Source organism: Betta splendens, chromosome 1 (genome assembly GCF_900634795.4).
Source record: "Betta splendens chromosome 1, fBetSpl5.4, whole genome shotgun sequence".
Lineage (NCBI taxonomy): Eukaryota > Metazoa > Chordata > Actinopteri > Anabantiformes > Osphronemidae > Betta > Betta splendens.
The window spans coordinates 16782808-16854160 of NC_040881.3; the positions used below are offsets into that span (position 1 = coordinate 16782808).

General features: G+C 40.6%; 4 protein-coding genes and 2 long non-coding RNA genes across 15 annotated transcripts in view; all 6 read right to left on the reverse strand.

Moving 5' to 3' along the window:
• prkacab (protein kinase, cAMP-dependent, catalytic, alpha, genome duplicate b) overlaps positions 1-6588 on the reverse strand; it is a 12847-nt gene extending 6259 nt beyond the window's left edge. For both annotated transcript variants that reach the window (XM_055511661.1, XM_029143616.3), the window contains exons 1-5: positions 5934-6588; positions 3979-4040; positions 3143-3271; positions 1002-1100; positions 1-83 (exon numbers count right to left, since the gene is read on the reverse strand). In XM_055511661.1, the coding sequence (XP_055367636.1) occupies positions 1-83; positions 1002-1100; positions 3143-3271; positions 3979-4040; positions 5934-5979 (419 nt within the window). In that variant the 5' untranslated portion in view covers positions 5980-6588. The remainder of the gene's footprint in view (positions 84-1001; positions 1101-3142; positions 3272-3978; positions 4041-5933) is intronic.
• A 1453-nt stretch (positions 6589-8041) lies between these two features.
• asf1bb (anti-silencing function 1Bb histone chaperone) lies at positions 8042-11053 on the reverse strand. The gene is made up of 4 exons (XM_029144299.3): positions 10733-11053; positions 9947-10062; positions 9640-9816; positions 8042-8946 (listed from the first exon to the last, which is right to left on the reverse strand). Exons 1-4 carry the CDS (start codon positions 10839-10841, stop codon positions 8749-8751), a joined length of 600 nt encoding a protein of 199 aa, XP_029000132.1. The 5' UTR covers positions 10842-11053; the 3' UTR covers positions 8042-8748.
• A 3396-nt stretch (positions 11054-14449) lies between these two features.
• Positions 14450-40394, reverse strand: LOC114851145 (complement C3-like). Of its 3 annotated transcripts, none has more exons than XM_029142747.3 (43): positions 40238-40394; positions 32907-33105; positions 32547-32709; positions 32259-32353; positions 31882-31970; positions 31454-31536; positions 31280-31367; positions 31018-31120; positions 30804-30924; positions 27900-28015; positions 27521-27673; positions 27247-27337; positions 27071-27165; positions 26796-26981; positions 26491-26646; positions 26251-26380; positions 25720-25788; positions 25341-25538; positions 24815-24935; positions 24457-24545; positions 24237-24376; positions 22987-23205; positions 22790-22847; positions 22611-22706; positions 22316-22522; positions 22081-22159; positions 21819-21972; positions 21631-21723; positions 20392-20536; positions 20143-20228; positions 19839-19916; positions 19574-19729; positions 18591-18653; positions 18273-18354; positions 17459-17507; positions 17171-17261; positions 16848-16937; positions 16481-16598; positions 16095-16184; positions 15619-15711; positions 15441-15524; positions 14999-15143; positions 14450-14884 (listed from the first exon to the last, which is right to left on the reverse strand). In XM_029142747.3, exons 1-43 carry the CDS (start codon positions 40309-40311, stop codon positions 14740-14742), a joined length of 4980 nt encoding a protein of 1659 aa, XP_028998580.1. In that variant the 5' UTR covers positions 40312-40394; the 3' UTR covers positions 14450-14739. The 3 variants fall into 3 exon arrangements, with proteins under 3 accessions (XP_028998580.1, XP_055367624.1, XP_028998589.1); XM_055511649.1 differs by lacking the exon at positions 40238-40394 and adding an exon at positions 39236-39288; XM_029142756.3 differs by lacking the exon at positions 40238-40394 and adding an exon at positions 39159-39285.
• A 272-nt stretch (positions 40395-40666) lies between these two features.
• Positions 40667-55289, reverse strand: LOC114851133 (complement C3-like). 5 transcript variants are annotated; one of them, XM_029142726.3, is made up of 43 exons: positions 55119-55282; positions 54455-54653; positions 54138-54300; positions 53823-53917; positions 53641-53729; positions 53473-53555; positions 53284-53371; positions 53026-53128; positions 52778-52898; positions 52175-52290; positions 51914-52060; positions 51108-51207; positions 50902-50996; positions 50592-50783; positions 50095-50250; positions 49857-49986; positions 49602-49670; positions 48861-49058; positions 48648-48762; positions 48446-48534; positions 48219-48358; positions 47593-47805; positions 47132-47195; positions 46681-46770; positions 46350-46553; positions 46172-46247; positions 45907-46066; positions 45718-45813; positions 45320-45470; positions 45135-45220; positions 44818-44898; positions 44583-44738; positions 44331-44393; positions 44166-44247; positions 44018-44066; positions 43271-43361; positions 43022-43111; positions 42683-42794; positions 42224-42313; positions 42055-42147; positions 41883-41966; positions 41581-41725; positions 40667-41474 (listed from the first exon to the last, which is right to left on the reverse strand). In XM_029142726.3, the coding sequence occupies exons 1-43, from the start codon at positions 55250-55252 to the stop codon at positions 41333-41335; spliced, it is 5040 nt and encodes a 1679-aa protein (XP_028998559.1). In that variant the 5' UTR covers positions 55253-55282; the 3' UTR covers positions 40667-41332. The 5 variants fall into 5 exon arrangements, with proteins under 5 accessions (XP_028998559.1, XP_055367612.1, XP_028998567.1 ...); XM_055511637.1 differs by lacking the exon at positions 53823-53917 and having other exon boundaries at positions 55119-55281; XM_029142734.3 differs by lacking the exons at positions 53641-53729; positions 53823-53917 and having other exon boundaries at positions 53473-53595.
• A 9603-nt stretch (positions 55290-64892) lies between these two features.
• On the reverse strand, positions 64893-68499 carry LOC114852332 (uncharacterized). 3 transcript variants are annotated; one of them, XR_008695615.1, is made up of 4 exons: positions 67900-68499; positions 66395-67568; positions 65603-65791; positions 64893-65061 (listed from the first exon to the last, which is right to left on the reverse strand). It is a non-coding gene; the product is annotated as an uncharacterized LOC114852332 (long non-coding RNA). The 3 variants fall into 3 exon arrangements; XR_003785351.3 differs by having other exon boundaries at positions 66395-66529; positions 67900-68156; XR_003785350.3 differs by having other exon boundaries at positions 66395-68155.
• Positions 68500-71032: 2533 nt separating this feature from the next.
• The window catches only part of LOC129603771 (uncharacterized), a 7826-nt gene continuing 7505 nt past the window's right edge, over positions 71033-71353 (reverse strand). Inside the window, exon 2 of the long non-coding RNA XR_008693979.1 lies at positions 71033-71353. This exon is cut by the window's right edge and continues 4910 nt beyond it. This is a non-coding gene — a long non-coding RNA (uncharacterized LOC129603771).

Consider the following 71353-nt stretch of genomic DNA (forward strand, 5'->3'; position numbering starts at 1 on the left):
CTAAATCTGCCAATTCTCCGTAGATGGGAAAACATCTCTCCACCTGGTACATATTCCATCACCATGTAGAGGTTAGTGTTGTCCTGGTAAAGACATGTTTGAGACACTCAGTCATGTATACACGCACAAACAAACTGGATGTTATCATCATTACTGTGTCTAACTGGACACCATAGGGTTCTCTGCACAGAAATAAATCATAGATCGTAACTGTGTTTACAATGCATTGACTTAGGTGACGTTTCCAGAGCTTTTGAAAATCGCATTTATTAAAATTTAATAGCAAAACCTTTATTTGCTGTTGGGCATGTCTAACCAAGCTACTGGTTTGCGCTGGTCAGTGTGTTCCTGTTGTTTTCACTGTTGTGTGTGCCGAACAACACACGTGGATAGGAAAATGCTGCTAATTGGTTTATTTGAGGCATCGAGGATATTTAGTCCCAGGGCATCTAAACAGCTTAACCTGAATAAAGCCTTAACTGGAGTATAGCCATCAGCTGGTTTAGTCTGGATGGCTACAACCAGCCATCGACTGTGAGACTTACATGTAAGTGTTGATGTTGAACTTCATTTTAATGATAAGCAAAGTCACATATTTGTGGCAGATATTATGGTATGTTTTTTAAGCTAATGCAATCATCCTTTGGACTTCATCAACACAGAATATGTGCTATAGCTCAAATGAATATGGAAAACAAAGATTAGGACATGACATACTATCATGACAGATAGTCCACAAAGTATTATGAGCCAGCAGTTGCTATTGTCACTATATAGTACAAATTTTAACATACTTATAATGAAAATTTATATTTAACAGCCTGTTTGATGTGATAGCATTTCAATTGACCTCATTTACATTCTCCTTAATATCTTAATATTCAACACCAATTTAGAAGGTAGTGGGAGAAATGAATGAGGAAGAATCTTTTTAGTCTCTTATCATCAGAACCCGATGACAAACAGGCCTGAACATACACACTACCTCAGACTGTGCATACCTTGAATGAGTATTCTAACCGCACCAGAAAAGGAAAGCTGACGGCCTGAAGAATCCTCTTTTCATTTAGAGTGTGCTCTATCTGCTTGAGCTTCACCACCTAAAAAAGTGAAAAGAATGTGGTCAAGAGATTCATTTGTTTTATCGAGGCAGGAGTTCTTCATCATACATTAATGGTCCCCGTGTCCGTTTTATCTAAAGCAAGACAAGAAATACTGGTGAAAGAAACACATCTCTGCAAAACTGTGCTACAGGATGAAGTTGAAAGTTAGAGTTCGTCATGTTAATTTGGACAGGGTACAAAACAAAAACAACGAAGAAGACAAAGCTGTACAGTAAAATAGGATTAGAAAAAATAATTCAAGTTTAAATATGGCTCAAATTCAGAAAATATGTAGATGTCATAAGACCAAATTATTTTTATTGAATCTTTCAGCTCAGGGCAGCACACTGGTGCAGTGGTTAGCGCACAGCACAAGGTACTGGATTCAGTTCCATGGTTCCTAATGTGTCTTTCTGTGAGGTATTTGCATGTTCTCCCTGTGTCCCACAGTCCAAAAACACGCAACTAGGTTGAGTAGGAGGTCTATATTGTCCCCAGGTGTGAATATGAGAGTGAGAGATTGTCTGTGTATATACAGTATGTGGCCCTGGGATGGACTGGCAACATGCCAGGGTGAACCCTGCTTCCTGTCCGACTGCATGCTGGGATAGGCTCCAACATAACCCCTACGAGGACGGAGCAGCAAAGACATTGAGTGTGTTTCAGCTCATCTCTCTGTTCTGCTTTCAACTGGAATTAAAAGGAATTATATATACAGTACTACAGAAATAAATGGGGAGTAAACTGTTTAGCGCTGTAAGAAAATGGTCAAGATATGTGATTGCATCACAACAGTTATAATTATCAACATATCATATCTTCATTAAACATACAGGTAATGGTGGAGAAGTGGAAAGCCTATCAGGAGTGTGACTTTGGAATCACCTCATGTCACATCAGGCTATAAAACTTTGCTTAGATTTTCTTGGGTGCCTCCATTTATGAAAGCCGGTGATTTGATGTCTAATTTTGGATTTTGTCCAAAGTTACATTCATGTGGGGCTCGCTGCTACAGCCCAGCTACCGCTGCAAGCTTCTGTGCTGTGTGTCTCTAAAGCCATTTTGTGGTAGCTTTACTTTGATGTTCAGTGTTAAGGACCTGTTGCATCACGGCTTCTACTGAGGCTCAGCTGACAATACTGATATATGGATTAAGGAAAATTAATTAATTAAATTAGTTTTCTTCTTTTATAGTGGTAAGATGTCCAGGCTAAAAAAGTTCTTGACACTTCCTCTAGCAAACTCTGTTGGAAAGATGTTTTCAAGTTGGATCATACAGTACCAACATGTCCTCATAGATGCTGTATACTTTAGGAAGGTCCAATCCCCAGCTACAGGAGATGCATGCATTTTTTTCTCTCAAATTTGCTAGTTGCTAAGAACCTGATTTTCTCTATATAATGTTTATTGGATGTGTTTATCAAGAGAATGATTCCCTTTTCTTACCAATGCTTGAAATTGTTGTGCTAAATAAAGAAGCAACAAAACATTTTCTTTAGTTTAGTGCAGAGGATCTGGAGCATTGTCATCTGACATGATCAGTGATAGTGTCCACAAAAGACCAATGTCAACATGAACAGGGAAGAGAAAGCACATTAAAGATTAGGGTGGGCAAAAAAAGCTGTTTGAATCTCAATACAAACCAAAGGAGAGTGTGATGAAGGAAGTATATCCATATATATATATAGCTTTATTCTCAAATTCTATACTGAATTTCTTTGAAAATATGTCATTTCTGATGTTTTCTTTAATTTCATAGCCCATTATTCTTGTAGGTGACACAAAACTTTCATCAACTTGCATTAGAGCAGATACATTATTCTAAGTTAGATACTAATTTACTGTATTTCATCTTATCAGATCTGCATAAACACAACCTTGGTTCTGTCCCAAACAATTCCAAAGAAAGTATTTATCTGTCTGTATTTTGAGCAGCAGAAAAAAAATCTCCAAATCTTCTCATAATGACATGTTTCTGTAAAAGATTTACATTTAAGCCCTCCTGTCCATCCACTGTGGTCCTCCTGAACTTGACTAACCTTCTGCTTGTTCAGAATCTTCATGGCGTAATGCTGTCCGGTTTCTCTGTGCCTCACCAGCATAACACGGCCAAATGAACCCGTGCCCAGGGTTTTCAACCTCTCAAACTGCTCCAGGCAAGCAGTGTTCTGAACAAAACAAAAATGGTTAGTAGGCTTTTGTTAAAACAAGAGAGTGGAGGTTGTGGTATAGGAGGTTAATTCTATTTTCTAAATGTCTCCTACATTATTATCATGCATTTTATTCTAAACACTTGATAACATTTATGTATAATGTATATGTGTTTTCTTCAATACATACATACTGTACACAGTATCTGTGGATATTGTGCTTATATGATACACAACACTAAATAGACTTATATTTTAGCTACAGTAAGCCTGTAAAACTTACACAAAGTGAAGTCATCATCAGTTTTTTCACAAGTAACGTCAGCTCAGTTTTCTCATGAATATTAATATTGATGAGCAATGCATTGAGCTAGGAAAATGTACTGTACCATGTCTTATGATACAGGAAAATGTTCAAAATCATGTAACCCTTAATGTTCTTTGCAGCAAAAAAATTCAAAACTTAATGTTTGGTGGCAATTTGTTACATTACTCAAAAACACTACAAAGAAAAAAACAACAAAACTAAAATGCATTATAAAACATTCAGTAAGTACTTGGTTTATTACATAATTCCAAGCTGAAGAGGAACAGTGTGCATGTTACTCTATAATAATAATAAACATTTTTAAATCTGATTATTTGAACTGTATTTGTGCTAGCTATTGCATGTACGAATGTGAGAGCCTTATATTCACACACATACAATATGATATCTCACTAACCTGTGCAGGATTCTCCCACTTCTTGAGGAAGTCCTCTTTGGCTTTAGCAAGGAATTCCTTTACTGTGGAAGACAAATCAAGCAAAAGCTTTAGTGATGTGTGTAAAGAGCAAAAATGAAAAAAATACAAAAGAAACGGAAAAGAAATACAGACATTAAAAAACCTATTTACCCCAAATGTTTCACACTCCTCTTTCTAGCACAGGTTTTTGAATGTTTGATCACTGCTCTAATCCATTTTTCTCTGCTATGTTTAGTGAAATTGAAGCAGTTTCTTTAATAATTGACTGAATCCAATTGTCATCGTGATTTATGGCTTTAGTCTTCTCAAGCTCTATAGGAGTTCAAAGAAATGTATTGAAATCAGACATGAATCTGTTTCTATTTATATCTGCTGAGCTGTTGTACAAACTATCTTCTATCTAAAATGTTGCTCTCAGCTTAGTTTGTCCAGCTACTGCTCATCTGACAGAAAGAGTGATATATTTGATGGCACTGGTGTAGAACTTAAATAAATAAAATATGCCAGTACAACTGGCCTAGTACACACAACTTTCCAAACCTTAAAGGGCTACAGCTGTGACCCTGCTGTTGTAATGTCTGCAAATTTGATGCATGTTTATAATGTTGACACAAATTCAATTTCACATCTGGTTTGATGCTAAACTACTGATAAAATATGTACAAACAAAGCGTTGGTTATACAGAGCTAACTATTCTTCAAGCTCATTCTGTATTTGTAGGTACCTGTAAGAAGGCCACGTTATAGTGCGAAACCTTATAAAATGTCATAGCTCTACTGGACAGGAATACTAACACAGTGAATCTTGAGCCTTGAATCAAATTGGGAAGCTGACCTAGAAAAAAAAGGCATTTAACGGGCAGCCAGTCTAGTGACAGATGCTATTCATTTTTTGTTTGTGTTTTTTTACCCTTGACTAAATTTAGAGGCTAAAAGTTAAGATTTTCTGTCAATCAGCCACATGCATGTAGAATATTTAATCACTTATTTACTACAGAGAAATTAATTCAATCACTCCAATCATACTCATATATCATATACAAGTTAACAGTTAGCTTTGGATATTAATATTTACTCCAACAGTCAAAAGGCTCATGCTACAGTACCAAGTGGTTCTATGATGTAGGATCACAAACGCAGAACTACCCAAACAAGACCTCACACAGTTCTTCTTGTAAATGTCTTGCTCATGTGCATACTCAATGGAGTGATGGCAGCATGGAATCAAACAGTATTATGTCTGGTATCCGTTCCAGTCAGTCAACATCTAGAAGGTTCAGGCACATTAATATCTCATGCCTTTGTATGAGGGTACACTATACTTACACTATACAGCAGACAGACTCGGACCGGCCCAAATGGCCAGGCCTTTATGGGTCCACCAAACAAAACAGTGCCTACAAAGATCACGTACAGCTCACCCACACCTTTTCTGTAGTATTGCCTTCCAAGGGAGTCGAGCAACAGGCCTGGAGTGTTTTTTGACACACACATAGTTGAAATCCTGCCAATAACTCAGTACAGTGAAGATGCCAAGATAATTACAGCTTACACTTGGCGTTGGCTGTTTTGCAGCTCGTACTGAGTTGGCTATGAAAAAAGCACCTCTTCCTGCTTCACCATCCACGAACATCAGATGTTCAAAACTCAGCAGCTGATTTGAATACATCTATTTTTACATGCTGCTGATGCATTTGAATGTATGCAATAAGGGAGCGCGCGTGAGACGAGCTCAATCGTTTGCACCCATTTGTTGTGATCCCACTAGTGGATCTTAATGAAGTGTAAGGCAGGAATAGGCCTGTAATCAGCAGTGTACGGCACATTATGTAAGATAACTCGTCCCGCTGTAGAGCACCATCCCTCGTCATTTCACGCGGCTGTACATCAGGTGCTGCTCAGTGATCGCTAACGCTGCTGGCGACGGTACCCACCGCTTTCCATCTCGCTGCCCTTTCTTGCCGTGGGCGCGTTGCCCATGATGACAACCAGTCAACGGGCGATCCGTGGCTTTCGGCCGCCCCGCAGCCTCCTCGAGCCGGTCTCCACTCGATAAGGGCTGAGCGGCGCCTCCCAAATCCAGTTGTGCCACACGTTAACTCCGAGGTGTTGAACGTTAATGCCGCGGCAGCTGCTGATGCGGTGCCACGGCCGGACAGGCTAGCTCACTCACTGCACGGTCATCGACAGCCGGTGACAGTAATCGAGCTTAAATCCACGGGGAGCTGTCGCTGTGGTACCTCGGTGGTCGGGGCTTCGCTGGACCGTTAGGCCAAGCTCGGCGCAGTCGGCCTGAACACGGAGCATCCAGTCCTCCGTCCCTCTTGCAGCCCCCGCGAGCGAGCGAGCGAGCGAGCGAGGCCCCCCGGCTCCCCACCTCTCCCCCAGCCCAAAAAAACAGCAACAGCGACGGCGGCTTCGCACTGTTAATGCTCGAAAGCCTGTCACGTATAGCTAAAGCACCCAGCTTTTATGAAAATAAAACCTCGGCGGGGTCCGACAGCGACGGGAATTCATCCAAATCAACATTGGCCCCCCGTAGCCTCGGAGACGAGCAGGATGACGGAACTACAGCCGCGCGAGCGTCCCGCCCACTTGCCAAAAGCAGCGATGATTGACAACGTGCTACTCGGCCACAGATTGGTCGACTCCCTGCAGCGCTCTCACATCGACTGCCCTGATTGGTCGGTTGCAATCCATCAACAACGGTATCGTCCCGCCGCCCTACAAAAAATAAGCACGGGGAGCGTCACCGATTATTTTCCTCTCAACGACGGACGCGACGCGCCCACTTTCCCTGGGTTCGTGCATCTATTGGTTTGGCGTGGCCGAACCGTGGGAATCGTTGCGGATGCGGGGATGCTTATTGGTTGTCAACAGCGGGTGACAGGATTGCCCCCCCCCCTCCGAAAAATTCCCTCTCCTCGATTCTTCACCACTCCCTCTCCGCCGCCAAACGACTGATACACGTTTGGCTAAGTGACGTCAACTGTGAGCTATTTTTAGAAATGTTGGTCAGAATTTGGAGCACGCGCATCGCGATCTGGCTGGCATGGCTTCTAAAAAGCTCGCAGACATCCATGAACGGAGGAAAGAGTGTTTCTGTCGGTAAATGGCTCAATCACAGGAAATAAAGGCTCGTCTTTTGAAACAACACACGTCTGTAATCGTCCAGCTGCATCTGTCACCCTCTCCCTAGAACTGGATTACCTACAGAGCAAACGCCCAAGGCCCCTAATTATCATCATCCTCAAAGGGCACAATATCAAATCGATTTGCATATGAATATCTAATGTTAATTATGATCCAAGCTTGTGTAAATGTAAAATGCAACAAATAGGGCATGGCTAAGTCCAATACGTCAAATCTGGTCTCTACATCAACATGATTTTCTGTCTAAAACTACTACTGCACACATTGCTACAGCTGAAGCCCTACCTCATTATGTGGCACGTCAGTGAGTTCTGAAGGTTACCACAGAGGTTCTAAGCAATGTCTGCACTGCTTGCCTGAAACGTGGCACTGACACATCTATCTCGTCACTCTGTCCAACCAAAACGGATCTGAAGCACACACTTGAGACTTCGGAATCGACAACTGTGTCAATATTGTTTGAGCGATATCATGGGCAGTAATTACAGAGCAAGTGATGCCACGTGTGAACTGGTTGTCAACCATTTTGCAAGTTACCAGGACCAGAGCCTGGTTTCTACTATTCATAGAGTGTTGCTTAACAGCAAACCGAGGCAACAGATGGATCGAGAGAGGAGTCTGTCCCTATCGAAAGGAAAAAATGGGTGAAAGCAGACAGCCCACCCTCTCTTTTGTGCTGCAGTTGCCTAGCAACATGAGGGTAGAGTGAAAATGCAGAAGTGATGCTGCCGCATTTTATGAATGAAATCTGGGGAGGGCAGAGGGAAGGAGAAAGAAAGCAGACTGATGCAAACACGCGCATGGACACGCAAACACGTGCTGAGTCTCACGGCTGGTGCAGGTCTCCTCACTAGTCTAGGCAAAAAGCAGCTAAATGGTTACTAAAAAATGCAAAACATAAAACACATTTTATTAACTGTTACAAATAGGAGGATAATATAAAGCAAGTATAAATGAAATATATGGCTTCCCACTAAAGAAGGAATAAGCGCTCTGTAAACTCTCAACTGCAATAGGGCATCTGTACCTACTTCTGCAATTTTACAGACACATTGTGCTTTTATGTTCTTTTTAATATATCTGAACATTGGCCTGTTTAAAACAAGCACATTTAGTGGATAACTGAAGGCTCTTATCGCCTACTACTACTTCTCATAATAGGCTAACAAGATAAAAAGCCCAATCTGAACTCCAAACATACTGCACCAATATGACTTGTAACTGCCAGGACTTTATGAACATTAAAATACTGTGCTTTGATTGTTTCACTCTGATGACAATCACAATTTCTCTGGCTCAGTATTGACCTAACTAAAGACAAAAATACAGTAAAGCAAAGCAGGTGTTGGTCATGTAGAGCTGTACGAAGTGAAACAAAGCTCAGTGGAGCAAAACACTGTTAAACATTTCAGCTTCATCCCATTTTGTAAGTCGTATAAAAGTGTTCCTGTTGGCATGTCCAGACATCCTCCTAATGTCCAGTCAATATACACATATTGTTATTTCCAAGACCTTGTTATCCAAATGCGAGGTTAAGATGTGAGTCGGCGTACAGATAAAAAGGGGCTTCTGTCCAGTGGGGCAATCTGGTGATTCTTACATGCAGTCCATGGAGTTGTCTGGGATGGAACCAAGAGGTGGCATCTTTCCTGGTATAGAGAGTGGAGGCAGCATGCTGCCAATGTTTGGGGATGGGTCAATGTTCTCGCAGTCCTCCATCTTCTCTGCCAAGCCCTCCCAATTAATATGGAAGCGGGTGACACGGGGGTTAGAGGCTAAAATATTCCTTTGAAGCTGAAAGAAAGAAAAACACATTGTGAAGAAAGTAATGAGCACAGTGGTTAAACATCTAATTTAACCATTTGGCATTAGACCTGCACATTCTTTGGCTCATATATCTGTCATTGTTTCTCTAGTTCATTACACAAAACTTAGTACGTGTAATGGGTGCAAGTGTGCAAGATCACATTCCATGATCAATTTAAGAAGAAAAGCAGAACATGCTAGTAACTTTTTCTTCTTACTGTATTCGTTTCATTTAATTGCTTTGCAGACATATTTTTGCATGATAATGAGATAGTAATTATGCAGATATCGGAGAAAAGTGATTAAATCACACCTGAAGAGTGCATGAATAGCTACTACTACTAAAATAACGCAATAATGTTATTAACAAACAATAACATGGCAATTCCTGTTATTTGTTTTGCCTCTGATGCTGCTGCTTGTAAAGACAATTTCAAAACACAAGAGGGCAGCAGAAAATAATCTATGTTATGTGAGAAGAAAATGACATTCTTTGCACATGTTTATCATAAAGGAACATCTTCCTTTTTAAAGTGTCATCAAGCTTAAAACTGACATCTGTTTTATAATAAAGTACAGTGATTGGCGACTGCTGAGAGTAGTTTAGTCACATTTGTATTTATAATAAAAACAGTCACCACCTATTTTATCTGGATTTGTGTGAATCTTTGTGTGCATTACCTGACAATAGTGTGGTTTCAGAGGAGGGTTTTCCCGTAGTTCAATGTTAGTGTATTCGTTGTTGACATAGTAGCCAATGCGAATAAACTCTTGTCCATGGTAGGTGCAGGTTATAAGGACTACAGTCACTCCTACAGCATCACTCTCTGGAATCAGACCTGTGTTTGGAGCATCAGCCTGAAGACACAAGAAGGAAATCCTATCACGTGAAACTACGATGCAGTGCAGAAACTAATAAAGATCCTGCACAAGAATTCCTTTATCTGTTGTTTCTAGGCAGATTTACATAACACGATAGCTCATTCACCTGAAACACAAACATGTGCCTCCCAGCTGGTACTGGCCCAACTAGTACGGAGTCCAGCACCTGGTCGTATTCCTCGCTCTCAGCTGAGCCCACATAGATAATCTTCCACTCCAGATCTGACAGTACACGCAGGAGAAAGGAGATACTTAGAAAAGCCACAGCTTCGTCTTGTTGAGATGAGGAACACAGGAACAACATAGTTTATTTTCTTTCTCTCCCCCTGAAATCGCCACAAAACATTACATATTTTACCCAAACCATTCAAATTCTTTAAATTATGTAACCAGAAATAAAAAATACATCATACAACTTTATCTGAAACCCAAAACAGCATTGACCCGCGTAATCATGACAACTGTTACTGCACATTTTCCCGCCTAAATGTGTATTTTACTTTACAAAAACAGCCAATATATGTATTCTTTTGCTTTCTTGTGCCCCCAACGTTCGCGGCAACTCGCTACGTTTGCCGGTTACTACAGTAACGCAGCGCGATCAGCCAATCGGATTAGATTTACAAGAGTGACAAAGCGCAAATGAACCAATAGCTGCACAAGGGGGCGGACCGACTGCACAAACGCGCCAGCGCCAATTCTTTAGCAACTTTTCAAACTGAACGACATCTAACAGCTGTAATATAAGATCGAACAAAGCAACGTATGAGTTCTATGCGCAGTCTGCGCACAAAGCATAAATGATACAGGGATGATACGCGCGGGGTATTCAACAAACAAAGTTAGTACAACATAACCATAACGTCACGTCAACTAGAAAACAAATACTCACCTTCCGGCAAATCTTCCATGCACTCAAACGTTATTTCAAACTGGAACGGATTTCCAAACGGACTCGGGTTGTCCAGTACAGCGACATTCAACACTTGCACCTTAGCCATAGCGTTATTTTCAAGAAGCCTCAATCTGAATGACTAATTACCGTCTTTCTTAAGCGAATGTCGTTGAATTTTCCGGTGTTTTTCTCTCGCTTAGAAGGTACTTTGCTTGACTGTTAAGTGTGTTTTTGTTATTGTTATGTTATATATCTAATAACACCAATCTTAACCGAAGGATGCTGTGCCAAAGGCGGATGTATGGCTCGTTCCTTCTTCCTCGGTGACGTTTAACGTCGGCTGGTATCCTAAATGGTGCACTACCGCCCCCTGGCTCAACTTCCTTCACACTTGTTGACAAGTATGCCCAATTCTTAATCTACTTAACACAACTTGACCTCTCCTTCCCTTTCCAACCGCTCTCCTTTGTTTATACAACTTCCTGCCTTTACAGTCTTTATCCCACTTTTCCTGCCACTCTACCAGGATCTTTGTCCATGCTTATACAATAATATAACATATAATAGCTTTTTTGGCACCTTATCCACCCACTCTTTACCTGCAATGCCTACATGTCTTGGAACCCACAGCAACACTATCTCCCTCCCATTACTCCCAGATATTAACATCAGTTCTACACATACACCAAATCCTGGTGATACCTTGACTTTTTACTCCTTTTTACTACCATTAAATAATCTCTTACTCACTTCTTTTCACCCACCTTAATGCCATCAATATAACAAACAACTCCACTTAGATAATCAATGGTTCTGAAACCTATTTCCATCCTAAATACTACACCTGCACCACTTCTACCTGATTTTGCATTTTTGGACCCATCTGTAAACACTAAATCATATTCTTAATATTTTGACTCTACTATGTTTTGAAACTCATCCACCCTGTTCAAATCTACAGCATATGCTTTTTTCGCGTCCTAGATCTAAATCCACTCACTTCTCTCACTCTCATATATCATATATTCTCCTAAACTCCTTTCTTATTAGTTGCACAAGCTGCTTCCTTCTGAGGGGCATAACTCCTGCCTCTACTCTCAGAGCACAGACTGGTGGTGACTTCAAAGCCCAAACACAAAAAAGAGCTTTCCCTGTACATCCTAATTTGTGGCAGACAACACCATTAATCGTTAAGTGATTCTGCCCCTTACGTTCATTTATTATATCTGTCCATTGACCTTTATTGATGACAAAAATAATTAATATTTCAAAGTTTTATTATTTTATAATTGTTTTCCTTAACTAATATTTACAGATATAATTTATCAGAAGGAGTTTCTTATGTGAATGGTTGATGTAAAATTGTCCTGTAAAGACAGAATCCTTATAATAAAAATTATAAATTCAAATGATAAAATAATATAATGTTTCATTGAAAATGCAACATGTAACCTCTTTTTAAAGTAACAAAACAAAACAAATAATCAAGTAGCCTAATTTATACAACATAAAATGTCAGAACTACATGTTAGCATCTGATATTTACACCTACAACATAACCAATACAATTGTCTTATGTTGTGCAGAATGTTCTTGTTCTGTAACTAAAAAGCCCATGTAATCTGATTGTTTCAATTTTCACACTTCCACTGAAAGATCTGCATGCTTCCACACGTTTCCTCCTAAAGCATATCATCTTTATCATTTTCTCCATAAACAGGTGCCACTTATAGCTCATTAAAGCAATGCTTTGGTTAAAAGCAACATATTTGTTAATACAACAAGGCTTTTATTCACAAGTATTCTGACTTTTTAGGCTTTGTTTTACCAATTTGATAAGCTTTTAATCCTTGGGGATTTTAACATTCATATTTGCTGCCAAAAACATCTATTGACCAAAGACTTTTTAAACACTACTGATTCTTTTAATTTGACTCAGTCAGTTTCTGGGTCTACACATGAACACACCTTGGTCCTTGTCATATCGTATGGTCTGCCTATTTTTATTATTGAAATTTGCGATTCTAGGTTTTCTGGTCATTTTCCTAGTTTTTACTGTTTCAACTCGCTGGGTAACTAAAAAGCCTCCAGTTACTGCAGGCAACAGACATATGATTGGTCCTTCAACAGCAGAAGAGTTTTCTAACTGCCTCAATACCGCTGGTCTGTTTTCACTGGACAGCCCCTCCTCATCCACGGATCCAGAAGAGCTGTTGCTATTGTTTACCTCTACCTGTGAGAACATATTGGATTCAATTGCTCCTCTTCAAGGTAAATTTTACAGGCCTCAATCTGAGCCCTGGTTAAATGAATAAACTTGAGCTCAGGGAGCTCTCTCCCTGACCCTGCAATTATTCCTAGGTGTTCAGCAGTCTTTGGTAATTCTATGCCAGTGTCTCTGTCTAAACCAAAACTAATGATGTGGTTCAGCACATGAAGACAGTGTTCTCTGGACACCATGCCTACTCAAGGATGTTTTTGAGACTGTTGGGCCCAGTGTTTTGACACTTATTAATTGTTGCTTGAATACTGGGTCGGTTTCAATTGCTTTTAAAACACACCTTTTTTCGACCTCTTCTTAAAAAATCAGCTTTAGATATTTCACTGCCTTCTAACCTGTTTCTAATTTGACATTATTGCGAAAGTTTTTGGAGAACATTGTTTTCAAACCACTCCAGTCTTTCCTGAGAGATAATGACATTGATGATAAATTCCAATCTGGATTTAAGCCTCAGCACAGCACAGTGTGACACGACATCCTCTTATCACGTCTAGAGCACTGTGTGGCCATCCAGGCTACTGTCCTCAGTTGGTCATATCTTACTAATAGAAGCTTTGCTGTTACCATTGGTACCTGTTCCTCCCCTTCAGTCCCCCTCTCCTGTGGTGAACCTCAAAGCTCGGCGCTCGGTCCACTTCGCATTACAGATGCTTCCTTTGGGGTCTGTTTTAAAGAAGCGTGGTTTGTCCTACCATTGCAACGCTGATGACATACAGATATACCTACCTCTAAAGACAACAGGAGGTATGTCACTTCAACCTCTGTTTGACTGGCTGAGCGAGCCTGGTTGACACTAAATATTTTGCACCTTAACGAAGGCAATTCTGTTAGGGGACCCTGCTACCATAGTGGCCTTTGGCCAGGATTTTGGGCCTATGTCTCCACATCTGATGACCTACTGTATGGTGATGTTTAATAATGACCTGAAATTTGATAAACAGATTATAGCAATTGCGAAGTCAAGTTTTTTCCACCTGTGGCTTTTAAGCAAGGTCAAGTCATTCCTTTCTTTTAATGATTTTTAAAATAAATTGATGCTTTTATTCGTTCTAGACTTGACTACTGTAATGCCCTGTATGCTGGAGTTAATCAGTCATCTCTTGGTCATCTTCAGATTGTGGTTCAAAATGTCGCTGCCCGTCTCTTAACAAACTCAAGAAAGTTTGACCATATAACCCTCGTTCTGGCCTCTCTTCACTGGCTTCCCGTAATTTTCGATTTGATTTTAAGTTACTTAGTTTTTAAGGTGTTAATTAAACAGACTTGTTCCACAGCACCTCAGTGACTTGTTACAGCGACACATTCCAGCAAGATCACTCAGGTCCTCTAATCAGTTTTTTTAGATGTTTCAAGGGCAAAACGCAAACATTCGTGTGATCGTGACTTCTCAGTATTAGCTCCTAAACTATGGACCAGACCTGCTAGCTTTAAAACATTGTTAAAAACATATTTATTTCACAATCACAGTTTCAATGCTTTTTGTTTTTAATTGTATGATTCTCCTTTTCTCCATTTTACCCTTTCTCTCTTTCTCTATTAATCAAAAGCACTTCATCCAGATGTTGAATATTAATATCTGTATATTTATCAGAAAGATGATAGTATGTCAGACCATTGGATTTCAATCAATAAGAAGTAGCATGCAACTTTTGCATCACTTGTAACACAAAGTGTGACATGAGAGTAATGCAGTTATAATAAGCAGTTCCATAAGTGTATTTCTTCACTTCAGCTGACATCCAAAGTTTCTCTGCATCATGACCAAATATTCCATCCCTAAACATGTGGGTCTGTGTATAGCTGTCTGACACTCCTCCTCGGATGGCCAGTATTCAATCCAGGTTCGCTCATTAAGCACATACTGAAACCTATAGAGAGCAAAATACAAATCACACAAGAGTTTATTTATGCAGGCAATGAAATGAGCAAACATTAAAATACAACATGTAAAAACCAAAGAGGTTTTATTCCTCTTTACTCACGAGTTATTCTCTGTGTCTATGCTGATGTCTTTGGCCATGCCCATGACAAGGTAGGTTTTGCCCTGTGTCAGATTTAAAGCCTCCCTGCAGTGTGGGAAACTAAGAAACGTGCGCAGTTTGTCGTCTGGAGCAACATCAGTGCTATCTGTTATTTAAATTCAAGAAAAGTTAGGTACATGTAATACTGTGCACCTGCATATTTTAAAGCATTGTGAGTACAAGGCATGCTAACTTTCTGTCCTCTCCTGACTACAGATGACATGCATCATAACCAGCTGTAAGTAAATGACTGAAAATGAACTGTATGTAACTTATCATACATACTTTATAGAATGATTATGTTACTCTTTATTGCAAAGTTGTCTTCAAATGTTACAGTTGTCTTACTGTAACATTTGAAACTGTTCAAATATGATTTTTTTTTATGACAATGCACACTCACCTTCTTTGATAACTTTGATAACCCGCATGGTGTAAACGTCTGTGGCCAAATCTGCTTTCAACTCTTCTAGTCTCACTTTGTATACTGAGAACAGACAAGTTGTAAAATGTTAGCTGGTCACACACACGCACACATACACACACACACACAAACACACCACACACACTCAAACTCTTACCAAAATCTATTTTGCTGCCTTTCTCAGACTCACAGGCCTTAGTTGTGCGAACTTCATTGTCTATTTTTTCCTTTCTCTGCATATTGCAATTGTCTGGAAATTGACATCAGTACAAAGTTAGTAAACAGTCAAGGAAACAAGTTAGCACATGTGCTGAACGTGCAACTCATCATCCAATATTAAATAGTGAAGTGTCCACTTTGTAACCAAATATTGTTGCTGTCCAACAGCAGTGAATTACCACCTTAATGTGGTGGAGTGTTTGCCTGCCTTCATGATCCTGGCAGCTGTATAGTTGGGAAAATAAACAACCAGCTGATGTATAACTACTGTAGTAATGTGACACAATCTCTGGTGGCAATATGTCCCTTGTTTTAAAAGGTTTGATAGGTTTAAATTTTTCTTTTATGTTTTTGGTGGACTCTGACTTGAGTTTGTTACATTACAGCAAGTATATGTTTACACAGCTCACTTACCTTCAGCACATATGCATTCATTCTTTTGGCAGAGTCTCAATAGCTCTCCAGAGCGCCTCTGTGGGTGGTAAAACTTCACACAGGGTGTCTCTACAAAATCAAATAAAATGTAGATTTAATGTAGATTTAGGCCACTGCTTCCCAAATCAGAGTACATCAATACACGTAATATATTTCAAAGGGTAAATGAGGTTATGCTTATTAAAAATCAAAGACTCCAAGACTCAAGAAGCAACACAGGCGTAGTATTTACACAGCAACATGATGCAAATACCAACAACAATGATTAACAAGGTTTAGACAAATAACCTATTACTGTTACTGTTTGGATTTCGGGCCCCTGCTCTGTTCTTTTTTTTTTTTTTTTTTTTGACTTTTAGACTTACGGCTATTGTGCTGATGGTCATAGTATTCATAGACAGACACAGGCGCTGGTTGCAAGATACCAACTTTCAGAGTCTGGGTCATCCTGAATGCAATCTCCTCTGGGCGTTTGTGAGAAACCTATAAGAGATTTCCGTCAAGATACAAGTACTAGATAATGTGCAGTTGCATATTCGCACACACTGACTCCTACAGTACATGCTTGAGAGGGTGTGATTGGAACACTGAGCATGATCTTTACTACTTCAACCTATGTTATCCTTTTTAGTTTAGGACTAATTATATGACACCAATTTAAATTAAATGTAGATAAACAATACAGCTAAGGTCAATAATAAAATAAAAGAAAGGGAGAGGAGAAAACCTCACCTTATCTAAGTAGATAATGAGCGAGCCTCTGTCTGAGAGAACTTTGTCCATCTCATACTTTGAAATGCTGCGACCAAATCCTTTAGACAACTGCACAAGCGCGCACGCACGCACGCGCGCGCGCACACACACACACACACACACACACACACACACACACACACACACACACACACACACACACACACACACACACACACACACACACACACACACACACACAAAGTTATCCATCCTAATAACCTTAAGTAGAAATAAATAGATTAGATTGAAAGTGTGTGTGTGTGTGTGTGTGTGTGTGTGTGTGTGTGTGTGTGTCTTACTAAGTTCAGGTCATTTGTGTTAACAGTGAAGCCAGTCAGCAAACCAATATCCAAGATTGCCATGGTTGCATCACGCTGATCATCCTTATACCTGAGAAAGAATGGACACGATGATAGAGGATTGAAAATAATCCAATAATCCAATAAGCACCTATTATGAGTAATAATGTAATAATTCAGCATGACAACTGGAAAACGAGACAAATGCAAAGAGGAAAGTGTGAAAGGTTAATGCTGGGTAGAAAGTAATACATTTACATTAATGTGACACTACCATACCATACTTACAAAACTTCTATTTTCAGTTTGTATATACCTTCATCCTCACCAATCTTATCTGAAAGATCAAAGCACAAGAAACTACAAAAATCAAGAAAATCAAAAATCAGTTGAGATACTATGGTGCCATAGCACCTCTAGTACAGTAGGTGGTGCTGTGGATCAAAGCCATCCAGTCAATAATAGACTCTAGTCCGGGTTACAAAACAGTAATGTTGTCTTTAAGTCCTGTGTATGTGTGTCTAAGAACATTATCTGAACTCATGACTACACTGATGAAAATATTGTTGATAATGTCAAACCGTGCTAGTTAGTTATCAGTACAGAACGTCAAGCCATCGCAAAATAGACTCAATCTCGAATGCTTTACGTCTGTAGTGATCTAAATGATCACTACAGACATTCCATTTTCACAGCCAGACATGTTGATGCTTTTAACGTCATTTACAACCTAAATGTTTGGTTAAATGGGGTGGCAATAGTGCAGCTGGTTGGGAGGTCGTCCCTCTAACCGGTTGGTGGTTTGAGTCCCGCCATAGTCAATACAGTGTATGTCGAAGTGTCTTTGGGCAAGAAACTGAACCCCAAGTTGCCCCTGAGCGCCTTGCATGGCAGCTGCTGTTATCGGTGTGTGAACGTGAGACTGAATGGGTAAATGAGAAGCTACTGTAAAGCGCTTTGACCTGAAAGGGTGTATAAATGCGCTACATAAATGCACCCATGTACCACAAATTAATGGACTGGTCTGCTACCAGGGCACACACGATGGTGGTTTTAAACCAGCCTACAGACAATCCCTGTGTAAAAAACAGCCTTAAGTTACCTGGGAAAAATTGCACAGACAGGTTGAACTTCTGACAGCTGCTTTCCTTTTCTTCAGGCAGCGCATAATACCATGACACCATCTGAGACATAGAAGCTGAAAGTCATTTTTTAATAGGAATAAGCACCATTACATAAAAAAATCATAGATCAATAATTATTTTTACTGGTAATGTTTTTACATCAATCACTATTCTTTGTTTCATGGATTGATATTTAATAGCAATTCACAATTCTTCAAACCCATTCTGCTATATTTGTATTGTGTAAATCAGAGTAAACTAACACAATATACACAACAATACATTACGTGACCTACTTTTACTGTTGCTTCTCCTTTTCCAGTGGCAACGACTGTTATATTATTATTTATAGAGTTTACCTGTTGGGGTGGCACAGAATAATAGTACACATCAGAATGAAGCCGTAGTAGATAACTGAACATGCACAAAGATTAAGATGAATGTACCAAACTTTCACTGTATTTTTAGGTGCAAGTCTGTTGACATTCTGTTAAGAAGCACTACACAGCTGGCTACACGTGATAAACAGCTGCTAAAGCCGATAGGACCGAATCCCTTTACTGGGAGACTGTTTAAGCTTCTATAATAACTCCTCACTAGGAGACTAGGCCAGCTCAACTTAGAGTTTGGCACAGACGGACAAACAAGCGAGGACAATTGCAATTTACAATTAATTACCACCAGACAGACTCAACATTGCAATCATTTGATGAAAGAAATGGCAACAGTCAAGCTAATAATAACAAACTGAAAATCACCAAACAAAAAAAGTACTAAATACACAGAAAGAAGAAACGTACAGCACACTGAAATAACAGAGTACATGAAAGCACAAACCTTGACAAAGACAGACAGGACCACAACAGACAGTGTAGCATGTCAAGGAAATGCTGTGTAACAACTATGACAAACCAACAGGAGTGATTAAGTAACAGGCTATGGACTCAGATATAGATGATAACAATGACTAAACTGGGAACAGACAGAAAGTGACATCACACCACATACAGACAACAGGGCTGGGTTGCCAGACATTGAAAGTGATTGTCTCAACCAACAATGTATTGTCACATTTGACAAATGATGTCTGAGTGAAGACAAGTTGTAATGGCGGCCTTACGCACTTGTGTCTTTCATCATGGCTTCGGGACATGTACATTTTATGGTTGATATCAATTTACACTATACTTAGCGGCGCCTCACATGTTCGTTCCAATGTGTCTTGCCACATCTTCCTCACTAGTTTCTATTACTGCAGCAGTTATTGGTTGCACCTCACCTTAGACGTTCTGGTAAAATAGTGGCTTTCTCTGTTGAAATTGAAGCTCGGAGGTTTTGACCTGTCTGGCAGAAAGAGTTCCACATTCACATTATACTCCTCCTCTCTAGCGGCAACCCAATACTCAGCTATTGCCTGGTACACCATTATAGTAGCCTGAAAAGGGACATAGAGCGAAGAAAAGTGGCAAATCAGCTGACTAAAACAAATCGCTGCAAAAAACACAGCAACTACATAAAATTTAAAGGACAAAGAGGACTTGCACCTGAGTTGATCCATATCCTCCTCCATCTATCTGCTGTTGGTTGAACCATCTGACAACAGGTCTCGCCTCATCAAAGGCCTTTGATAATGAAAGTCAAGGAAATGCTTTCAAACTCTGTGGTTCATAGCTTATTCAATCAATCAGACATTTAAGTTAATCATAAGCAGTACAAATCATTTTAAATAATATAACTTCTCACTTTTTCAATTTTCAGAGCTTTTTACTTTGCATGTCTGCTGACATGTAAACGTTAACAAGTATAAGTCCTGGTCAGATACTGTAAAAATTAGTGGCAAGTACTCACCTTGGTCTTGACCAACGCCAACAGAGCATAAGCTGTGGCCTCCAGGGTGAAAAGATGTTTGTCTCGTACAGGCCAATGATCTGAGCCTGAGGAAGACACACATTTTACTGCTCATTTTATCAATCACAAAAAAGGAAAAACTTAACCAATTTCATTTCCACAAAAACATGATACTGATTTTAAAATAGATATTACAGCATATGCAAGCTATATTGTTTCTTATGTATCTTATGTATTATGTGACCATACTCTTGAACTTGTTGAGGATCTGCAGGTTGAGTTTGTTTTCATTGGCCAGGGCATACGATGCTATTGCAGCAGCATAAGGGTTGGTGAGGCCATGTAGATGCTTCTCCAGGTAGCTCACAGCTTCATTTCTACTAGCGTCTAGATTCTGTGAGGAAAAAAGAAAAATCCAAAACTGTTCAGACACCGTTCTGTTGTTGAATGAAGCAAATTTCTATCACTGAAAGTTTTAGATAAAAAAAAAAAAAAACTGCTCCTACTATTATTGTAACTTATCAAACAAATGTATATAAATAAATACAAAATAAAGACTAAAAAAAACTGTTTAACTTGATAAGAGTTGTTTGGCTAATGAATATTTTCTAAAATTTCGTGGACATGTTACAATGGGGGGAAACATAAACTAGAGAAGTGCTCACCGCGGGAAAACTACACAAACAAGACAAGAGGGAGGACCCAAATGCACAACCCGTAGACAGAACTGACAATCAAGGATTTAATGAAGGACCAAATAAGCACAAAGGAAAATAAAAACTAAGGGTGCTGCGAATGCAGGATTACAAATACAAATAAGAACACAAACTAAGACACATAACTAAACTAAAAACTACTGCATAGCAGGGAAAACTGATTGACACTAACCAACCTGATAACAGGAAACAAAATGACAAACATCCCAGGAGGACACTAAACAAAAGAAAATCAGAGTGCCCCCTGGTGGCATGGAAGCGACTCACAACAGGATAAGGCTTTGCATATTTTGAAACACTTCACTACTCATATGATACGATACAAAATGACTTTAATTATCCCATAATGGGAAAATTTGTTGCAGCAATAGACAAATAGTCAAAAAACAGGATAAGAGAACAATAACTACTGTACTGAAAGAAACTAGGTATTAGGTAAATTTAAGAGTGAAGAATATTGTGTCTGCATGCTGTGTATGTTTACAGTGTCAAAGAAGCACAGATGAATGGTGTTGTGAAGTATTGTGACTATGAGGCCAAATTCCCTTCATACAGTAATGCAAAGATTTGTGCCCTCATAGCGTAGTGGATAGAAAAGACTAGGCCACCACTGTTTGACAAGGCCCGGGGCTCAAGTGCAGTTGTTTCATTATTTTCCAGGTTGGGACAGGTTCAGTCTGTTGGCCTTAGCAGCCGACACCCAGCAAATGTAGCACTTAATAGAGGCATAACTAAACTGTATTGTACTGTGTGTGACTACGGTGGTACTCACATCAATCCCGTTACATATCTTGCCTGACTCCTGCATAGCGATAAGGCAGAAGGCTGTCATGGAGACACCTGAATCTGTGCCTTTCACATCACCCTAAGTGCAAAGGTGTAATTTTTGTCAGTTTTCTAAACCCATACACAAAAAACTGAGCCCTTCTATTTAACAAGTTTTATATTATCATGACTCACAATCATCTCTCCGTGAATGATTGTTCCAACTTCAGTAAACATGCCAGATTTCTGTGTTTTCATCAAGAACTTTACAGCGTCACAGATCACGTCTTTGTTCATTCCTACAAGATGGCTAGCCATGGCAAACACCTTGGTAACATAAGCTGTCAGCCTTCAAGAGAAGAGAGGAAAGAAATGAGGTTTAGCTACATTCTCTAACATCCTCTTAGTTAGTGAGAATATGGATGTGCAAATGAGTTTGAGACTTAGGATGATTTACCATGTGCTGCCTATTTCATGTTCGGGAAATACAGCAAAAGACCCATCATCTTTATGGAAGGCAAGTTCATTATGGTAACCTGGACAAAGGTAATGCCCATTAGCTTTATCCAACATCATTACTCTAGTAGCAGTAGCAGTGTCTAAATTGGCTTTTAGGAGTTCTGCTTATTTGTGTCCTCCTCTTTTAGGCTTCCTGAAATCTGGGTAAATAATAAATGTCTGTATGACCCTACCAGTTTCGATGTGTTGAAGAGCTTCTGCCCGTTTATCAAGGCCCACAGTTTCCCACTGGTTGGTTTTGTCCAGGTAAACAGTTGCAATGACAGGCAGAGTCATTGAGATCATGTTCTGCTCCCCACAGCCTGAAGGCTGTTTGATCAGGGTACCCATAGACTTGCCACTGAGTGCGTTCTCTACTAATGCACTTAACTGCTCTCTGCCTGAGTAAACCAAAGAAGAAACACAGAATCAGACATGCAAAGATCTTTTTCAAACTGGTTAATTCAAGCAGATGTTACAGTATCTTACCTGTCACAGAGATCAGAGATCGTGTTAGTTGCTTAGTGTTTGGAACTAAATGTTTCTCAAGTATTTCACTGTTAATGACTTCGACTTTTTTGTCACCTTGAGGAGGAAGTTGGGGTCTCATTAAATGGCATAACAGACTACAGATAATGTCACAGTCTTTAATTATTAAAAGCCCCTACCTGTCTTAGTAAGCTGAAAGGTTACACTCTTTAAAGAATTTTTCAATATGCCTTCAGGCTGTAAACAATATTTATCAGTGTTATTTTATAACAGGATATTATAAATTTTTTAACTGTTATCAGAATATGTAAACAATATGCTTTTCATACTTTTTTGTGTCACTACAAGATGAACAAAACAGAGTCCTATTGCTTACCACCACCAGCAGTTTTCTCTCAATTCCATCACGCAATGGCAGATCTGAGTTTGAAACAAATGCTTTGACCTCAATTTTGAGTTCGCCTTCCTTCATAGGAATAATGACGAATGGCACAGATCGTGTAGATTTGCTTCCAACATTAACCTTTTGGCGATATTTCCCACGCTTAGAGGCTGAACTGCATACATCTGGGTTCTCAATCAGGTCAATAGTCACCTAATGGAAAAATTCAAATATGATAATATTTATAGGTTTAGAGAATTCTGAAATGCTGCTTTAGTGGCATTTTGCATCGGGTCACATTCACCAGGTTCCGTAAATTCAGTGACAGATTAATTCTGATGGTTGTCTTAACAGGTTATTTTCTTAATTTCAATGGCTTTTAATCTAATCAAAAGCCATAAAGACAGATGACAGTTTTGCTGTAAACATGGAAGAGGTGATTTACTGTACAATGAAAAAGACTTAAGAGACAGTTGGTCCTTCTGGCCTGCCGGGGACGCTGTGGTTCTGTTTTTGTGTGGTCTTTATGTTTGTGACACAACAAATGTTGCCTTGTTTGACACTACCTTGTTGCATTTCACATCTCTCTGGTTGGTTCTGTGCTCAGTTGTCTGTAATGTTCTTTGCGTGTTTCATGTTCTTTGTAATTTCACCCATGTTTAGTTCAGAACTAAACTAGTTTAGTTTGTACTTCCTTGTCTGTGTCTGCATTCTTTTATTGAACCATTTATACCATTTGTCAGTCTGCGGCTCGATGCCTTTGGGTCTTCCCTATTTGTTCTCCAGGTTTGGCTCTGTGTGGGAGGCTTCACTGTTTCTGTGTGGGGGATTAGTCAGCCTTAGCGGCCAGAGGCTTTCCTGGGTCAGCTCCGAGTGAGCAATTAACGTAGCTTCTATTAAAGTGAATCACCTTGTGCAATTAAGTTTATAATTGATACTATATTGCACGTAAAAAAAACAAATCTGCATGTGAGAAATAAATTTAAATTTGTTTTTCAGTTTATTTTTTCTGACTTTCTATTTGAAATTTTCCTGCAGCAGAAGTAATTGTATATAAACAATATATTAAATTAAATTAAATTAATTAAAATAAATTTATCATGCATTAGGAAAATATTTCACGGCTATAAAAACTGGTCCCAGCGTGGATTTTGAAAACAATGTATAAATCGTGATATAAGCAACTGACAACTAGTAGAAAATGTTACAGTATGTAGTACAGTAGACAGAACAGTTCAGCTTACATCAGCACCCTCCTCACTGTAGTTGTGAAGAATCGCTTTAATTTCCAGCTGTTCCCCACGGACAGCGGAATAAGGCAGTCGGAGGTCAATGAAGAAGACCTTTTGAACTTTTACTTCTAGTGGATCAGCCACACAGATACCTTAGAGATAAGAATAACAAGTTTAGAATGAAACAGTGAATTCAAATAATGGTAAAATCTCTTCCAGTTTGAATTCTTACTATGCGTTGCTGAAAGGCTGATGGCAGTAAGCTGCCATGTTGTGATTGAATCCTTTAGCATTTCTGAGAGTGGAGACTCTTGAGTTTCACTGAAATGCACAATAAAGAAGTTAGTCTTGGTAATTAAATAAGGGCAGTAATGTGGATATGGAGTAATGTGTGTCAAGCGTATTTTTAATTATGATGCGTAAAACCTGAGAATGAACACAGTAATGATTTACATTATAGTTATATTACAGGATATGCTGAATTTCTGCTTCATTGAGAGCATATACGTCATGTACAGTAAGTACATAACAGTCCTAATTTTACTGAATCTATTTTAGAGAAGTCACTTATTTGAAGTGTGTGTTTTCACCATTTAGGGTTATGTCCAGGGCAAGGAGGTAATTTGATATTATACCACATCCAACTTTCAGGGAAAGAGCTGCGTGAAACAATTTCACTTGTATCCATGTCACTATTTTCTTCTTCCTCACCTGTTTAAACAAATATAATCATTACATGTGCATTGAAAGTAATGAATTTGGATATATAACAACAGCATTAGTCCTTCATACTGTAGACCCGATGGTGCTTGTCACAACCACCTTTTGCAGTGGTTGGATTTAGCATTGTGTCCAAAGTAAGTGAGGCAATACACAATACATATAAACTTGCAGCAACAGCTGTCATTGCTGCGTGAGGCTTCTTTAACTGAAACAAGCGTAGAAGTTTAACTTCGGCTTAAGGTTTCAATAGGTTTTCTATTACCTTATTCCGCAGCTCTAAGCAGACAAACAGTATTAAACTGAAAATCTAGATGAAATATTGGCCATTTCTCAGTTTAAGTGTGTAACAGAAACTGGTTTCAGTAAATGACCATTTCTCTCTCTGTGTCTTACTGCGAGCCAGCAGGAGACTGTCCTGCCTCCTCTCATCTTGCTGGTCTTTCAGCTCCTTGCAGCAGCGTAGGAAGGCCTCCACACAGGCTGCACCTTCCACGATGTACTCACTGCGCCTCTCACAGTCGTATGAGAGGGGCGTGTCCCTCATTCCGTCCAAACAACAGTCACGTTGTATTTTTTCTTCATACTGACTCACTGAAAAATGGAGAGAGATGTAAAGAGAACAAAATGAGAAGGAACCATGTGGAAAATGGAAATGGGATATTTTCAGCTTTTGTGTAATAATTCTATGGATTTTGCCATCATCAACAAACACGATATGGAAATTTTTCTGATGATTCAGCAGTCCTATATTACAGCATCTTGCAGTTCTTACCTAAGCTGGTTTTGACGTCCATTATAGTGCTTGCCCGTTTCCTCCTGCTTGGCACTGGACATTTTGTTTCTGGAAATCACAAGTACAATAGCTCCTAAACACAACCTAAGAGGCATAACTCTGCAAATGAATTCTGTTAACAGAGTGAGTTTGACAGGATGCAGGCCACTAAAAAAATGCATGATTTCTATGCATGATCACACTCATTCAGTCACTACTTTTGTTCATAATGATGTTAAAGAACCTAAAGCAATATATATCAAAGAATTATCTTTGATGGGTACAGTGTTGTATAGCTTGTCACCAGCATTTTATACTGTATTTTCAAACACTTTTCACTTTCGCAATCATTCTGTCCCAACATAATGTTTGAGTAGAAATAATACTTTGTTACATTTTATCTAACAGGTACCGTAATTAGATTGAGGTCACTTCCTAAATGTGTAATTATTCTAATTAGTTGGATTCCTCCCCAACATCACAAAACTGCTCAGTCTTATGATGGAACTAAAGGAACCCTGGAAGTGTCACCTTGTCTGTATGGGCTTCCAGGAGCCAAGTTGGTCTTAAACAATAGTCCTGCATCGTGAAACACATGCATTGCATCCCTGCCTCCACCTGGCGTGCATCCCGTGTCATACGTCTCTACCATGTCCCATATCTGAGTGGAAGGGATGTGGGCAAAATTACTTTCATGTAACATTGAATGGTCCAAACTGATGTTTTAGATATTAGATAAAAATCTTTTGATAGATACATTGTTTTATTTACCTTTTTCTGACTGAGGCGGTGTTTGGTGTTTAGGACGTAGACACCTTTGTCAACTGCCACCAATCCCACTGTGGCCCCAGGATCTCCAATGACCTTAAACTTAAATGTTCCGCGAGGAGCAAAGGGGTAGGAATGTGGTGCAGGTTCTAGCTTCAACTGAAAGAAGAAGGACGGAATTGATTTAGATTTGTGGTCATATAACAAATACAGTAAACATAAAACCTGTGTTGTAGCTGCTCTTTGCATTAAGTTAATGACACAACAGTCCCTTATCTCGATGCATGCGTGTAGTGCGTCTTACACACCGAGCCCATGCAGGTGTCCTCCACATCCACCCAAACAGAGTCTGAGACCACTTCGTTTGCATTTGTATGGTAGTAGGCCACGATTCTGAATGATGGCAGCATGTCCTTGGTAACAAAGACTGTTAGAGATATCACTGGTCTTGGTGCAATTCGACCGTGGTTCACCAGCTGGCCTTTGCTAAGAATCTGAAAATATACATTCAACCATTAACTGGATTCAGTTCATGCATGTGTTATCAAACATGTGATGTCTCACCAAGTACGTGATGTCTCACCAAGTACGTGATGTCATATTTTGCATTTATGGGCTCTTTGAGGTTGAGAGTGACTTTCAAGTTGTCTCCTAGTCGTACTTCATCTGAACCCAAGCCTGCAATAATAGTATTGACCATTTACCATAGGGAAACACAAGGATGCTTATCATCTTATAGTCTTTCAGCATATTCCTTACCTATATAGATATATTGACCGTTGCTGGTGGTATATGGGGTAGCTGTCATGGTGGCTGATGCTTGGGTTATACCCGGGACGTTTGTCTTTGCCTTCACACACACATTTGCATATTGTTATAATCAACATAGACTGATCCTAATACTTTACATTATTGAGGTGCCTTAATAAATGAGTGACGGTTCCACACAGTGCGCAGAACAAAAAACATTGCAATCACATTTTTCATGTACAGTTGGACACATTAATGTGGAGCAATATGAACATTTACATACTTGAATTATCAGTGGTTCGGGTTCTGATTTTGTGTTTATGGAAAGCCTTGCAATGCCATTGGCTGTGGTTTTCCCTGTTGTCTCATATGGCACCGCCTCCAGCAACACATTAATTCCCCTCGCTGGGGTTCCATCAGGGTTTGTGACTTCAACCTGTCATCATAGAAACAATGACACAGTGTGTTTGAGTAGGGGATTCACTTTGTTATTAGGAGGAAATAACACCAGAATCAGATTTTTTTTCTACTTAAATAAAAGACAGAACAGAAAGCCTAAAGATTTGTAAACATTTTTCACAGCACAGTCTCATATGATGTAATGAAATCAAAGAAAAGCAATATGTATCACCTTCATTTAACATACAATATTTGTACATTACCACAGCATCGAAGGGCATTCCTGGTTTGAAATATCTGGATGTTTTCTTGAAGTTGATGCTGTAAGGTGATGTGACAATCCGGATGTCTTTCAGCTGTGCCTCCACCATTTCACCTCCTGTGCAAATATACAGTATTTGCAAATATATATATATATACAGTATTTATTTATATATACACCGATGCCCAAGAGGTACAGCCAGATGACCATACCTGAAGCACTCGAAACTGCCAAGCAAAGGCTACAAGCCTTGGCCAGCCGCCTAAAGAGATACACCAGAGATAACGAAGCCAGACGAATAAACCGGCTGTTCGCAACACAACCTGCGAAAGTGTACTCTCAATGGCAGGGTAATAACAACAGAGCAGACCCACCAAGGCTGGAAACTGAACAGTACTGGAAGGGCATATGGGAAAGGGAGGCGTCACACAACAGTGATGCACAGTGGCTGGTGGATCTGAGGGAAGACCACAGCAACCTCCCTGAACAGAATCCAGTGACTATCACAGTGGCAGACATCCAACATAGAGTCTCAGGTATGAAAAACTGGACAGCACCTGGCCCTGACATGATCCACGCCTACTGGCTAAAGAAGCTCACTGCAATCCATGAGCGCCTGGCAGCACAAATGAACCAGCTGCTAAGGGATGGGACTCACCCTGAATGGCTAACCGAAGGGCGAACGATCCTGATAATGAAGGATCCCTCAAAGGGCACAGTCCCATCCAACTACCGGCCAATAACCTGTCTCTCCACAACATGGAAGCTCATGTCAGGCATCATCGCAGCTAAGATAAGTGGGCACATGAGTCAATACATGAGCGAAGCACAGAAGGGCATTGGTAAGGATACCAGAGGAGCCAAACACCAACTCCTGGTAGACAGAACAGTCGCCCAAGACTGCAGAATGCGACACACCAACCTGTGCACAGCCTGGATCGACTACAAGAAAGCCTATGACTCAATGCCACACACATGGATCACTGAATGCTTGGAGCTGTACAACATCAACAGAACTCTAAGGGCCTTCATTGCAAACTCGATGAGGTTGTGGAGAACCACCCTTGAAGCCAATGGGAAGCCACTTGCCCAAGTATCCATCAAATGTGGCATATACCAAGGAGATGCACTGTCCCCACTGCTGTTCTGCATAGGTCTGAACCCCCTCAGCCAAATAATAAACAAGACTGGCTATGGATACCGACTCCGGAACGGGGCCACCATAAGTCACCTCCTCTACATGGATGACATCAAGCTGTACGCCAAGAGTGAGCGAGACATCGACTCACTGATCCACACCACCAGGATCTACAGCTCGGACATCGGGATGTCATTCGGGCTCGAGAAATGTGGGAGGATGGTGACAAAGAGAGGCAAGGTAATCCACACAGAAGGGGTCTCACTCCCAGAAGGAACAATAGCAGACATTGAGGACAATTACAAGTACCTTGGAATACCACAGGCAAACGGCAACCTTGAACAGGCAACAAGGAATGCGGCAACAGCCAAATACCTCCAATGAGTAAGGCAAGTCCTAAGAAGCCAGCTCAATGGCAAGAACAAATCCCGGGCAATAAACAGCTACGCTCTGCCAGTGATCAGATACCCTGCGGGAATAATAAGGTGGCCAAAGGAAGAGATACAGACCACAGATGTTAAGACACGAAAGCTCCTCACCATGCATGGAGGGTTCCACCCCAAATCCAGCACCCTGAGACTGTACGCTAGCCGCAAGGAAGGAGGCCGAGGACTAGTGAGCGTGAGAGCCACTATCCAGGATGAAACATCCAAGATCCATAAGTACATCAAGGATAAGGCCCTGACAGATGACGTGCTGAGTGAATGTCTCAGGCAGTGGAGAACAGAGGATGAGATGCTGGAAGAGGGACCATCATGGGAGGACAAGCCCTTGCACGGGATGTACCACTGGAACATAACTGAAGTGGCTGATCTCAACAAATCCTACCAATGGCTTGAAAGGGCTGGGCTGAAGGACAGCACAGAGGCACTCATCCTGGCCGCACAGGAGCAGGCCCTGAGCACCAGAGCCATAGAGGCCCAGATCTACCACACCAGACAAGACCCAAGGTGTAGACTGTGCAAAGAGGCCCCAGAGACGGTCCAGCACATAACTGCAGGGTGTAAGATGCTGGCAGGCAAAGCATACATGGAACGCCATAACCAAGTGGCTGGCATAGTATACAGGAACATCTGCGCGGAGTATGGACTGGAAACCCCAAGGTCAAAGTGGGAAACACCTCCCAAGGTGGTAGAGAACGAGCGAGCCAAATTCCTGTGGGACTTCCAGATCCAGACTGACAGAATGGTAATGGCGAACCAACCAGACATTGTGGTGGTGGATAAAGAGCAGAGGAAAGCCGTAGTGGTGGATGTGGCAATACCAAGCGATGGCAACATCAGGAAAAAGGAACATGAGAAACTAGAGAAATACCAAGGGCTCAGAGAAGAACTGGAGAAGGCTTGGAAGGTGAAGGCCACAGTGGTGCCTGTGGTGATCGGAGCACTAGGGGCTGTGACCCCCAAACTGGAGGAGTGGCTACGACAGATCCCTGGAAAAACATCCGAAATCTCAGTCCAGAAAAGTGCAATCCTAGGAACAGCAAGGATACTGCGCAGAACCCTCAAGCTCCCTGGCCTCTGGTAGAGGACCCGAGCTTGGAAAGGGGATGAGACCACCCGCGGAGGGTGAGAATAGAGTGTGTATATATATACATACATACACACTATACATGCACACACACACACACGTACACACACACACGTATATATATATATATATATATATATATATATATATATATATATATATATATATATATATATATATATATATATATATATATATGCTTTTGCTTTTTTATATGTATGTGCTTTTGTTACTTACCGTTTTCGGTGAGCACACTGACAGACACATACACCGAACTCCCCACCAGGCCAAGGATATCTTGGAAAACCTCTGTAATGTGCTCTTTCTTCAGTTCACCAACTGCTTTACCATTCTCAATCTAATGTGGATTATTATAAAGACACTGTAGAATGTACAGTCTCAAGGTACAATTATGTAGTAAATATATGTACATGATAATGTACTAACTCACATGTTTTCTTTGAATGGAACTGGGAAAGCTTTTCTTTTGACCATCATGCTCAACTCCAAAAATCACATATGCCACCCCAGACACTTCTTGACCAAAAAGGTACCTAAAAAGCAGATTGAGTTAAAAAATGGTGTGGTATGATGAGTTCCTGATGGCTTTTTTATGTGTACTGTAGGTGTTAAGGTAATTGATACAACTTATAAAAACACGCTTCCAAAGCTGGTCTCTAAACCCAAATACAGTAACAAGAACGGTCACTTACACAGCACTAATACTGACAGTGAACTCGGAGCTGTCCACATGGAAGAATGGCACGTCAGGTGACAGTTTCACCTCAAAACTAGGCAGCACTGTAAAATAAATGGTAGTTCATTTGAGAAGTACTGTATGTGAATGTTGTAGAGGGTTTAAATTGCTCAGTGAAAGATGGACCCACCATATTCTTTGACCTCAAACTCTGCTGTGAAACTCTCCTGAGGGTTGTCATGGAACCTGGCCACTAATGTCCACAGTCCAGGGCTACGCACACAGAACCGAGCGAACACTCAAATACAATAAATAATTCATTGACTGAGAAAACATGTCATTTTGCACCACAGAATGTCTGACTCAGGCTGTGTTAGTAAAACAACATAACTGACGCATACTGTAACAGTGCTACAGAATAATGTATTGTTTCTTTGTGTAATTAGCGTATAACTGTTGGAGCGGAGCTACATGGTTAAGGTAGCACATTAGGCAGATCTTTAGTTGCCCTTTCTACATGACAGATTCAGCGTGACAACCAACCTTTGCCCAATACAAACACAAAACCAGAGTGCTTACACAACAGTTAACTCAACTGAAACAAAATGAAACTCTGACCTGACGATGTCTCCTAGCTGGTAACTGTGAGTGTAGAGCCCTGATTCCAGAGACTTCACAGCAATTGGTAAAGTTATTTTGTTGGGGGTCTGAAAATAAAAAAACATAAAACCACTGTTTGTGAATAGCAACAGTTTATGACAGAGATGAAGAAACAATACATGTAATAAAACTGTACTACTATTATGTGTCAGCTCCTTTTTACCACTTCATTTGGTGGCCTTTAGGGAGAGACAAGACAGATTTGCCCAGTTGGGTTAAACTATTTTATAAAGTCTTTGAGACGTAAATTTATGTAAAGTCTAATTTTAAAATACATAAAATATGAATTTTAATTTCCTGTAGATTTGGTTGATATATAAAATAAAATTGTATACCACAATCTCAATATCAATGGAAGGAGGAGCATTAGTTTCTTTGTCGTTCTCTACTGGTTCCATGCTGGGCTTTACTCCAAACATCCGGTATTGAACTGTAAAGCAGATAAAGAGAGTAAAGTTTGTGTTGCATCGACCATATCCTAATATCTCGTATAGTTGCTTTGTAAAACGTTCTGACTACAAAGTTTTTGTTTATTTTTTGTAACATTTTACAAACTTTTAATGTTAACATTATACCAGTAATAAGTGATACAGTAATGTAATGTAGAGTAATACTTAACCTACCAACACTGTTGGGTGTGTAAAGGGTCTTGTCTGTCTGAATGAAGATGTACCCAGACTGGAAGGAAACTAAAACTATTTTTTCCAGTTCAGCCCCTGGAAATGTAGCTTGCAAGTAGACGTACTGCTTCATGGTGGGGTCCTTACTGAAGTCTGTAGCAGGGACCTGAATCCAGTATATAAAAGGCAGATCAACAGAACACAAAACTAAACAAAATTGTGTTTGTATCAATATTTGGTCTTATTATTGTTGTTGTTAATAATAATAATAATAATAATAATAATAATAATAATAATAATAATAATAATAATAATAATAATAATAATAATAATAATAATAATAATAATAATAAACAGCCTTACAGTAATTTCTGCAAGTGACTGGAATTTGTTCGTCTTGTTAAGGTTCACAGATTTTTCATCCAATATTAAGGATTTGCTTGGGTAGTTCATCACTTTGATTACGACGTTGAAGTCATTATTATCGACACAGTCTTGACACTCCACAAAGATCTTCTCTGTTGTTCCAACCCGGAATAAATTGGGAGCAGACATCACCTTCCTGGAGAGAAGTTGAGAAAGCGGTAGAGTGTGAGTCCTGAAGAATCAAGACTAACAACATTTCACATTCAGTGCATTTATAATACGAATCTCCAATAAACCTGTCAGCATACAAGTATTGAGAGGAAATTGGATAGGACACTGTGATGGATGTCATCTCCATTACATATAAACTCAACTGCTGAGTGGGGGATAACTGAGAAGGTCTGTAGGATGGTTACTGATGTGGCTCACGTTATTGTGGCAAGTGTTAAAAAATTACATATTAGACACATTTATTGCTTTGCCCACATGCTAAACCTCATTGTGAAAAAATCCCTAGGGTACTTCAAATCTAGCCAAGGAGTAGTTATACACTATACAAGTCAATATAGGAATGCCACAAAAGAAACTCAATCAAGAGGTAAATACAAGATGAAACAGCAGAAATTCAGTGAGTGGGTGGACACGCTGTCTGTGTCCACAACCCTTGATCCACGGTTCAAAAAGACTGGGTTTAGCAATCACAGCAATGTTGCTGTTGAAAGGCTAGCAAGGGAGTGTGCCAGCCTCATTGATGGTCATCAACATCTGCCAGTGCAAGTGAAAAATACCACACCTTGTGGTCTTTGCTGGATCGTTCTTGTTGTCATAGACCCTCCCCGTGAGGAGATACAGGTGCGCATAATTAATGATGGAAGGTGCCAGAAAGAAAAGGGCGGAGAGAGAAGAGAACGAAGAGCTGGGCAGGAGACACAGGACTAGAGAGAGACAAGACGAGATGAGACCTTGACCTTTAACAAGACGTTTAATTCACACATAAATGTTTACAGGAAAACACCAAGTTAAAAAATAAAAGATGTGATCAAACTAATGAGTAAAAAAACACTTTTTTACATAATAACATAAATAATAATAATAAAAAAAAATCTGTGAGTTTCTCACTCATTCAAATTCTGCCAAAAATTAAGGACAAGCAGGCCTTGAGTCACCAAACACAACACACCCTTATATCCCCAAAGAAAAACAAAACTATCTAATTTTTTAAAAAGAAATTTAAAGGTGCCTGCACATGCAAAATTCACTTGGACATTCTGGTACATTTATATGACTCCCTGGTTTATGATAAGACACTCCTGGTGTGTTAGAAGTACGCCCCCTACTTATTTCACATTTTTGAGAGTTTATCCAATCCGGTTCAAGAACCATCGTTCGTTGTTGGTTGCTCCAACCAGAATCACAGCCTTTTCATTTTACCAGCGGAGCAAGAAAGGAGAACTTTATGTTATTTACTTGTAAATGGACCGGTGCCGGCACCTACCGAGCCTGTCGCGTGTACGTCGTAGCCCAAGTAGACCTGTGAATTTGGGTTATGGCAAGTTCTATCTAAATCTAACGTGTGTTGTTGCTTATCTAGTCAGTTACTTAAGCTGTAAACGTGACATGTTTTTTTTTAAACAGGCTGACGCATGCCAGCTACCAAAACGCGAGGAGGTTGCTTCTCAAACTGATGCCACTGCAGGCTGTGGACACACGGCTACTTTGTAGAAGAGTTGTTGCTCACCTCAGGAGCAAAGGTATGTACATTTAACAGCCGTATAATCATTTGTTGTCCAATAGGCAGTTTTATTTGACATTTGACAGTTTTATTTGGATTTCACATTTCAGTTGTAGTATTCATAATCTGATCTATATTATTGTCTATATATTTACTCTGTATGCAGTTGGTCAACTTATTATATTATATATATATATATATATATATATATATATATATATATATATATATATATATATATATATATATATATATTGTAGTCTGTTGACGTGTAATTTGTAACTCTAGTGGTTTGGAGCAGATTATGCGGAAAATGTGATGGAGACCATCTTCAATAAAGTCCTGCTGGACCCAGGTCGTTCTATGGAGGACCCTATTAACATCCCTGTCCCACCGGCCCTCTGAGCAGAATTTGAGCAACCTGACAGAAAGGAGATCATTAATGCCATGCCAAGATTTAACAAACCAGCACTATAAAAGCTAATTTGAAAGAGTGTTTGCTCCAAACACCATTAAAACTGACCTAACTACCTCTATATATTGTTTACATTTGGGAAGGTTGTGAGATACATAGGAAATATTGGACATTTCATTAATCTGCTATTCTATTCATACTCATTCTAATCATACTGGCTCCAGTCCTGGATCATCAACCATTCATGACAGTAGGTTTGGCAACTGGTTCAGGCATCTTGAGGTAATTTAAATCAATAAATTAAATTAAATGTGAAATTGCCAGTTAGACCTACCTTGCGCCAGTCGAAGTGTAACCACTTCAACAGCCTCCCATTCGACTTCAGAGTAAGATTTTGGATTAAACTTATAGTTGAACTCCACTACGAGGAGCATGAAAAAAGCGTGTGCATTGACCTTTAACCTTGAGGCCACAAGGCTTTTAAACAGAATTTCAACATCTGAACATCCCACCCCTTTCATTTTGTTCCTCCTTGTAAGCCAAAGGCTCATTTTTGCCTAACCACTGAGGGAATTTAACCAACAGACCCTCTGACTTTAGGAAGCCCTGTAAACGGGACCAAATATAAAAACTTTCCTCTTTAAATCTTGCTCCATCCCCTCAAACCACCGTGTTTGGAAGTCAGTCTGGAACAGTCGAGCCAGAGGTGCTGCAAGCACTCCTTTGTTAAAGAAAAAGAACACTCTCCACCCACTGTCCTAATAAAATGTGCCACATGTCTGTTCGTAGTCACAGCCCCGTGTATAATCCTCCACTGTAGATCTGCAGTATGCTTCTCTATAGGAGGCTTATACAGGGACCTCCAGCTTCCTCTAGGAGAAGAACCTGGCGGCAAGAGACCCGACCACTTCGACTCCAGCAAATCCACAAGACAGCTTCTGTTGTTCACCTTCACTGCTACCCAATAAAAGCATTTCCTCAATGTCATCGATAGTTTCGTTAGCTCAGGTGCCCGAAAGGACAGCAATGCCCCATCTCACTCACCTCCTTCCCCTGTAGTGGCACTAACTCCCAATAGAGGAAAGGCCGGCCAGTCCGTCAGTTTGTCCTTCGCCACAGATCTTCCTATAGCTTCTCTAAAAAGACCAGGCAGACTGGCCCTCACCTCCTCCATCAACTTTTGCAGACATCTTGTTGATCTGGACCCTGTCCTCTGGCTCAGCGTTATGGCTGCAATCCAATTCCCATCTTTCATCAGCCCCTCCAACTTTGTGACCCCGGTTGACACCAGCATCCTCTGTACACTCACTGACAAAAGGTTGAAAAACAGGGGCTCCTCTGCCACACATCCATAGAACATTTTACAGTCTCTGTCGATCTTTATTGTCTTCCTCCACACCCGAATCATTGACTGATGAAAGGAAGAATCCCGTGAAGGATTTATCATATTGCAATTCCATTACTCTGCGGAGGAGTACTGTCGCTGTTTCTGTCCACATTTGCGGATCGTGATATAAGTACCGCTGAGCCCTTTGCAGGCGAAAGGCAGCGACATCACTCTTCAGGTCCAACAATCCCTGGCCTCCTTCCAACAATGGCAAATATAGCACCACCGCCCAAGTCCAGTGCACATCTCCCCAGAAGAAATCCACTAGCCTCCTCTGGATATCCTTTACTAGTGTTTCTGGAGGCTCCATCATCACAGTGAATTTGTGCCAAAGCATAGAAGCAGCCAGGTTATTAACCATCAGGACCCTTCGCCTATAGGACAACTGGGGGAGGATCCAGGTCCACTTAGACAGTCGGGCACTCACTTTTTCAACCAACCCTTCCCAATTTTTATTCTGAAAGCCCTCACTGCCCAAATAACACCCAGGCTCTTAATACCCCCTGTGCCCCATTGCAGCCCTGCAGGTAAAACTGTCTGAGTTTTACCTCTCCATTCTCCCAAGATGAGACCCTCACTCTTCGCCCAATTTACCCCTAGCTGAAGAAGCTAGTTTATAAACATCATCTGCATAAGCCTCTGTCAAAAGCCTTCTCCTGATCTAATGAAAGAACACCCACATCGAATTCATTCACTTTAGACAGGTCAATAATATCACGCAGGAAAAATAAATTGTCCATTATAGTCCGATTTCGTACGCAATATGATTGGCTCTTATGCACAATCAACCCAACAAACTCTTTCAATCTGTTTGCAAGTCATTTGGCAAATATTTTATGATCAGTGCATAACAGTGACACTGGTCTCCAGTTCTTCAACAGCCCAAGGTCTCCTTTTTTGGGCAGAAGTGTCACTATGGCCCTTGTACAACTACTCGGCAACCTCCCCGAATCCATGCAGTCTGCAAAAACTTCAACCAAGTCTTTTCCCAAAACATCCCAAAAGCACTTGAAAAACTCCGCAGGCCATCAAATCTCTGCTGATCGACCGCTGCCTAGCTGTTGCCCTGCTTTAGACATCTCAACCAACGAGATTTCTTGCTCCAGCAGGGAGGACTTTGGCAACCCCTCCTGGAGCGCCTTCAGTCCGGTCTGCAACTGCCTGCACCGAACAGCTCCGTGTAGAAGTCAATGGCAATTCTTCTCATCATGGCAGGCTCCGTAATTATAGATCCATTCTGTAGTTTTAGATGTTTCATCACATTTTCCTCCCGCACTTTCTTCTCAAGGTTAAAGAAAAAAGCTGTCGGGTCATCCATATCTCTAACAGTTAAAATTCTATTCCTAATTAAAGCCCTCTTAGCTTTCTCATGCATAAACTGGCTTAATAATAAGTTTTCTCTCACCCCACCTATTAACTTATCCTCCAGCACCCTTATCTCTTTCTCCAACTTGTTTATGTAGTTTCTTCCTAGACTTACGGTATGCATCATAAATCGTTCACAAAAGGTTTTTATCTGAGACTTCTCAACCCCCCACCAGAGGCCCAGATTCTCAAAATCTCCCCTCCTCAGCTTCCACAGACTCCAAAGCTCAGCAAAAGCTTCACAAAAAACTTTATCATGTACTAGCCCAACATTGAACTGCAAATAAGGATATCGCTGACATTGTGCAACCAGCGACAGGTCTGTTGTCACCAAATGGTGGTCCGAAAACCCCACCGGTGATATTGTAGATGCAGTCAGTAGACTACAGTAAGTCTCATCTATATAAATCCTGTTTAACCTAGCTGCCCTAACACTTTCTTGAGTCACCCTGACCCATGTGTACTGTTTACTATCTCTGTTAAAAACCCTCCAGACGTCCACCGCTTCATTCATTACCTCCAACAACAGGGAGGCAGATGGTAAATGTGGTTCCCCCGTATTCCTATCCACCTGAGGGTGTGCGGTACAGTTCCAATCACCCCCTAAAATCACTATAGAACTGCTATCGAGCTGCTTAATGGTATCACGCAGCTTCCGAAACTGCTCCAACCTGCGTGAACTGGAATTATGTGAATAAACATTGATAAACCTAAAACATGGCCATGGCTCAGGAAAACCTGCCCTTTCCAGTCAGCTTCATTTTCATTTGCACTATGTGTCCCTTGTAAAAAGAGAACATCTATGCTTTTGGCCCTAATTAGCCAAGACCGTGACCCGCCACTCCTTGTCCCTCCCTCCATTAATGAGTGTTCCAATCCTCAGCCTCTCCATGAGGAGTAGGAATAAACAGAAACAGAGGGAACAGAAAGAAGCAGTAAATCTAGTGGAAATGCGAAATTTAGCCTTAGGCAACTAGGGTCATTTAAGAATACGTTATGCTGTTTTATTCATTTCGAAACGCTTATCCCTCTTCTCTTTCCTTAAGTTTGTCAGTAACTTTTTCAATCTGAATCTCTTTTGTTTGCTTAGTTGATCATAAGTAGCCTTCCTCATCTCTTTCATAACAGAGCGAATAAAAACATCCACATTAAAGAATTCAGTTACCTCTAACGACTGTCTACCATAGGTCTCGTCTAAAAATTCATTAATCTCTGACAATGAATACGATTAGCCGCAACGCGAACCCCGTGTTTCAGCGACAGGGGAGGCGAACCCTCCATGACCACCTGCAAACAGCCGACTACTGCTCACACCTGATCCTCAAACAAGTTAGAAACAAGTTTAATTACCTTATCACCGAAGAAAGAAACATAGAAAAGTATCCAGAAAAGTCCCGAATCATTCACCAACTCCACACGCTCCACACCTGTTCGAACACTCGCGCTCTCCCCACGTTCCCAGCATGCACCGCAGAGGAGAGGAGACGACGAACGGAACGTGCAGCGACGGGACTGGAATCGAAGAGGCCACAGACGCCGACGAGTCAAGGAGGGTGCGACCGCCGCGGCCCAGGCAGCTCTACACGGTGGCTCGTTAACGCCGCGTGGAAGACGATACCAACACCTGGAGACGCCAACGCCAAGTGCGTGGTGGACTCCGGAGTCTGACACTGACGAGGCTGGGAACACACCCAGGGAAATGTAAAGCCCGACTTTTTTTATATATTTTAAATATAACTGATTGTTTGGTGTCTAGTTTTAATGCCACGTGGATTTTAAACATTGTATGATGACATGTTTGTCCTCTTACAGAACAAAGTAACAGTAAGTTAATAAAGTGTGGTTTATTTGAATATGAAATCTCTCTCATCTAAATCCTTTTTAATAAATGACTTGATAAGTGACCATCACATAGATCTGTTCTGTCTCACTGAAACCTGGCTGCAGCAGGATGAATATGTTACTTTAAATGAGTCGACTCCAGTGAGTCACATCAACTATCATGTTCCTAGAAGTACAGGTAGAGGTGGAGGAGTAGCAGCAATTTATAACTCAGATTTATTAATTACTCCTAAACGTAAACATAGTTATAACTCATTTGAGAGCATCACTCTGAGCCTTTCTCACCCAGACTCTAAAACTCTGAAGCCAGTTGTGTTTTGTATTGTTTACCATCCTCCTCCTCCATAATCAGAGTTCCTAAATGAATTCTTTCAATTTTTATCTGACTTAGTTCTTAGCACAGATAAAGTCATTGTAGTGGGAGACTTTAACATTCATTCATTGAACAGCATATAGCATGCATGTGCTACACTGTAGATGTGCATCAAAATGATCATTTGGTAACAAAATGTAATACTTTCCACATTCATTCCACATACATTCCACAAAAGCAATCACATTGAAAGAGACAAGGAAGGTTTACTCACAACAATGATGAATCACTTTGAGTGATCAGGGACAGAAAGGCCAGAAGCCACAGCTGGGTCCCACCAGATCCCATTCTTCTACCGCTGTGCAGTAGGACTCAGGACTCTGAGTCCTACTGCACAGCGACCTCCTTTTATCCCCTCTCCTCCCATCATCTGCACCTCTTTCCTTGATGAATAGAAATGACATTGTGACATACAGTAGTTACTGATTTAATGTATCTGGGAAACATCTGAGACTTTGCAAATTTAAATAAAAGAAGATGCAATGCTTAATAATAATAATAATAGGAAAAAAGACAAATAACAATAAAAAGAGGACAAATACGAATAAGTATGTGTAAGTTTGGTTTTGTTATGCAATAAAACAACAAACATCTTTCGTAAGAGTAAATTTGCTTTATTTGTCAGGCAGCTGGCGGCTATTGATGTTATACACCTCACGTGTCCTTTAGCCACGTGTGAGTTAACTCTAATAACTCAATCCTATGCATCTTCAAAAGCTGCAAAAGTTGTCATTCCATCTTCCAATGGAATGACAACTTTTGCAGCAGTGTTTACATTCTTTATTAATATCATGGCACTGATTTCTTTTTCCCATGCTCCTGTTTTATTGTTTTCAGACATAGAAGTTACTGTATCTCAGCCGATGAGCTGGACTAGACCAGTAGTAACAGCTGAAGTTGTAGCATAATTAGCACTAACAGCTATCATCTTTATGAATTTAACCATGTTAAAAGACACTACTGGTCTTGCAACAAGATACATTTTAATTAAAATGTTGAATTTAAACATTCATTGTGATTAATACAGACTGTATTTAATATTGTAATGACATTTAAAAAAATAGCTTGTTGCATTGTTACAGCACATTGTACACATTTTACATTTGTTTTCATTTCCATCAGGAATGCTATTTTACAATTAAAATATCCTCCCACGTAAACATGATTAGAATTTTAATCATATTTAAGACACATTTCTAAATTTAGTTCAGTAGATGCCCCCTGAGATTTTAATGTATTTTTATTGTAATCTAACAAATTATGCAATGATAATGAAAATATCACTGGATATTTTTTGGTCCTCCTCCTTTTAGTGCTGGCATCCATGAAGAGTGAATTTCTGGACCATCTCATCTATTCCTGAACAGGTCACATTGTGTTTCTCAGTTTGACACTCTGCATCTGTGGGCCAGTATTCGATCCACATTCTTTCACCTAACACATAGCGATGGCTAAATTGATAGATAAAGAAAGCACAGAAATGTTTGAAATATGAAGAAATGAAGACTATGATATATATATATATATATATACTATATATATACACTATATACTTACATGTGACCCTGGTCATCTGTGTAAACATTTTTGGATGTTCCCATGATAAGGTAGCTTTTGCCTGCTCCCAGATTTAATGTTGCTCTGCAGTGTGGATAACTTAGGAACGTGCGTAATTTACCCTGAGAACCCACATCAGAACTTCCTGTAGACAGAAGACAATGTCTTATGAACAATATATTGTACCACCGGCCATTTTATTCTATGTTGTTGTCTCTTCACTAGTCAATGACTTCGGATTAGACAAGTGCCAGGAAAATTACATTTCAAACTTTAACAGAAAAGAATAGAAACTAATGTACCTTCCTTGATGACATCTAGTACTCGCATTGTGTAAATATCAGTGGACAAAGCATCTGTAAACTCTTCCATATGCACTTTGTACACTAAAGACAAACAAGACACATGCACATCTTATGAGCTCATCTGCTCAGCGGTCTTTCTATACTCAGATTCACAAAAACATGAACTTACCAAAGTCAATTCTGCTGTTGACCTCAGTCTCACAAACCTTAGCTGTGCGCTCATCATTGTTGATTTTGCCTTTCTTTTGCATACTGCAGTTCTCTGGAAAATAGGCATAAATCCGTCCTGAACTGTGTTTGTTGCTTATGACAGTCAACTAGGTAGTAGACAGGTTTACCTTCGGCACAGGTGCATTCATCACCCTTACAAAGTCGCAGCAGCTCTCCAGCTCTCCTCTCTGGGTGGTAGAATCTCACACAGTGGGTTTCTGCAAAAAAGATTTAAGTCCTCTCTGCATCTTGTTTGGTTCGGGGAGAAGAGAAGGCTTGTGGTGACATTTTGACATTCTTTACTGTATTATTTAAAAAGAACAAAAGGAGTTACAAAAAGGATAGCCTCTTGACCCACACGCTTACACAGCGTCCAGGAACAATTGTCTGTCTTTGCTGGAGAGCAGTGGTTCAAGCAAGATGCATAGCCAGACACCACCTTTTGTTCCCCATATAGTCAGGCTTAGCTATAAATTGGTCTTTAATTTGTTCACTGCAAACAGCCAAGATAATTTTTTGATAACTTTATTAAGTACCAAATATGCAACTGAAGATAAAAACGATAAAGTTAAAAAATGGATGCTTACTGTTTTGCTGGTGGTTGTGTTCATAGACAGACACAGCAGCTGGTTGTAACACTCCGACTTTCAGCTTCTGGTGGATCCTAAAGGTGATCTCCTCTGGTTGTCTGTGAGAAACCTGTAGATAAATGTAAAGAAACCTTGAGAATCACATAAATAAAGCACCAAGACAGGAAGAGGAATTAGCGCTGAACTGTCAACACTAAGGCTCTACATCATCTTACTGCTTTACTCTACCTCCATGTGGTAAGGGGCACAAACCTCCAGATGCTTCCATATTTTCTTTTCTTTTATGAATTCTAGTAGTTTTAACTTACAATACCACAGATAATACAACTGACTCACCTTGTCCAAAAAGATAATAAGCGAGCCTCTTTCTGACTCAGTGGAGTCCATCTTGTATTTTGAAATTGTACGAGCACGACCTTTAGATAGCTACACACACACACACACACACACACACACACACACACACACACACACACACACACACACACACACACACACACACACACACAACAAACAAATGAAATAGAAACTAATTAATCAAACATCTTGTTGCCTCATTGTAGAAACTCCGTGCAGGTGTCTCACCAAGTCCAGGTCTTTTGTGTTAACAGTAAAGCCAGTTAGTAAACCAATATCCAAGACTGTCATGGCTGCATCTCGCTCCTTGTCCTTATATCTGCACAGAAAAAATATACTGTAGAAGTAATATGCAGTAAGTGAAGTTAGTATAGAGGTTACGCACATGACATCGAGCTGCAGGAGGTCACACAGCCGCTGCAACATTAAGCTTGAGAACTGCGTATCAAACATTTAGACACTGTTGCCCTAGTGTTAAACTGTGCACTGCACATCACAGCTGCCTCTTAAAAAGGCATCTAGTGATAGAAGAACACTTTACGTTAGCCTTCAGTATCTCTGTCATGCATCTGTTCCTCATTCACACAAAATGCTCACAAAACGGCTTCCTTGAAACGTCACGCGCAAGTTATTCAGTTGCTCTATTTGTACCAAGCTGGATGTGTAGTTTTAATAAGATCAGTACTTTGGGCTTTGGTTGATGATGCTTCACAGATTAAAACAAGAGCAGAAAAGACCACAAATTGAGAAAAGACAAAGTGATATAGAAGAGCTTTAATTCTAAAAAAGACTTGAAAGTTTTGGTGCACTGTTTTTGGTAAAGATGTTTTCTTTAAAGGTAAAGTCTAAGCTTATTCTTGAAAAATGACTTTTTGATGTTATTTCTATGCCAGTGAAATGTAATACTGTAAGCCAACAGTAAGTGGGGTCGTAAAATAGGGTCATTTTACAGCATGACGTTTTTATTGTACTTACAAAACCTTTATTTTCAGCTGGTATATTTTTTCATCGTCATCCATTTTCTCTAAAAGAACAAAACGTAATATAATACAGCTAGACAGTAGAAATCAAAAATAGAATAATAACATAAACTAAAGACAAAGAGGTAGAGAACACAACGTACCTGGAATAAGCACCACTGACATATTAAATGTGAAACAATCACCTTCCCTCTCTGTAGGTAGAGTGTAATATAATGACACCATCTGCCACAATAAAAAATATTGTTTTTCAGCACAATAAAAGGCAAGAGTTGGTGTCTGATCAATGGTCACTGACAGTTACTTACTGTCAGTGTTGCCTCTCCTGTGCCAGTTGCTGTAACTTTCACATCCTGGTTTATATTGTTGGTCTGTGCGGAGTTAAAACACACACACACACACACACACGCACACGCACACACACACACACACACACACACACACACACACACACACACACACACACACACACACACACACACACACACACACACACACAGGGTAGCAGATACAGTAGAAGATGCCACTGTGTGTTTGGGTGTCAGAGTCTTTGTCCTTACTTTAGCTGTTCTGGTGCTGTAGTGGTTGTCGTTGTTGAAGTTGTACTTGTAAGGCTTTGATCTGCTAGGCAACAAGATGTCCACCATCAGGTCATAGTCATTTTCGTTAGCATTAGCCCAATAGTCCGCTACTGCCTGGTACACCATCATAGTAGCCTGAAAACAATACCAACAGCAAACTGTAACTACTGTGCTGATTTGAAATAGTATTTTAAATAGAATCTGTGACTTTTACCTGCGTTGATCCATAACCTCCATCCACTGATCTATGTTGCTTGTTGAACCACCTCACGATAGGCTTTGCTTGTTTAAAAGCCTTTAGTAACACAAGAGAGAAAGAAAAGGAGATGTGAGTGATTTTTGACATTATAATTCCTTTCTGGGTTTGCACATATGCACGACCCTGTTGTGTTGTCAACATGCTGTCCACAGCAAACTGAACCAGTCTGGACCAGGCACACACTGCACCACACAGAAGAATCATTGCTTTGTTTAAGCAGCACAACAGAAAGACTGCAAACTGCAGCACAGCAACCAAACCCAGCCTTTCACCTTGGCCCTGACTAGGGCCATGAGGCTGTACGCTGTGGCCTCCAGCGTGTAAGCTCGTCCTCCAGGTGCAGGCCAGTGAGAGAGGTCTAAGCAAAACAAAGACTTTTGTAAAGCTTCTTTACTTGTAAAAGGTCAGAAATGCACTGTACGTAGTTCTGAGCATATACGTGAATACGCGAAAAGACCTGGGGAAGCAAATGTGTAGAGGATCTCCTGGTTCAGCTTGTCTTCTTTGGCTAGAGCACATGATGCCATAGCAATGGCGTATGGGTGGATCAGACTTGGCAGACGCTTCTCCAGGTAGGACACTGCTCTTTGTATACTCTCAGGCAAATTCTGGACAAAAGAACAACATTTCCAGTTCACAGGTGCAGCGAATGGAAAACCAAACTTGTATAAAAACGATTTGCTCGTTTACTGTACCACAAACACAGGCAATGATCAGTTCAGCAGACTCTTCACTTTTCAAATAAATTACTGAGCCTGCTGGCGCCACTATTCTCAGAAAGCATCATAATAGTGCATAACTTTACGGTACTTAAGCTAAACTCCATACTGAGGTGAGGTACAGTACAGTACTTACATCAACTGTGGAAGCACAAAGTGAATGAGAATCTTGCATTGCAATCAGGCAGAAGGCTGTAATGGAGGCATCTGAATCTTTGCCATACACATCACCCTTCAGTCACACAAACAGGGGCATGTTGTCATCATCAATGTAAACACTTATGATAATTGCTTGTGATTGTAATCATGTACTTGGTGCACGCACCGTCATCTCTCGGTTGGACACCCTCCCACTTTCACTGAACATGCCGTTTGATTGCTGTGCTTTGAGAATCAGAAACTGGACAGCGTCACAGATCACGTCCTTTTGAATGAACACCAAATTTTTTGCCATGGTAAACACCTTGACAACATAGGCGGTGAGCCTCGGATACGGAAGGAAATGGATATAATCATATAATTAGTAGTGTCAGACACATAAAAAGTTCACTCATAATCTACATAGACAGGAAGATGTTGGCAGGCCTCACCAGGTGCTGCTTTCGTGGTCAGAATCCTTAGCAAAAGACCCATCTTTCTTACGATAGTGAAGTTGATTGTGGTAACCTAAATAAAACAAACCATAAAAAACATTTTAATGACTGAGTTTTTACAGAACCCCCCCCCCATGGGTAAAGGTTTGGCATCTGTGAAATCATGTGTTCCCACCAGTACTAATGTGCTGCAGGGCTTCATATCGTCTTTGAATGTGCACAGGGTCCCACTGTTTGGATTTGTCCAGATATGTGGTTGCAATGAGAGGCAGGGTCATGTGGATCATGTTTTCTTCTCCACAGCCTGAGGGCTGGTAAACTAGGCCACCCATGGGTGCTCCACCAATGTCATTCTTCAGCTCGTGTTCATACTCTTTTCCTTCAAATATTTTCACAACCAGTGAGTTGATAGATTAATTAACTACTAGGAAAGTATTATCTGACTATACCAGTTGGCACAAATGCAGAAATTATACTACAGACCCTTTATACATCACAAATCTCACCTGTCAAAGAAATCTGTGTGCTAGTAGGTGTGTTTGGAAGTAAATCTAGCTTAGGTATTGCACTGTTGATAACTTCCACTTGTTTGCCATCTAAAATGTGAAAAAAATTAGTCAAATTAGTTCAGATCTAATGAATCTATACAACCTGGCAACTTAACAATTTACATCCAAAAGAAATGACAAAACTAAATCTTTATTCAATGTGAACCCCTCAAGCTGAGTTTTCCTAACTTTTCTTTCCATCACTTATTCAGAGTTGTACCGTTGTATACTGTGATTACATGTTTTCTCCTGACAGTGTCAGTGTTGCGTTGTTAAGAATATTTCTTCAAGTCCTCCTTATCTTCCAAAAACGGTTTAAAGTGTGTTTAATTTTAAAGTTCAGTAAGTAACACATTTTACTATATTGTTTTGTTTCTACACAAGGCTGCTGCACAACCAATGAACTCACCTTCGCCTTTATTTTCAGGATCCAATGTTACAATCTGAGAAGATTTTATCAGGAAACCTTCAGGCTGGAAAATAACAGTTGTGTTATGAATTCAAGCAAGGAAATCACAGATCTCAGAAATTTCATATTTCAGGTAGGAATCCACTTTTACTTTAGTACTAAGTGAAGATGCATTTTGTGCATTGTGTGTGATAAACGAACAATATTTTTGGATTGTCTTCAATAGAAACAATGGCACAATGTAGTGTTTTATGATTATGATGGTGCTTGTGCGCTATTATAGCTTCTTTACAACATTTTGAGATAAATGAACACGTGGACTGAGTGAGGAACCTTAAGTTTCCAGCTCCTGCTGTAAATGTTGCAAAAGGAACTTCTGTACCGCTACATATTTATCAGCATAAGTGCTGAATTAAACTGCTTTATGCATCAAACCTCAAAACAGAACCTGCTCCTCTTACCACCACCAGCAACGACTTCACAATCCCATCACTGAGTGGTGAATCTTTAACAGCTGCTTTGATCTCGATGCGATATTCTCCCACTCCTGTAGGAATGATGACGAAGGGCACAGCCTGTGTTGCTTGGGCCCCAACTTTAACCTCCTGACGATATTTCCCACGTCTAGAAGCTGAACTACATACATCCTCCACCTCAAGCAGATCTACACGCACCTTAACCAAAACCAAACAAACATATTCAATTAGGGTTCAGGGGACTGAACAGGCAGGCATTTCATCTGCAGAGAGTGGCAGGAGAGAAAGTACAGAAAATGTGCAAAACCAACCAAAATGAATCAGGGTCAATCCATCATATACCATGAATCCACACATTGTGACACAAACCCCTACAATGAGGAGATGCTACATGTTCTTGATGTGTCAACACAACCACTAGTAAACAGGCTTTTACCAATAATCTTGAGGTCATGTTGGATGGACCAATAGTTGGTCTGCTCCTCCTTCTAAAACAACCAATCTGAAAAGGTGACCTACGTTTGGTAACTATCAAACTAAATGGGCACAACAAACAAAATTAGGAAATCAACAAATTTACCCACAACCAGGGTCATGGCGCTCAGACTTACTGTGACAGCATCTGATTGGTAGTTGTGGAGGACTGCCTTGATTTCAACCTGTTCTCCACGGACGACAGAGTAGGGCAGTTTAAGGTCAACAAAGAAATTCTTTCGCACAATGACCTCTAATGGTTCAGCAACACAGATACCTTAAAAACAAGAATAACACAAGTCATGAACCACAATGCGAGGTTAAGCCCTTGTTCTTAAGGTTAGAGTACATTTAAAATCCTTACCTAAGGTATTTGACAGACTAATACCAGTGAACATCCACTTTGTGATTGAATCTTGCAAAGGAAACCGTTTTTGGAATGATGACGACTCACTGAAACAAAAAGTTTTTAGGTATAGACAAAGAGATCATCAGCTTTAATCTCTGGGTGGGTAATGTATTATTTGTTTAGAATATTGATCATGTGTTTGTTTCTGTTGCCTGACCAGTTGTAATTAAAGCAAATGGGCAGTTTGAATTCTGTCCACAGCCAACTTTGAGGGAAGTTGGTACGGGAAACTATTTCATTAGTGTCCACGTAGCTGTTGTTGTCTTCCTCACCTAAAAAATTAAATGGAAGATAATGTAGTTTTTATACATTAAATGAGAATGGATTGCCACCCCAGCACTTGCCCTCATCGCTCATCGCTGTCACTTACTGTGACCCAGCTTGAGGCTGTCCTTGCTTTTCTCGGCTCGCTGCTTTTCCATCTCCTCACAGCAGTGCAGGAAGGCTTGGACACAGGCTGCACCGTCCACAATGTACTCACTGCGTCTCTCACAGGGGTATGAAACCGGAGTGTCCCTCATGCCATCCAAACAACACTCACGTTGGAGTTCATCTTCATATTGGCTTACTAGAGAGGAGAGACACCAATGGAAGTGTGATGAAATAGAATCTGTTACTTCAGCCTTACTTAATTTTAATGCATGAAAAGGCAACTTTGTATATTAAAAAAAATAATTCATTCGATTTTACAAAGTAATTAGACATTAACTTTTACTATAATAGCAATGGCAAACACTTACTAAATGCTGGTAAAGTGCTTTACTCTAGCTCTGCAATAAACAAATAAATAAATTACAAAAACTAAATTATCTACAATCTCAAACTGTTGGCATGATTTAACAAAAAGTTTCTTGCCAGTGCAGAGGTGGAGCCATTTGACAGCACAGCCATTAAGTGTTGAGAATTCTGTTTACCAGAATTTACTGCCATTCAACATGGCCCGATGTCTGTAACAACCCTAATGCCCGGTTTGGCAGACTTACTACATTCCTTTTCAGCACCAGCACTGAGCAAGTGGCTTTAATTAACTGGTTACAACTTACTTGTTCATTGTCTTGCTTTTTGTTTATTAGTATTTCAGAGCAATTCACAGTATAGGTGTGGTTCTTACCTAGGCTAGATGTAATATTCATCATATCTGTGGTTCGTTTGCTTCTGCTGGGAGCTGGACATTTTAACCCTTATAAACACAACGCAAATGAGACAAAATTCGAGTGTGAATAAATCTGTTTGCAAAATTGAGGTTATTTATCTAAAAAAGAGCAGAATGTAGTACATTAACTTTAATTACAATCTAGATAACAAACATACAAACATAACATTTTATTTATTATTAGAATTGTTTGACGAAAGTGAGGCTCTCAACCTTCTCTGTAAGGGGTCCCGCCACCAGTGTTTGACTCAAACACCAGCCCAGCATCATAAAACACACTCATACTGTCCTTCCCACCACCTGGTGTGCAGCCAGTGTCGTATTCCTCCACAGTGTCCCACACCTAAGCACAAAGAAATACAAACGGGATGGTACATTATTATCACAGCATATACAGAATAGTTCTCAAGAAAGTTCTCTTTAAAGACATTAGCTTCATTAATGTATTTGCCTTTTTCTGAGTGAGGCGATGCTGGTTGTTTAGGCTGTAGACACCTTTGTCCACTGCCACCAGTCCCACTGTGGCCCCTGGATCTCCAGTGACCTTCAGACCAAACATCTTGCGAGGCTCATAATACACAGCAGGATTGACTGGTTCTAATTTCAACTAGGGAAGGAATGACATCAGGGAGAGACTTTGCAGCACACTACAGAATCTGTACATTTACTTTTGCGTTTAATTAATACAGTAGTAGTAGTAGTAGTAAGGCACAGCTAAACATAGCCTATTTAAAGTAATAATAGTAATGGTAACTACTGTAAATTGCACAATATCAACATAGTATGTCATGTGTCACTAGAGTACTGATAAATGTGTGTATTCATGCAGTAAAGAATGATGTTGTGGAAATGGACAGACATTTTTGAATTTGGATAATATTTAAAGGTCTTAAAAGTATCATCATTAGCATAATGCAATAAATCCTACATTATTGCTTTGTGTCTTACTGAGCCCAAGCAGGAATCTTTCACATCCACCCATACAGAGTCTGAGACAACTTCATTTTCGGGTGTGTGGTAGTAGGCTATGATGCGGAAAGACGGCATGATGTCTTTGGAGATGGGAATTATCAACGACAGTAATGTCTGACCTCTGGTCCAGTAACGGCCAAACCTCACTAGCTGACCCCTGCTCAGGATCTAGAAAACCAGAAGAAGCATAGGTAGCTACATTTGACCTTACCCACACAGGCTGTACACACAGGTTGCAGGAAGCAAGACAAACATACAGCATCTGCAAAGCTGGAAAACGGTATACCAGTGTTGTGATATCATTTTGAGCATTCTCCCGCTGGTTGAAGTTGAGGTTGATTTTTAGGTTGTCCCCTAAGGTTACCTCAGGTCTGCCCATCCCTGCAATGATGTCATTCCAATTAGCAAAACATTTGCTACGCGTTAAAAACATTTTGTAGTTTCTTCGCAGCACTCCACCCATTGCCAGTCTGATATAAAATCTTTTAATACCTATATGGATGTAATTGTTGTTGCTGCTGCTGTAAGGCAGGGCTGTCATGCTGGCTGAGGCTTGCATTTCAAGGGCAATATTAGGATCTGTGGTCTTTGCCTACAGGTGAGCATAAAAAACATGCATACATAACGTTCTATAAAGATTTCAAGTGCTTAATCACAGCTCTGTCATCAGCACTGACTCTATGCAATACAGCAAGATTCCTAAACTTCCTCCATACTGTAACATTGTAACACGGTCCTCGTAAGGGTCAAAGCAGATGCTAGAGTATACTGCATGACCTTCATTCTAGTGGTTAATGTTCTGTTGCCTCGTTGGTTGTGATTTGTGTATCAATAAGAAGTGAGTGTACTGTAAAACATTTATTGTTATTGTTTTTTAAGATAAGCACAACCACATAGAACCTGATTCTTAGAAGTTAAGTGTCACAACTGGGTATGCTCTTCATAACCTCAGTACAGCAACACAATTGTTCCATGAGCAATTAAAGACAATTAAACAAACGTTGAATCTGTCTGTTCTTCACTTTAGCTGCTTACAGTACTCAGACCTTCAGTGTAAGTGTTTATTTCTTCACTGTGTTTTAAGTCACAGCACTATACTGTACAGTACAGTATATACTTTCTAAATGAAAACTAACTAACTAACTTGTTAGTCAGTTGTTACTGATTAAAATACACATTTAACTGTTACAATGCTCTGTTTTCTCACTAGAGAGAGAACATCTTCCTGTAGCTTCAACCCTAATAAAGCAACCTTTTGCCCAGGTGATAATATGTAAATATCAACTTTTAGCCCTTACGGTGATGGTCAGTGGTTCAGAGTTTTTTACTGTATTGATGGAGAGCATTGCCACACCGTTGGCTGCAGTAATTCCTTCCACCTCATCTTTATCCATTACCAAGGGGACGCCTTGTGCTGGAGTGCCATCAGGATTCGTAACTTCTATCTGTCATTCGAGACGCCAAAATATTAACCAACTTAACTCTTTGCTGCCGTCACAGAAAAAGACACATTTTGCTGTCTTATGTCATTTTCTTTGACAATATATACTGTACATTACCGACACGTCGAAGGATATTCCTGGTTTGAAAAATTTGGGCGTTTTCTTGAAATGGATGGTGTAGGGTGATGTGACTATCGGGATATTTTTCAATTCTGCTTCAGCCATCTCACTTCCTTTAGAAACATACATACATGAGCACAGTATAATTAAGTTATGTGATGTATAATGACACACACACACACACACACACACACACACACACACACACACACACACACACACACACACACACACACACACACACACACACACACACACACACACACACACACAAAGTGAGGACCTCCATTGACATAATGCCTTCCCTAGCCCCTTACCCTAACGCTTCCCATCACACCTAAAGGCAGACGTCTAACCTTTGCTTGAATCCAAACCAAAACTCAATTTTAACCTCGGCCCTAAAATCACATCTTAACCCTCAAACAGGCCTTCAAAGAAGTGAGGACTGGCAAAAATGTCCTCACTTTGTCAAAATGTCCTCACTTTGTATGTTTGTATATGTGTTGGTTCTCACATATATATAATTATCATACATCATCTAAATACATTTAATCACTATGATTACACTGAAATTCATTGATTTGTGGTTGCCTTTCTTACCGCTGTCTGTGAGCACGCTGACAGCTACATATATGGAACTTCCAACTAAGTCAAGGACGTTTGGGAAGGTCTGTGTGACGTGCTCTCTCTTAAGTGTGACACTTCCATCACCTTTTTCAATCTAATGTAATATAATAGAAGAACACAGACACCTTTAAGGTTTGTTGCTACACTAAATTTGCTTCTTAATTTCCAGCAATGGTAAAAAGACAGCAAATGAGGATGGATGTATATAAGTGGGTATTTACCACCACTCGCTGAAGAGAGCTGGGGAAACTCTTCTTTTGACCCTCATGCTCAACCCCAAATACTCCAAAGGCTGAGCCATCAACCATTTTATCAAACATATACCTAAAAGCACAAGACAATGCCTTTCATTTTAAATATCCTAAAATAAACCTAAACAAAGCTAAAACATGAGAAACAACAGTAAATTTAAATACTTTATACAGTATATTTACTTTATCCATGAAACCTAAAATCACAAAACAAAATAATTCCCTTACGTAGCTTTGATGCTGATTGTTAAAGCTTCACTATTGACGTAGAAGAAGGAGCTCTTGGGTATCAATTTGACTTCAAAACTGGGCAGCACTGAAAGTGTTTGACATTTAATCGTGTTAAAGTTGACATTACAAAGTCAGTAGAACTCATTTTAGGTTTTAAATGACACAACCACACAAAAATAAACTCACCATATTCTTTAACCTCAAACTTTGCGGAGAAACTCATCTGTGGTTTGCTGTGGAACCTTGCTACTACTTGCCAGAGTCCGGGACTGAACACATAAATTATGTGTTGAGTTTGACTGGATAAAGCTATGCATGAAAATAAAAAGAAAAAAACACTATACAAACCTTTACCTGACAATTTCACCAAGTTGGTAATCACCAGAGTAAACCCCAGACTTTACAGAGACTTGGCCAAGTGTTATAATTATGCCCTCAGGAGTCTACAATAAGAAACACATCAGGGACTATGAACAATGAACTGTCACTTTTTAAATAAATCATGCATTAACTTATTTCAAAGATAAACATAATACCACAATGTCAATGGCAATGGATACATCAGTTTTGGTTTCAAAGTCCCCCTGAACAGCTTCCATGTGAGGTGTCAGAGCAAATATTCTGTAATGAACTAAAATAAGGATGTTACTCTTGTTAGTTGCTTTTTAAATGTTGAGTCTATATTCAGACATGTGACATATTATGTATTCTACTTGTATCAAGAGGAGGTAAACACATCTGACAAAAATTAATAAACACTTAAAACGTTTAGCAACAATGTCTTGAAAACGCAAACATTTCAAACCCAACTGAATACTTCAGACAAAAACTGATCCAAACAGTGAACTGACCTTTGCTGTTGGGGGTGTACAGTGTTTTGTCAGTCTGAATGAAGATGTAACCAAACTGAAAGGAAACCAATATGACTTTCTCCAGTTCCACATCTGGAAACCGAGCTTGCAGGTAGACATGCTGACTAAGGTAGGGATCTTTACTGAAGTCTCCATCAGGGATCTCAAAGCAGCATAAAAAGGCACAAGCAGTATTTTAGGAACAGCAGCATAAACGATCAGTAGTTAAAGAATCATTCACAGATTGTTTTTTGTTGATATTTATGACAGCAAAGTTTGGAAAAAAAAACAACAACAACAGTATTTAATCAATTTACCTTAATTTTTCCAAAGGCTTGGAATTTATTTGTCTTTGTAAGGTTCACAGATGCTGATGCAAAACGTTTGGCTTTGGTTGGAAACTGCATTACACTGATTTCAACTAAAACATCATCATCACTGCTGCAGTCTTGACACTCCACAAAGATGTTTTCCATTCTTCCTACTCGCAAGACATTAGGGGCAGACATCACCAACCTACAGGGCAGCAGGAAAAGGTCAAAACAGAGAGAAGACAATGTCCAGAAACAATTATTCTGTTCTTTAACAATAAATACATTAAAAATTATAGAGTACGTAATACAGAAAAAAACACATCAGCTGATTTATTGTTTGTTTTTCTGTAGGTATTTGAAAACCTTTGATCTGCTGCTACAGTACAAAGGGTGATCTCACATTGAGTGATCAGTTGATGATCTTGAAAAAGATCCAGTACTAGATCAATAAGACATTTCATTACTATTTTCGACTTTTGGACAATAACCGAAGACATAAAATATTGAACATAAACTCTACAAAAGGTAAAAGGCACACTGCATTTTGGGTAGGACTACCTAGATAAACAACACAGAAGGACTTTCATCTCAGTTGAGAACCAAAAATGGGAACCTGTTTGGACCTTTAACATACAGAAGAGTAAAAGAGCAAATGCATTCAACTTACATTTGAGCTCCATCAGCCTGAGAAGTCAAGAAAACCAGAGCCAGTGTGGACAGCAACCACAGCTGAGTCCTAGATTTTCTCCGGCCTGATGCCATATCTGCTGATGGTTGTTTTTTTGTGGGACTGGATGGCATGTCAATCCCTGCACATGGTCTATTACGGGTTAGAACTGGGGGGGCATTCGACCCTGTGTGCAGGCCAAAGTACAGAGAGTGGAGGCTCAGTTTGTTTTTATTATTGATATGTGGAAAGACTGTTGCTCAAACGATGCGATTCGTTACAGAGCCTGCGCGCTCAGCTGTCACGGGACAAATGAACGAATGAACGCTCCGTATGAACAAATCACAAAAGAACTGTAGTACTTGCTGCTCGCTACAGAGCCTGAGCTGTGAACTAAATGAACTAAACTGTGCAGCCTAAGGTGCCGTTTATGTGACGGCTGGTAGAGAACAAGTGAACTTATTTTGATAATTAGCGAGACTTTTTGAAAAAAAGTAACAATCCCTAAAATGTTTACCTGGTGCATTTATTGTGTCCAAAATGTAATTTTTTATTATTATTATTAATATTATTGCATTTTATGGTTGTGGCAGAGTATACCACAAAATCAACATGTTGAGAAAGTATTGATTTACAAACACATTTTACATTATATACACAATAACATTACACACATCTATAAGAGCTTCTTGGAGCTAAAGTCTTCATGTTCATTCAAAAGGATGAATCTGTCCATTAACTCACAGACACACCAAAAAAGCTGCTTGGTTTACTCACCAGTCTCTGCACCACCGGAGTCTTGTCTCTTTAATAATTGACATTGGTTCTAAACTTGCATTTGATTATTTATATTTGATTATTATTTGGACGATTTGGACACAAACAGATCATCAAACCAATCAGCAGCACTGCTGATGTGATTTACAGACAGGAGGAACCAAGCAACTACAAGTATAAACAGTTTCTGGTGATGTGCGCGTGAATCAAAACAACATGTAAACATGAAGAACAGCAAGCTAACAATTGGCATAGCTACTGTAAGTGGTTAGCTACAAGGTTGAGGGTGTGTGTGGTGGAAATTTTCCATAAAGAAGTAGATGAGAGAGAGTTGTCCTTTTGTGCGATTTATTGAAATAATAAAGAAAATAAAAATAATAGACAGCAACACCATACATGTTAGTTTTTGATAGAACTTGCCATAACCCAAGTTCACAGGTCTACTTGGGCCACAACGTACACACGACATGCTCGGTAGTAATTAGAAACACAGCTGACTCTTAGAACTAACTGTTGCAGCCAAACCCAAGTTGAACGTCATCTTGAGGGAAAATTTCCCTCAAGATGAAAATTTCAAGATGAAATTTTCCATAAAGAAGCAGATGAGAGAGTTGTCCTTTTGTGCGATTTATTGAAATAATAAAGAAAATAAAAATAATGGGGAAAGCAAATAAAAAGCATGGATGTTGATCGTGCACATCAACAAACCAAAAATCAGTGCACACACCATGAAGGTGTGATGCAAAGAACCCATGATCCTAAAGTTGCTTCTGCCTTTTAGCTTCTCTGTCCGACTAGGGTGGAATGTCTTTCTAACCCAATCAAATTACATGCACCATCTCCTCCCTGTCGCAGTGTGTGTGAAGATATTTACATTCTCACACCTGCATCGCTGACGTCCAACTATCTGTGAGAAAGGAGCACCAAGTCTCAACAGACAGAGACACAACTCCCCGACCTTGGGCTTGGGAGCTAGAGTTGAGAGTCTATCAGGCAGAGACAACCATTGAACAATCTAGGTGAAATGTCAAATGCATACAGTAAGACAAAACATAAGATATTAGTTGCAGAACATAAGTCATAAATCATATAATAACTGCATAGAAATAAAGAAGAAACAGTTTTTCCCATAACAGTGTGTGTCTGCTTTGCTGGCATACAGGTGCAGGCATGCCACTTACACACAGGCACTTAGAGATGCAGACAGACAAGCTAGCAAACGGCAGCAGTGCGGAGGAGTACAAATTCAGACAAAACATCGATATTTTTAGGTACATCAATAAAAAGCAATAAATGCTTTGTTGAGGCTAAAATACATGTAAATGACGGCGCATATCAAGTGTTTAACAGGCGTTTAAAACCACAAGTCTATATTTAAATACATACAGGAAGTATGTGACAGGACTGAGGCTAATTTGCTCTTAAATCTGCTGTTGATTGCCTATTATTTGACTGACAGCTAATCTCCTGGTGACCACGAAGATGACAGTGCACAGTCCAAAGACAAGCAGTCAGGTTCACTGGAAAAAGTAAAATGCCTTTAGGTGTCAGAATGAGTGGTTTGTCACCCTGTTATGAGCTGGCGACCGATCCAGGGTAAACCTTGCCCTGGTCGGACTGACAGCTGGGACAGGCTCAAGCACCTTGCGACCCCTACAAGAAATACTGAGCCGCCTCTTCAGAAACCGCGGTCACTTAGACACAGATGTCTGCTACTTAGCCTGCAAGGTAGACATAGATGTGGCTAACTATTAGCTTGGCTTACTAGCTTTTATTTTAGAATCTGCTGTTTTTTCATCACCATCCCTTTTTCACTGAAAATGACTTCTCATACACACTACTAAAACACCCAGCTCTCATACACACTACTGAAGACGTTTTAGTAGTATCTATGAAAGGACTTCAGTAGTATGTATGACAGCTAACGTTTCACTTGTGTGTGTGATTCTTAATAATATGATAATTCTGAATTATGTCCCACACAGCACCTAATAAGGGACAGCGGCTGGTTGTAAGATGCCCACTCTGACAGTCTGATGGAGCTTAAAGCAGTGGTTTCTTCTTGGAAACCTGTAGAAAAAAGAAAATGACCCACCACAGGACTCACGGCATGCACTGTAATAGAATACATTCTAACAGAGCGACGACAATGGCCAGGTGGTTTCGGTAGCGTACTGTAGTACAACCATACATCTACGATCACAAATCTGACCCTGAAGAGGAGGCTGTTGAACTCACCACATTTTGAATGATGCAAGATGTGTCACAATGGTAATTTTGCACATCAATTTATTTCATTTATACAATTTGCAGGGCGATTAGTGGTTCTTGCGGTTACCTGTTGCTAACGTTTATACTAGCAATTGCTAGTATAAGGTTGCTAATGGGAGATGCAGTTTGAATTAACTAAACAAGACATTGTTAACATTACTTACTAAAACTGGTTAATAAAAAACACTGCTTGGGCTTAAATTATACGTGTGTGTATATATGCATGTTCGGCAGCACAGCTCGAATAAGTAATCTAAATTCATTGTTAAACGTTTTTTTCTCGTTTTGCTGCTGTGACTAAAAATTTCTCCACGATGGGTCATCATAGCCTTAGTTGGAGGTTATATTTTCCCATATTTGGTTTTTTAAATGCCAATGTGGAAAGTGCCACTCTATGCCTACAGTGGCTGGAAACTGTTGCTGTCAAGAGATTGCACAGGTATGTATAACAATTTTCTCAATATAAAGGGTGATTTGATATCAATCTTTAGATTAAGATTTAGATTAAGATGGGTTTGACAGGCCACCTGCTTGCAGTTGTGTACCTGTGACGTGTCCACCTATAGAAAAATTAGTATTTAACTATTAACTATAAAATATTTACTGCTTCCTCACATATCTTACACAGTAGCTGACCAGATGAGCAAAAAACACAAAGAAACACAAAGTAACTAAATAACCACATACCCAGAAGCATGTTCACAGTGTTCACAGAATTGTTAGAATTCTACTGTGAAATTTTAACCAGACAAAAACTCAATCCACCACGCTCGCCCGGTAGCCAGTCGCAGGGCACTAGCTATTAGCCCACCCCTCAGGTAGGCATGTGAAGGCAATTACTAAACAGTACAATAGTCTTATTAACTAGTCATAATAAACCAGTTAAAAACAGAAATATTCCTATTTCTAGCTAAAAATCTGGATTGGTGCTTTTGTTTTGAAAGAATATGGCGAAAGCATGTGAAGGCAATTACTAAACAGTACAATAGTCTTATTAACTAGTCATAATAAACCAGTTAAAAGTATTAAAAACTAAAGTTAAAAATATTGCTATTTTTAGCTAAAGATCTGGATTGGTGCTTTTATTTTGAAAGGCTTAAAAGTGTGCGGGCTTAATACATAAACTATAAAATAGTCTCATTAACTAGTCACAATTACACATTCAAAGGCACGAATAATGCTATTAAAGCTAAATATATAAATTGCTGCTTTTATTTTGAAATAATTTGGAGTAGGTGTGCATGCTTAATTTCTAAATTATGAAATAGTCTCATTAATGTCACGATCTGTGCTAGTTCCTGTGTTACTTTGTCATTAATCCCGTCTCTGAGAGACTCTCACTGCCTAGAACTATGAGGATTCATCCCACGCTTCAGCCGACTCAAGCCCTTCAGATCCTGCCCCATGGTCTCTCATCACCAGCCACCTCCGCCTCCTCGGGTCGTGGAGGTAGGTCCTGTCTACACGGTCCGGGAGCGGACTCAACGATATAACTATCAGGGATTCGTACCCCTTACCCTTGCTGTCTTCTGCACTTGAGCTGTTGTCAGGAGCCACCCATTTTACCAAGCTGGAGCTTCGCAACGCGTACCACCTCACCAACACGCCTGCCGTCTTCCAGGCATTTGTGAACGACGTGTTGGGCCCCATGATCAATAACTTTGTTTTCGTGTACCTAGATGATATACTTGTTTTTTTCTTTCAAGGAGGAGCACATTACACACGTTCACATCTTGTGCTGAAGAACACCTCCGCCTCCTCGGGTCGTGGAGGGAGGTCCTGTCTATATGGTCCGGGACCTCCGCGATTGCAGACGCCGAGGACGGGGCTTCCAGTACCTAGTGGACTGGGAGGGGTACGGGCCGGACGAATGCTCCTGGGTGTCAGCCCGGGACATTTTGGACAAGTCCCTCATCCGGGAGTTCCACACCGCACATCCCGAGGCCCCGTCCCCGGAGGGGACGTGTCGACACAGTCAGGTCCACGCAGAGGAGGGAGGGTCTGGATCCGGTCCCTCCTCCTGAGTCTACCCTCCGCCCACCCTGCTTGTGTGCCTGGGATTCGGTCCCTCTTCCTGAGACCACCCTCCGCCCGCCCTGGTTGGGGGGGGGGCCTCCATGAGCGCCGTGGTAGATGCCCTAGGGGGAGGGGTACTGTCAGGATTTGTGCTAGTTCCTGTTTTACTTCGAAGGACTTCCTGTTCATACCTCATCTCAGCTGTTCTCTCTGTCATTACCGGTCCTCATTATAAACACCTGTCTGTAATTAGTAATCCACCCCAGTATATAGCCTCCACCTCTTACACACTCTAGTTGCCAGATTGTCGAGTCTCAGTGCCACATTCCAGCGTTCTAGTATAGTCTTCCTGTTTTCTGATCACGTCCGTCATTGACTTTCGATTCCTGCCTGTTCCTCGTCTGTATCTTCGCCTTGGATCCAGTGGTAATATTCTGACTGTCTGACCTCGAGTTTTGCCTAGCCCTAGCCTGTACCTCTGCCGAGTTAACCTGTGTACCGAACCCCTGCCTGTTTACTGGATCTGATCTTGCCTGTCCCTTTTGTGCCTGAAGAATTGAGACTCACTGTGTATGACCTGGACTGCCTGACTACGTCGATACAATAAACGTTGTTTGTTCATCAAGCCCTTGAGTGTACTGTTCATGTGGGTCTGACATCTGCCGAAGTCTGACAATTAACTAGTCACAATTACGCATTCAAAGGCATGAATAATGCTATAGGCTAAAGACATAGATTGGTGCTTTTATTTTGAAATGACTTGTACTGTATGTGCTTAAACGAAAAACTGAAGGTTGCAATAGTTTAAAGGTTGACCTGATGCAAAGGTGAATATGCTAATACAACATCATCAATCAATCATAGGTTAACAGGGCTGAGAGGACAAAGCTGAAAAGGTTTCTCCAAATGGGGAATCAAGATTATAAATATGTTTTAGCATACTTATGTTAATAAACAACGGGTTGAAAGTTGTAAAAGTTCAAAAGGTGTCTCTTTGGGTAAACTCGAAAAGAACATCAAGCATCAATCATTGCAAGTGTCACTCCTTCTCATACCAGTTTCAGTTAGGGTGCCAACAATGACTCACTATATAATGTAATGTTAAAGTTATTCCTTGTGAAATGCTAAAACATTAAAACAAATAGGTCAAAGTGGTTAAAATATACATTAAGTATAGCTGAATATATCTATATAAGAAAAAGGACAAAGCTGAAAATCTTTCCGTGGATGGGTAATTATTATTGCTATTGTTGCTTGGCAACGGCGCGGGCAGAAGTCGGCTGCTGGTTGTAACGGCTTTTGTATTCTTTTTACTAATTTTGTTTAGCTAAATTGTCTCCATAAAGTGTATTTTGTATGCATATATTGCTTGTGTTATGGCTTGGGCCATATTTATGCTGGTGTGTGGTGTGTGTTTTCTGTAAGTCAGCTGGAGGCTTGGTGATTGGTGGAGAAGGAGGCGTAGGCTGGTCCCCATTGGCTGCAGCGACAGCACCAACTTCAAGAGTCTGTCACTCCCGGCATTCCGGTTGAACAGAGATTAGCAAATCTATGTACAGACCAGTGCACTGTAAGCCCTGACATCATCCATCCATCCATCCATTTTCCAAACCGCTGCATCCCAAATGTGTCACGATTTACACAGCGAGCGGGTCACGCTCGAATAAGGACTCCAAGAATAAACTGCAGAATCGACTCGTTTTCACTTTAAACAATTTATTTCACGGGTTACGAAATCAAAAGAACGGCGCGAGAACGTCCACACCGCCGCGTCTCCGCTAAGGAGAAAAAGGGATACGTGATTAATTACTATCGGACTGCAGGCAGATGAAGTAAAACAATAATGTCACTTACGGAAACTGAAGCACAAGTTAGAAGGCGGGTGGCGGTAATAAGGTTTGTCGGCGTAGAATGAGCGGAATGAAACCGTGGAGGAGGTTATGGTGAAGGAGTGTGCGTTCCGGTGAATGGAGCTGTAAGATGATTCTGGTTGAGGCCGCAGCTGGGTAGCACCCAGCAGGGTAACAACAGATGACTTGGTGTCCAGGTTTTCCTTCGTAGCGCAACAGCTGACGAACGGATCCCACACTTGGCTCTATGGATAAAACAAAAGTATGCGACGCTCCCGGCTAGCGCTGCAACACAGTCTCAAATAAACTTTCGCCTGTGCGATCTTCTTCATACAGTCCTGGGCATTTGGCATCCAGATCACAAATAATCAAATCAAGGAATCCCACCAACATTAATCCACAAAGGTCTCCGTGGCAAAAGCGCATGGCAACCGTGACCGCTGGTCACACGGTGAATCAAAAAAAACAAAACTCACGGCTAACTCGTCGATCTCTAACCTCATGAACCGAAACGACGGTTGAGCAGCCCTGGTCAGTGATCCCGTGGTTAACGACGACGATCCGACGAGGGATCAGGGGAAAACTGAGAGAATAAATACCCACTCATAACAGGTGAAAACAATCCCAACAATCAAAACTCTGCCCAACCGGAACTAACCCCATCAAAACAAAACCCCAACCGGAACTAAACCTGCCGTCATCACAAAATGTGGGGTCGCGGGGGTGCTGGAACCTATCCCAGCTGGCTATGGGCGAGAGGCAGGGTACACCTTGGACAGGTCGCCAGCCCATCGCAGCCCTGACATCATGTCTAATTAAAAAACGAGTACAATGTACTCAAGCTATATAGGTTTTGTGTCATTACTATTAAATTCAAGTTTATTGTACTAATTTGGAGTAGAATATACTTAAAACTGAGGAGCAGTTCTAAACCTGGGCAACTTTAAGTTAAATGTACTTAAAACCTCTAAGTTTTGGTGGTGATCACGTGTTTGAAATTCTATAGAGACAGGATTTAAAGCTTTTTGATTGTGTGTCTGTGTGTCTGACACCCCACAGTGGACTTTACTGGCTCCTTTCCTCTTCACTCTCTATATTTCAGACTTCAAAAACAACACGGACAGCTGTATTCTACAAGTTCTCTGATGACTCTGCGATGGTCAGACTAATCGCCAATGACGACGATGCAGAGTACAGAGGACTCACTCAGAACTTTGCTGTTTGGTGCCAGCAGAACCACCTCCTGATACACACAGGGAAAACAAAGGTGATGGTGATGGATTTCCGCAGACAGCAGCCTGCTGTCATCCCACCGATGCACATCCAGGGAAGGGACATTGAGAGAGTGGACTCTTACAAGTACCTGGGAGTGCATCTGAACAATAAACTGGACTGGACTCATAACACGGATGCACTGTACAGGAAGGGTCAGAGCAGACTCTACCTGCTGAGGAGACTGCGGTCTTTTGGAGTGAAGGGGCCACTCCTGAAGACCTTCTATGACTCTGTGGTGGCATCAGCCATCCTGTACGGTGTGGTCTGCTGGGGCAGCAGCATCACAGCGAGGGACAGGAAGAGACTGGACAGGATCATCAGAAAGTCCAGCTCTGTCCTGGGCTGCACTCTGGACACGGTGCAGGAGGTGGGTGAGAGAAGGGTCCTGGCTAAACTGACATCCATCATGGACCAGGTCTCTCACCCACTGGAGGACTCACTGTCTGCTCTGGAGAGCAGCTCCAGTTACAGACTAATCCACGCTCGCTGTGTGAAGGAGAGATATTGCAGATCTATCCTACCAGCTGCTATAAGACTATACAATCAGAACTGCTAACTACCTCCTACTACATTCACTCACCCACTGCATCAGCGGGTTATGTAGTAATTTCCTCTATACATTATTTGTGCAAACTCTGTGCATTATTATATATCTATTTTTTATTTACACAATGTGTAACAACATTTCTGTGCAACATTTGTGCAAACCGGTACCAGTAAGATTTACATTTAAACCTTCCAATGTCCTCATACTCACTCTACCTGTACTGCGTTGTACTGTCTTTAACTGTCTTTCATTCTGTCCCTGTATTCTCTGCTCTGTACTTTGCTGTTGTGTAAAACAATTTCCCCACTGTTGGACTATTAAAGGTTTTCTTATCTTATCTTAAAAGCCAAAACAATCGCCAACTTAAAAAAGATGAGTCGAAAAGGTCTGTCAATCACGGCATGGCCGACAGTGGCGGCAGGAGCTTCATTTGCTAAGAGAAAAAATCAACGAAAGAAAGACAGAAAAAGTGTTTGAGAAAGTAATTGAGAGGCTGTTTAAATCTGACAACAAAGACGATGACCTTACTGGTTTTAAGGCAGCGGTAGATAGTAGTTAAATGCTTTTGTGGTATGCTGCTGCACCTTTTTTATTATTTATTTATTATTATTATTATTATTTTTAACCAGCCGTGTTACAGGCATTGTACAGCATCTACCTAATTAAAAGTTAAATAAATTTTGTGTAGTTTCTTTCTGTGATTGGTAAATATTTCATGTTACAACGTGGACTGTGCAGCTTATTACGGAGCCCCTGAAAGGACATGGACATGGAGAAAAAAAAATAGTGGGGAAAAACAAAAAAATAAGTAAACTATTTCGTTTTGCGAGATCCTGAGAAACTTTTCAAAGATCCTGAGAAACTTTTGCGAGAGCTCGAGAAATTTTTGCGAAATCCCAGGATAGTTTTGCGAACTCCTAAGAAACATATTGTCCCTCTGGAAATCACAGCGCATTGCGCGCACGTGATGTTTAGAATTTAATAGACAAAAGGTTATAATACATAAATGCGTGATGGAATAAAGACATTGTTCCCAAGTCGTTCAATAACTTTTTATTTGGAATTGAAGCACAGTTGTCAGAAAGCCACAGATGCTTCATTTAGCCAAAACCCTCATCTTTTCTTCATCTGCTGTTGGTGGCTGAAAAAACAAGACGGTTGTCCCTTCAGGGAGTCTCTGTGAGGATATACGACCGTCCGATATTACCTACAGAAGAATGAAATTAATTATTTTATTAGTATTAGGGTTGCTGCTAGCCAAGCTATTACACACAGGCTAACGTTAGCAACGCAAGCTAATGCTATCCCCAACAGTCCACGACACAAGAAGCAGCAGCTTGTAACTGTGATCAAACAGCGCAAACTAAAACATTAAACGGTCCAATATATTACTCACTCCGCCGTTCTGTCTTGGCTGTTTTTTCTGGTTTGTCCCCGGTTTTGTTGTTCTAACTAAACTAAACATTTTGATGTTAGCTTAACTGCTGCTTGTTTAAACTAATGATCCATAACACACATTCTCTTATCAACAGACTCCCCACTTCACCCAAGATGAATCGGCAGTGATGAAGCTAATATTACCTACAAATTGAAGTAGTATTGAATTAGTTGCTGCCAGCCACGCTGAGCTAATACACAAGCTAGCGTTAGCAAAATAAGCTAACATTACTCCGTTACTAACATCACTGAACAGTCTAAAACAGCACAAACAGCAGCTCGTAACTTAAATGGTGGAATATATTACTTACTCAGAGCTCATTCAACCGCTCTGTCTCGGCTGTTTGTCCAGTGTCTTCCGGGCATCCTAAAGCTACTGTGTAGCTCCTCTGTCCAGTCCACTTGAAGCAAAACTTTATCGGGAACTCAAAACTTTCTTGAGGTTTCGGCAGCCAGTTTTCCACATATGCCACTGCTTTGTAAATACTGCTTGTCAGGCTCTGGAGTAAAGGGAAAGATGGATAATGATGAGGGAAATACTATACATGCATTATGTAAGTGGCACAGGGGCAAAGTAGACATCCTTCTTTATGATTATCTACATAAAGACATACACATTTTCCTTTGTGATATAATACTGTGAAGAGCCAAGATCAGAGATATTCATATTTGCAGGTTTATGTGGTAGAAAAAGAGCATCAGTGTTAGGGAAATTGTTAGTTCCCTTTGTAAATCTTAAATAAAGCAGACACAATCAGTTGAGACCTTCTTCAGGATTTTATTTGCAAGGAGTGAGCAGTTTACAGCAAAGGCAACTTCCTCTCACTGAAGAGAAGACAGGGATTCAGCTCATAATATGTATTGCATTCTGGGAGGTGCATAGTGAAACAGTATGTGGGAAATATTTTCTGCACAAAGCAAGCATTGGGCACATCAGATAAGGATGCTACACACCGGTACTCCCTATTTCTAGCAGAGCCGAAGGGAGAAAACTTCAGGGCCATAGAACAGCTAATGATGTTATACATACAATTGTAGCACTGCACATTTTATGATTTTGTGTAAAAGAAACCTCTCTGTATTGCATTTTCTAAGTTACTCACATGGACAGAGGCAGAACATGTGGTTTGTGATTCTTGTAAAGCTGTAGCTGTTACAAACTGCCCCGGTACTGGTTCCTAACTGGCAGGGCTTGATGAGACAGAGACAGGTGAGGGGTAGAACCCAAATGCAACGACCTAAACAGGATGTAAAGGTTATTTATGGAAATAGGTTTATTAAATACAAAACAAACGTAAACTCACTGCGTAAGCAGGACAAAAGCCCAGATCATAACTGAACATAAATCACTGCTTAGCAGGAAAACTACTACAAAATAAAGACAGCTCTGTTCTACAGACTACCAAACACAGGACAGGACATTAACGACAACTCAACTCCATATCTTCAAAATCTCCTCCGTATAGTAGTCAACGTAACTGTCGCTTAAAAAACGCAACACACCAGCAACGAAAGGAAACACAAACAGGACTTAAATACAAAACTGAACAGGTCTACAATATCAAACTAATTAACAGGAAGGACACTGAGGAAAACAAAACCAGAGTCCCTCTAGCGGCATGACGGGCCACTTGTCACAGTAGTATCCTCGGTCTTTGCCTACAAATACAGGAAATTGAAAGTTGAATATTTTAATATTGATGGATAAGTTAAAAGTAGATACACATAAGAAACAAACTAAAAATGGTCTGTTAATAACTGACATAACAAATACTTCAAACGTACATACTTCAATGGTTAGTGCCCGGTTTTGACCAAAACCTTGCTATGCCATTCAATGAACCTCTCACACCATGCCACATAAACATACTGCTTCACTTTGGGATCTTTATTGAAGTCACCAGCTGGGATCTAGAATAAGATGGAATTAATATTCCCTATGTTTCTCCATAATATATAATTGTAATTACAAACATTTAAAAACCTCAAATATAAAATAAAAGTTGTATTTAATGCCCCAATATTGAAAACGTTTATATAATACATGGTGATAAAAAAAATTTCACATAATGAATAATTTAAATTTACATATTTAAGAGGCCACTTAAAAATCAGCAAGAAGATGATTGGGCTTCAGATGTAGCTTGGACTTTACACACAAGATACGATAATTGTTGATTGTCTTGAACAAAATCCAATACTGTTTAAACAAAACATTTCATCACTGTTTGATTTGCATTGTGTGTGACCTTTTTCCATCCACTTACTGGCATTTATCTAAAACAACACAAATACGGGTTGAATGAACCAAAGGTAAAGTAACAACAGCAGTAAGCAAGCATTTCCACATACTGAATCATTTACGGCACATTATTACAAATACAGTGCAAATCATGCCTGACTTGGTTGTTAAGTTTATTAAATTGTTATCCATTAGCGTATGAGATTTAAACTGCTTTCTTATTTTACTTTCTCATTTCTTTTTTATCAAATCGGACCATCCACCTAAGAGAGGGCAGGGCACATGGTAAACACACATAAAAAAGTGAACACGCAAATTCCTGGTCTAAAGTAATGTGTGTCTGTGTGAGAGTCAGATGTACTGTACCTACAATAGAGATCCATCAGCCCAGGAAGTTAAAGTGCACAAGGCCAGAATGACCAGCAGACACAGCTGAGTGAACTGAATCATCCTTCCTGATCCTATAGCTGCTGTTAGTGGGGCATGGTGCGCTGCAGCACCCTCCTTTTATCACTTGTACTGTATGTTTGGGACTACATTCCAGTCAAAGTTTCAGTGACCTAATCTGTTGTACAAACAAACTTCAGTTCATGATGTGAAGAGTAAGTAAACTATTAATAATATATTATGACCAATAGAGTATTATAAATAGCCCCTGATGTGTAGACTTAGCCCCTGATCTTTTGTTTTTTTACAAGGTATTTACAAACTCTCCCTGTCGGTTCAGAACTGGTGGGGCTTGAAAGGGCACGGAGCCAGAGAGGAGATACGGTGGCATAAGTACAACCATTTATGCTCGCTCTGAGCAAGGATTTACGGCTCTCACAGAGCTGGCTATGACGCTCACTACAGAGTGGAGGAATGACTGTTCTACAACCCAAGTGCAACTTACACACAGCTATGACCACCTCGTGTTACTAAAACCACTTGGTTTAAACTCCTAAACTTGAACGATTCATGCATCCCATGCAATCCCGAAGACCCGGTCACGGGAAAAAGGGAACAAGAAGAGACCCCGATTGCATGACCCAAACACACAGTTAACATAAAATGATTTATTAAATACCAAACACAAAGTCACTGCTTCCAGCAGGAACGATAAGCACATACAGTAGGTGAGGAATAATAACACAAACTCACTGCAAGGCGGGACTAAAGTTCTAAACCTAAAACGTAAAAACCAAAAATCATTGCAATGCAGGAGCAAAACCTGCAAACTATGTTACTCTGACCTAATACGCTCCGTATAACAAACCACGGTAAACATACAAAACACAGAAGACAGGGCTTCAGGACATCTAGGAATAAAGTAAAGAGCACTGATCGCTTCAGGATAAACTAAACCTCTAAACACAGACCTGAACAGACCACAGTACAAACCTCTAATTTAAGGCACAGGACACCAGAAGGGAAAACAAAACTCCTCTAAACTTTGTAACCTCGGTGTAGCTTCCAAGCTTACAACCCCTCGACACACATACATACAACTAAACACAGGTGTAACCAATTACACCTGGAACAGGAAATGAAGAACAGAAAGGTGTGGAGAAACCAAAACACAACAGAGCTTCTGGTGGCACAAGGGGCTCATTGTCACAGAATCCCCAACCCCCCCCGCTCAACAGTTGGCTACCAGACAGCCAGAACCCTGAAGCGCCAAACTAAGGCGGGAGGAGGGGGGCAACACAGGAGGTGGGCTCAAACAACCCCCCAAAACACCGCCCCATAACTACATCAAAGTAAGTCCATGAAAAGTCCATAAACATACAGTCCACAATACGTGAAACTCCCTTAACTGTAGGAGGTAAAACAGTTCATCCAGTGTCCAGCTGGGGACACGACGGCACCACCAGTGCTTTACACAAAGTCCTCAAAAATTAGTTCACACCTCCCCCATGGTAGGAGGCAACATACAGTAAAAGTCCGCTCCGGCCTCCAGCTGGGGAACCGAGTAGCACCGTTGTGCTCTGGATGGTCCAAATGTCACTCAATGTCCACTGCCCTTCAAGGGAGCGAAGTATCTCCTCCAGCAAACGCTGATGAGGGGCAGGCACCCCTGTGCCTTGGAGCAGAGAGTGATCTTTCTGGGCGCCGACAACGTAATAGGAGCCTGTAGCAGCTTCTTCTCAGACGCTGACTTGATCCAGGTAACCACCATGGCGGCCTACAGCATAGGAGGCAGCACCACCATGGCAGCTCTTAGCACAGAACCTGAGGCCACCAGTCCAGCCAATGAGACAAGCGGGGAACCATACCAGGTCGACGAGACGATGCACCAGTGTCAAAACCTCCATTGACCAGGAAGCAGAGTGGGTGCCATGCTGCGGTCAGGAACCAGCGGGAGAACCACAGTAGGCGCAGTGCAGGATCCCGCTGAGAGTGACAGTTACCGGCCAGGAAACACATCATTATCTCACAAGCTACTGGGACTGACAGTCTGCAGCATTTTCACTATTAGGTCGCATAGGCTATTAATTCCATGCGCCCAGTCCAAAAACGCAGGTCCTGTGCATACAGTCTCTGGTACCACTGGAGCCACACTTAGCTGTGGTAACCTGAGCTAGCAAAACTAAACTAAAAACTAGCTATGGTGGGCTGGGTTTTGATATGGCTGGTCTCTTTTGTTACAAACTTCTCCCATCGGTTCAGAACTGGCGAGGATTGACAGTGCACGGAGAGGAGATACGGGGGAGTAAGTACGACCATTTACACCCTATCAACAAACAAAGATAAGTAAATACTTTTTATAACATATTTAATTCTCACTTCACTACAAGCAGTAGTGGTGGATCAGTCTGTCGCTGAATTTGCTCTCCAGGGCAGACAGTGTGTCCTGCAGTGGGTGAGACTCGTGGTTCAGCATAGATTTGAATTTTGCCAGAACCCTTCTGTCTCCCACCTTTCTCACTGACTCCAGACAACAGCCCAGGACAGAGCTGTAATTCTTGATGACCTTGTCCACTTTCTTTCGCTCCCTCTCTGTGATGCTGTTACGCCAGCAGACCACACCGTACAGGATGGCTGATGACACCACAGAGTCATAGAAGGTCTTCAGAAGTGGCCCCTTCACCGACTTCAAACGACCTCAATCTCCTTAGGAGATAGAGCCGGCTCTGGCCCTTCCTGTACAGTACGTCTGTGTTGTTTGTCCAGTCCAGCTTGTTGTTTAGATGAACACCCAGGTACTTATACAGTAACAGTCCACTCTCTGGATGTTCACTGGAGGGGGGGATGTAGACTGACATCTGTGGAAGTCCATCACCATCTTCTTGGTTGCTGTGTTAATTTGAAGGTGGTTCTGCTGACACCAGTCCACAAAGTTCTGTGTCAGTTCTCTGTACTCTGCGTCGTCATTACAGCGTCAGTGGTAAGTGCGAAAATTGCAGAGTCAGACTTATCACTGATATCACAAATACACAGTCCTGAGCTCTCACAAGCGGGGGACGGTTTGTGAGGTAGTGTGGTGGAAATTTTCCATAAAGAAGTAGATGAGAGAGAGTTGTCCTTTTGTGCGATTTATTGAAATAATAAAGAAAATAAAAATAATGGGGAAAGCAAATAAAAAGCATGGATGTTGATCGTGCACATCAACAAACCAAAAAACCAGCTGGGGAGATCAGTGCACACACCACGAAGGTGTGATGCAAAGAGCCCACGATCCTAAAGTTGCTTCTGCCTTTTAACCCCTTTCTCTGGCTCTGGTGGAATGTCTCTCTGCAGCAATGGAATTGTTTGCGCCAGCTTATCTCGCTGTGAGTGAGAATGTTTGCTTTCTCACTTCTGCATCGTCATGTCTTGTTATCCAAAGGAAGGAACACCG

What these genes read in the sequence shown, in the direction of transcription:
- asf1bb (XM_029144299.3), bottom strand. Translation starts at nt 10,841, where the DNA reads ATGGCTAAGGTGCAAGTGTTGAATGTCGCTGTACTGGACAACCCGAGT. An exon ending in GGCACATGTTTGTGTTTCAG is followed by an intron (nt 9,817 to 9,946) that starts GTGAATGAGCTA and finishes TTGTGTCTTCAG; the next exon opens with GCTGATGCTCCAAACACAGG. An exon ending in TGAAACCACACTATTGTCAG is followed by an intron (nt 8,947 to 9,639) that starts GTAATGCACACA and finishes TCTTTCTTTCAG; the next exon opens with CTTCAAAGGAATATTTTAGC.
- LOC114851145 (XM_029142747.3), bottom strand. Translation starts at nt 40,311, where the DNA reads ATGGGATCTGGTGGGACCCAGCTGTGGCTTCTGGCCTTTCTGTCCCTG. An exon ending in CAGTCTCCTGCTGGCTCGCA is followed by an intron (nt 24,936 to 25,340) that starts GTAAGACACAGA and finishes TTGTTTAAACAG; the next exon opens with GTGAGGAAGAAGAAAATAGT. An exon ending in CATGAAATAGGCAGCACATG is followed by an intron (nt 21,973 to 22,080) that starts GTAAATCATCCT and finishes CTTCTCTTGAAG; the next exon opens with GCTGACAGCTTATGTTACCA.
- LOC114851133 (XM_029142726.3), bottom strand. Translation starts at nt 55,252, where the DNA reads ATGCCATCCAGTCCCACAAAAAAACAACCATCAGCAGATATGGCATCA. An exon ending in CCTGCAGCACATTAGTACTG is followed by an intron (nt 46,248 to 46,349) that starts GTGGGAACACAT and finishes TGTTTTATTTAG; the next exon opens with GTTACCACAATCAACTTCAC. An exon ending in ACTAGATGTCATCAAGGAAG is followed by an intron (nt 41,726 to 41,882) that starts GTACATTAGTTT and finishes TTCTGTCTACAG; the next exon opens with GAAGTTCTGATGTGGGTTCT.